Source organism: Muntiacus reevesi, chromosome 20 (genome assembly GCF_963930625.1).
Source record: "Muntiacus reevesi chromosome 20, mMunRee1.1, whole genome shotgun sequence".
Taxonomy (NCBI): domain Eukaryota; kingdom Metazoa; phylum Chordata; class Mammalia; order Artiodactyla; family Cervidae; genus Muntiacus; species Muntiacus reevesi.
Genome location: NC_089268.1, coordinates 29,852,494 through 29,917,115, shown reverse-complemented (window position 1 = coordinate 29,917,115; position 64,622 = coordinate 29,852,494). Strand labels below are relative to the sequence as shown.

Sequence of the window (64,622 nt, the reverse complement as noted above, 5' to 3'; positions counted from 1 at the left end):
AAATCAGCAGAGCCAATATTTGAATTCATTTCCAAAGACTTTCCAGCGCATCCAGACTTAGTTTCAAGGCACATCTCTCATTCAACTCTCACCCAAGGCATTCTTCATCAAAGATCACACTGCATTTCAGTTCTGTCTTCCCATCTGAAGCAGCAGCAGTGTGTGAAGGATGTTTGTACCCTCTTACATTACCTTCAGGCTGGGTTTTCTGTTCTGCACAGTTCTTGCTGTTTAGAAAAATGTATAGGACAAAGATGAAAAATTCAAGCACGAGTTACTTGCATGCTGGGCTTCACTCAGGCATATACAGGGGAATCCAATCAGGAATTCACAAAACTTCACTGAAATTAAAAAGCCATATTGTAAATGTCTGGCCCAGTACTTACCTCCCATACCCACAAGATGCTCTGAGGTCATGGGGACCACTGTCTCTCAGGAGCTCTGGGCCAGTAGTAACCAGATTATAAGGGTGACATGGTGAATTACCTCTGCAAATAATTTCTCCATAAATAAGCCCTTCTCTAATAATGAATGAACACAATGTAATGAAATACTAGGTCAACCTAAGCAATAACAAAGGCGGTGGTAAGTTTGTCTCTTTTATAAAAGGTGTATGAGATCAGGTTAGCAGATCTAGAAAATATTCTGTTCTCACAAACAAATCTAGTAAGTATTTCTACTCCTAGAACTACGAGATGATTGAATTTTTAAGGATTTTAAGATAAGGAAGTATGATGTTTAATTAAATATATACAATTAAGTATATACACCAGGTATGAATAACTGCACATAATCAATCATACCATTTCAAAACACACATGCATCAGAATGCATGTATAAATTGGTTGGTAGAGATTCTACTTGTTCATTTTGTTGTAACAGATTTCTCTCTTCTAAAATGTCCAATTCACATATCTATCATGATTCTCACTAGTGCTAAGCACTCTAGGACACTCAGTTCAGTTCAGTTCAGTCACTCAGTAGTGTCCAACTCTTTGTGACCCCATGAACCACAGCACGCCAGGCCTCCCTGTCCACCACCAACTCCCGGAGTTTACCCAAAGTCATGTCCATTCAGTCGGTGATGCCATCCAACCATCTCATCCTCTGTCATTCCCTTCTCCTCCTGCCTTCAACCTTGCCAGCAGGGTCTTTTCAAATGAGTCAGCTCTTCGCATCAGGTGGCCAAAGTACTGGAGCACGCTAGGACACTAACCAAATAATATTCAGAGTAAAAAGACATCACCCAGATTTTTCTATTAGAAACCACAGAATGTTGAAAACTCCATTATTTGATATGTATATCCAGGTCTCAAGCCCATAATAAGCACAATTATGTTTCTGCAGTAAAATGCATGACTCTTAATACTAGGTCGAGTAAAGACCATAAATAGCTTTACCTCTGGCTTTGCCACAAAATGGAAGCAAGTCAAGCCAGGTTTTGCCACCAAATGAGTTTAGAAACAAAATTTTGGTTTTCAGAGCATTGTGGATTTTGGAATTACAGAAAAGGTTGTGTGGAACCCATTATATAAGTATGAGAAAATATTTATAAATATATGGGTTTTTTTGTTTGGTTGGTTTTTGTTTTTTTCATTTATTAGATATTTATTGAGCATCAGACACTGTGCCAGGCAGAACCCTGTCACAGTTCAGGTAGTTTTTAAAAGAGTTTTATTTTGTGGAAAGCAATGAGTGGCTGCATAACAATACATAATATATTTTAAATACGTGCACTCCATCTGGCTGTAATAGTTTCCTTAGAAGTCATCTGAACTAGAAATATATGTTTTTAGGAGTCAAATGAATATATCTGAGGCAACAAACTAAAACTAATTTTTTATTATTTTTTAATTTTTATTGAAGTATAGTTGATTTACAATGTTGTATTAGTTTCTGGTGATTCAGTTATGTGTGTGTGTGTGTGTGTGTGTGTGTGTGTGTACATACAGACTAGAAATTCTGCTTATGGAAATACCGTAGAAACAGGGCTTCCCTGGTGGATCAGTCCATAAAGAATCTGCCTGCAACGCAGAAAACCTGAGTTTGATCCCTGGGTTGGGAAGATCCCCTGGAGAAGGAAATGGCAACCCACTCCAGGACTCTTGCCTGGGAACTCCCATGGACAGAGTAGCTTGGCAGGCTACAGTCCATGATGTCACAATAGTCAGACATGACTTAACGACTAAACTACCACCACCATGACGACACCATAAAAACACCATTGAGGATTTCCATAAAGGCCCTATATGGAAACCATGACCCTACTACAGTGGGGCAGATGGGTCCTGCCCTGGTCCAGAGAATCATATCATACCACTCAAATCCTAGCAGAAAGAAAGCCTCGAACAACTGTGAAGCAAGCTCTGCTTTTAGCAACCTAGAGTAAACAAACACCTGCTGAGTTTTAACTCTTCCCTATTCTTCCAAGACATCATTCTGAAATTCTAAAAACCAGCATGACTCATCCACACCTTCAGATGCTTTCAGTATTTATTACACTTACAGCAGCATGGAAACATAATACCTTATTGGTGTATCATTTACAAAGAACTCACATTATTTCTCTGAATCCTTTCAACTGCTTCAGTGTGGAAATAGCTCCATTGTCAGATGAGAAAACTGCTGCTCAGAAAGTTTAAATGAACTCCCCAAGGTCACACAGCCAATAAATAGCAGAACTGGGTGACAAACCCAGGCCTTAGGTCCTTCCTTCTCTCACTCACCATGCTCCAACCAAGCTGGCCTGATTGCATTTTTTGTGTGCTTAGTTGTTCAGTCATGTCTGACTTTTTGTGACTCCATGCGCTGTAGCCCACCAGGCCCCTCTGTCCATGGGGGTTCTCCAGGCAAGAAAACTGGAGTGGTTGCCATGCCCTCCTCCAGGGGATTTTCCCAATCCAGGGTCGAACCAAGGTCTGCTGCACTGCAGGCAGATTCTTTATCGTCTGAGTCACCAGGGAAGCCCAAGAACATTGAGTACGTAGCCTATCCATTCTCCAGGGAATCCTGCCGACCCAGAAATCAAACCAGAGTCTCCTGCATTGAAGGCGATCCTTTACCAGCTGAGCTACCAGGGGAGTCCTCTTCGTGGCCTCTGTTGTTTGTCAAAGACCTTGCAGGTATTGGTGAAATAGGTACTTTCTTCCATGGGCCGTAATGGTGACACACCCTCCATACATGTAGGTCTTTCCATCCTATAGTTCCAGGATCATAATAATAGCATTTATTGTATTATTAACAGTTTGGGGCTGTATGATTTACTTAGACTGTCTCACTTGCTCCTTATAACATTCTCTGGTATAGATATCATTTCTGTTTTTATAAGCTAGGAAAATGAGAAGCAAATGAATTTAATAATCTGCCCAGTGTCTCACACATGATAAGCTGAGATCAGAACATCTGTTTATCTGACTCCAAAGACCCTGCTCAGCCTGATGACCTGCTGTGGGAAGCGTTTTGAAAGCACCCGGGGGTCTGACTCCCTGGGAGTCCTCTGTGTATCAGCCATGCTGTTGTGGATGAAACCACTGGAGCAAACATTACATGAGTAAGATTTCTGTTAGGAGTAGATTCACCCAAGCATAGATAGAGCCAGGGGATTGGCAGGAACACAGGCAGGGTCCCTCTTCAGGAAGACTTCTCCAGTATTTTCTGAGATGTTCCCTTTTAGCTATGGGTTTCCTAGATGCTCAGCAGTAAAGAATCCACCTGCCAATGCAGTCAACAAAGGTTCTATCCCTGGGTCAGGAAGATTCCCTGGAGAAGGAAATGGCAACCCACTCCAGTACTCTTGCCTGGGACAGAGGACTGTCCATGGGACCGTCCATGCAACACAACTCAGCAACTAAATGACTTGTAGCGATATCTCTCTTTAGTTGCCTTATTTGCAGATGCTGTTATGCGGTCCATGGTGCTGGGATGCCCATACCCTTCCTTTAGCTGCATAGCCCATCCTAGTTGGATTAGTAAACTGAAGCTTGCTCACCAGTATTAAGCCTGGCAGGATCTCTGCTCATTTCCTATCACCCTCAAATTTCTTCTAATGGCATTTTAGGTATAATTTCTGGTGCGTTTATAAATTTCCACCCACATGGCAGCACTCATGGTGTCCATGTACTATGCTAGTACAGTAAGATGCTACTGGAAAGCTGGTCCTCCTGCCCTTTCTGCTGCTCTTAAGGAAGGTGCCCTTCCAAAGATCAGTCTTCTTGGTTTTATTCTAGGATGCTGCTGTGAAATAGGGACAAAGGTAGAGATCTTCTCTCTGTATCTGGAGCACATTTCTATTCTGTCTCTTTAATTACAAGTAGGACAGGGGAAGGGGACAAATAAAAAGAAGATGGAGACCCAGTGGACCTTGGGAAAAGGACTGGTGACCCTGTTGCCCCTGGTTGCTGTCAAGCAGCCGGCAGGCAAGACAGGGTGTCTTGTTTCATCCTCCTCTTGTGTTCACTGTCCTAAATCTGAGAACAGTCACCCTTTGAAGTCTCCCTCCCTAAACCCAAACCAACTGAAGCCATTGTGGGGAAATTTTTAAATAGCAAGTATCCCTGAATTTCCTACCCTCTTACCAACATGTTACTGAGGGGACTGGGGGTAATGACGTAACTGCTGTTCTAGGGGGCTAAGAGGAAAGGGCACAAGCTAAACAGGAGATTAATGTGGAGGGAGGAATGTGGATGTACTGGTTGGGAAGGAGGATGAAATGGCTCAAAAGAGAAGCACAACTAGGATGGGCTGCACACCTACAACTTTCTTTTTTTTTTTTTTGGCCACCCACTTGGCACGTGAGATCTTAGTTACCCCACCAGGGATTGAACCTGCACTGTCTGCATTGGAAGGTGGTGTCTTAACCACTGAACCACCCAGGAAGTCCCCGACCATTTCTTGATTTTAACTCCTGAGTAATTTCCTTCTGTGGGCACTGAGGAGTCATGCAATCTCCAAAGTCTATCTGGGAGTTACTGCAGCCTTAGGTTGCGTGTGGTTGTTGTTGGTTTTGGTTTGTTTTTTTTTTCCTCAGGAAATTGGTTTACTTTTATTTGTGGGGAGACAGGGCAGCAGATATATCTTTCTTCAGTGAGCTCAAAAAAATATGTTAGAAATATCTAGAATAGAATAAATTTAGACTTCAGATTTATCTAATAAAATATGAATTGTTCAATTTACATGAACATAGTTTACAAGAACATTTTTATTCCATATTGTAAGGCACACTTATGTATTTTGTTTATTTATACATCATCTTTTTTTACATGTATTTTTTTGGTGGAGGAGAATAAAAAGAGAGTCAAGTGCTATGCTTCCTTACTTGGAGGAGAAAGATGTAAGACTTGAAATATAAGATATGTCATGTCTGTACTTTTCTCAGTTATGAGACAACTTCACAGGCGATATAATTTAGGGAATTATTTTAGATGAGGGAAAGGCAGCAAAACATAAGTAAAAGAGAAAAGAATTTGAAGTGGAAAAAGAAAAACCAACCTGGAATCAAAGAATCAGATCAGCCAGCAACAGCACACGATATGAGCAAGTGACCTGACATCGCTGATCCCTAGTTTCTAACTAAATGGAAGAAAAATCCTACCGTCACTCATTTGCTTTGCTAAATAATTGTGAGGTTCAAACAACATAAAGCACTCTGTATGATTGAAATCCTGACACAGTGTAAGTACGTTAAGTGTTACCATAGGATGATCCAGGCCTCAAAGAGACAGGAAGACCAAGAAAATGAATGTTTGCCTGTAAAGTAACAAATGTAGAAGGCATTCATAAGTGGGGGAAAATGGAAACAGAGGCAGATTTTCTTCTTGGGCTCCAAAATCACTGTGGACATTGACTGCAGCCACAAAATTAAAAGACCCTTGCTCCTTGGAAGAAAAGTTATGACAAACCTAAACAGCATATTAAAAAGCAGAGATATCACTTTGCTGTCAAAGATCTGTATTGCACAAAGCTCTGATTTTTCCAATAGTCACGTATGGATGTGAGAGTTGGACCAAAAAGGCTGAGTGCTGAAGAATTAATACTTTCCAATTGTGGTGTTGGAGAAGACTCTTGAGAGTCCCTTGGACTACAAGGAGATCAAACCAGTCAATCCTAAAGGAAATCAACCCTGAATATTCATTGGAAGAACTGATGCTGAAGTTGAAGCTCCAATACTTTGGCCACCAATGTGAAGAGCTGACTCACTGGGGAAAAAAAACCCTTGATTTTGGGAAAGATTGAAGGCAGGAGGAGAAGGGGGCAAAGAGGATAAGATGGTTGGATGGCATCACCAACTCAATGGACATGAGCTTGAGCAAGCTCCAGGAGATAGTGAAGGACAGGGAAGCCTGTTGTGCTAGTCCATGAGATCACAAAGAGTCTGACATGTCTTAGCAACTTAACAACAACAGCAACAATTCATTGAATGTTTGTGGTTAATTTAGAAACAGAAATATGGAGTCCTTCTGATTCCCCATCCCGGAAAGAATACCCTCCCACCATCCTCCACCAGTAGCCATCTTGGAAGCCCCAGGATGTCTGAAGCAGCAAGCAAAGGGAAGCTGCTTCCTTTCCCTTCACAGAATCCTGAGAGGGCACTGGCCTCGTCTCAGAGTCCTTCATTCAGATTCTTAGATCTTTTCCATCTCTGGATGCTGCTACTGCACCTGGTCCTGGACTCACCAGGAAGTACCCAGACACCACAGTTCCAAGATATACAAATAATTGCTTAGCCCTCTGTGCCTTACCTCATTCTCAAAATGAGGTAATAATATATGTCTCCTGGTGATCAAGTGAGGTAGTCTTGGATGTGAAAGTTCCTAGTCCACAGAGGCTCCCCAAAAGAGTCCCCATCCTCCACTCCTATAAGTCCCCCCCGGCCTAGTCTCAGCTCAAACACCTCACAATGGGTATAGAAAAGAAGTTCTATCATGCTCTCATGATGGACAGAATTGATTTCTTTTGCATTCTTTCAGAGATAGATTATGGCTATTTAAGCAAATATATTTCCCCTTTTCTGACACGATGGTGATTGTGTTTGGAGAGATTGTTCTATAATAATACACAAAGGTCTTCCTCTTGCTTTATCATAGCTGAATAACATTCTGTTGGATGGCTGTCTCCATACAATCATCATTCAATGGCTGAAAATGTGTTCAATCAGCTCTCTTTTAATAGACCCTAAGAAGTTTATAATATTTTGCAATTACAAACAAAGCTGCATTGAATAATTCTGTACATGCATCATTCTCACATGTGAGGATTTATTGGCAGGATCACTCCTAAAGAGTAGAAATGGGTAAATCATGTATGAATTTGGGGGGCAGGGTTGCCAAATATTACCAAACTACTGGCAAAGGGAGGACCTCCCAGGTGGCTCAGTGGTAAAGAATCCACCTGCCAATGCAGGAGCTGCAAGAGACATTGGTTTGATTCCTGGGTCAGGACAAATCCCCTGGAGAAGGAAACAGCAACCCACTCCAGTATTCTTGCCTGGAAAATCCCATGCACAGAGGAGCCTGGCAGACTACAGTCCATGGGGTCGCAAAGAGTCAGACACAACTGAGAGACTGAGCACAGAACACAGACAAAAGGGGACTCTTGCCTGAAAAAGAGGATATCACCAAGAAGTCTGCTCAGAAAAATAAAGGATTCAGAATGTTTTTATCTATATCATTGGCATTATTGTTAAGAGGCTCATAAGAAAATATTATTGTTCCATAACTATTATTGAAAGTATTATAGGTGTGTGAAGGAAACTGCATTGGCTGTAGGGTTTTTTTGTGTTTTTTTTACATTTATTCAACAGATATTTGTGGAGCAAAGCACAATGCCAGGCACTCTGGGGCGTCACACACCTGAGAGAGATATGGTGTCAGCCTTCATAGTCCTTATGATCTGCAAAAGTGATTTTAAAACTGGAATCTAGAAAGATGGCAAAATAAATCCATGCTCAGGCTCTGTGTTTTTTTTTTTTTCAATTTAAAAAATAAAAACAGATAATATATATTTGACATGAGAACTAATTAAAATATCAAGGTTCCTTACTCTGGGGTAGAATTATTCAAACCCATACACTCATAGCAATGACTAGAAGACTAGAGGAAGTTATAATTTAAAATAAGTTTGATTAATATGAAAAAATTAATTATATACAAATTTTATGCTGTTGCTAAAAGTCATGTCTCCAAACAGAGTTCAGTTTGAGGAAAATAATAAAAAGGTATAGAAAGGAAATTAAAAGCTACAGAAATGGTAGAGAAAACTTAGTGAACCACTAGGTTCAATATCTAATTGAACCTAATAAAATATCTAAATATAAAACAAAGCCTGCATATCTCCACCCATAACTGGAGCAGAAACATCTGGAAAAGAATGCCAGTCTGATAACCTAGAATTCAGGGTTCTAGGTCTTACCCTGACAACAATCATCTGGCGACCTGGGGCCCCTCACAGAATCTCTGGTCTCAATTTCATCATCTACAAAAAGGAATAAAACTTTTATTTAATCTTCTTATGCTACATATTATTGTGAGGAACAAATATTAATACAATCATAGAAAACATTTTGAGGAGGTTAAAAAACTCCCCAAGAATGAAAATTAGTTATTTCCTCCACAATTAGCATTCAATACTGGTATGTTACACACCACCCAAGTTCTTAAATATGAGTTCATTGATGCATTAATATTTCAGTGAGTATAAACTCTGTACAACTTTGTCAACCAACTATGGTACAATATATCCTCCAGTAAGTACTCTCACAGGGACAGACCCTGGCTGAACTTCACCCAGTTGTCCCTCCATGCTTGCTGTGTGTCCAATCTCAGAGCAATAACTTAATTTGATCACTAGAGGGCCCTAGTTACAAGGCAAACTTAAGTTCCTCCAGAAACTATTTCTCCCAACTAAGGAGCCCTTCCAGGTTTGTTTGGTAAGTTGTTTTTTGTTTTTTGTTTTTTTTTTTTAATCATTATTATAAAGGCCATATATTCACTGTGAAACTATATCAAACAGTGTATGAAATAAAAAGGAAATGTCTCGTTTCCTCGCCTTGATTGGAATGCAATAGTATATAGCCCTGATTAACCCCAGTTAAGCAGAAAGCTGTGCTGGGGAAATAGAAATAGACATAATATTTCAAGACCACACTGGAATCATAGCCATTATCAACACAAAACTACGATACCCAATGTCTATCCCACGCCACCCACAGAGACACACATCTCCACATTCAACTCCACTCTCACTAATTTTAAGGCCCCAATCCTCTTAATAATTTACTATCTCCTTTCAAAATCTTTGTCCTTCTTTGAGAGAATAGCATCAACAGACTAACTGAGTTGGTTGAACTTCTGTGGTTGTTAGTAAGTCAGTAATTTGAAAGAATAGTTTCAAGAAGCATATTAAAAAATCCTAGTCATGGAGAAGGAAATAGCAATGCACTCCAGTATTCTTGCCTGGGAAATCTCATGTACAGAAGATTAACAGGCTACAGTCCATGGCATCACAAAGAGCTGGACACAATTTAGTAACTGAACAACAACACACAATCAGGCAGATTGTGATTTAGGAAACTACTTCTTGATGGAAATCTGGTATAAAATGGGAGTGAAGTGACCTAGCAATATGGAATATAGAGTTTTGTAAGAAATTACAATTTATGTATAGAATAATAGTTGCAAATATTCAAACAATAAAGTCTGTGGCTAAAGGATTAAAGAAAAACACCTACAGTCAAACATATAAATATGATATTTTTCCCTCTCCATAAGTTTTTTTTCTGAGATAAAAGTATATCTCATGACTTTGCAACACCAACCACTCAGAATGCTGCTGACAAAGGCAAATGAGAACCAAATTGTTCTGATTAGTCAAAATGCCTGTCATAACATTCATTCAACAAGAAAGAAAGTTTAAATCAAAAGAAAGTTTAAATCAACTTGATTGATTAACAAATCTGGACATCAGTCTTCTCATCTGGCACTTGAAGGATTCTTGAGCAGCCGGGTGCTGTGGGTTCACAGCATCAACGTCCCCTGGGATAAACACAGAGATGGATTGCCACTGGTGGGAAAAAATGTCTTCCCTTCCTAGAGCAGGAGGGAAGATGACATAAAGAGAAAGACTTGGGTCCCGTGCCTGTGAAAGTATTGGAAGCTGCGGAAGTGGAGGTTGGGAATAACATATATATACAGACTGCACTGGGTCTTCATTGTAGTAAGTGGGCTTCTCTTGTTATTGAGTTTGGGCTTTAGTTGCCCCACAGCATGTGGGATCTTACTTCTGCGACCAGAGATCAAATCCTCATCCCCTGCGTTGGAAGGTGGATTCTTAGCTACTAGACCACCAGGGAAGTCCCGTGGATAATATTAAGGGATGGTATAGATGAGAGGGAAGGGTGAGGAGATCCTGGCTCCAGGTAAGCCACATTTGGCCCCTGAAAAGCAACCAAAGCCATTTATCATGGGCCATCCCTACCCCTCAAAATAGTTCCCTCCTTAGGCAAGCAGACATCTGAAGTTCCTCATCACACAAAACCCTTAATCCAGGATTCAAGATCAAAAGTCAAAAATACTAACCTCTGAGTTAACAAGTTGGTATGATCATAGACCAAGTAAAAGTGTAAATATTGATCTAAAAGGATTACAATGCAAGAAGGTGCCTGAAGGCAGAACCCACAGCCTAAAAGAGAGGAGACTACAAATGCTGGCGATCTGAAGGTGAAAATTCAAGTTTTTCATTTATTCTTTACACAACCATATTCTATTATGTATCTATCCCTCATTCTTCCAGTCTAGGAGGATGCAGGGAAAACAAGATAGAGTCCTGCTCTCATGGCCAGACTTTCTATGCCCAGGCAGGCCCTGCACAAAAGGTGTTATTATGGCCTTTGAGAGCCAGACACAGACCTAAGTAGCTCACATACCTTGTCTCATTCTATCCTCACACCAACCCCAAAACTTCCATTTACAGTTAAAGAAGCTAAGATTTCTTTTTCTGTCCAAGGTAACAGATTCTCCCACAGGGTAGTAAACTGGAGTCTGGCATGTTTATCAATCAGCTGCATGGAGCTGGAATTTGCACTTGAGCATCTAGGCATATATGGGGGGCGGGGGGTGCGAGGGAGGGAGAGAGAGAGTCTGTCATATCCTGGAATAGGGATATTGGGAGTTCTGAAAAAGTTGTAAGAATTCCGAACAGAATTCTCTCTCCGTATAGTTTTCTCTGGTAGGTGAAAAAAAAAAGAAAAAAACCTGTCATTGCCAAATTCGAAGATGATGGACAAAAAGACAGTCTCTCAGCTCCAAAATGGCCACCATTTTCCTTCGTAGGAGCAACCGCGTAGTGACAGAAGGGCCATTCGCAGGTGGGTGCTCTCAGGGACTGGGCCAGGTGCCAGAACGGCCAGCTGGATCTTCCCTCTCCTGAGCTATTGGCCCAGCAACATTTAAGGGCTCCTTAATCCAGGCTGGACAAAAGCAGAGGAAGGAGACAGAGGAGGAAGTTACATAATCAAGGGAGGTGGGTCTAAACTGAAAGCAAGAAAAGCTTTGCCCGTTGGAACTGTAAGTCACTGTTCGGTCCGAGGGCGCCTCGCTTTTGCCTTATTCCCCGCCCCCCAAGGGCTCCTGGCAACCAGTTCTTGGCGCAAAAGCCGTATACGTCACCTGTTGCGAGGCAGACTGGGAGCGCCTCCTGGGTCTTCACCTGCTACATCTTTAGTGGGCGTTGGCGAAAAGTGAAGGCTTCAGGGAGGTAGGAAGGGAGGAGGAGAGGAGAAGAAAGAAGAAAATGTATATTCTCGTAAGGTCGTACAGCTACGAAAAACATCTTAGAGTTACCTAGCCTAACCTGCCATTCTAAGTTGGCTGGACGTCCAGGAATGGGATGCCAGCTCTCTCCCTCAGTTTGATGGAGAGAAGATTCTCCTTTGTATTGAACTGAACTCTAGCTCTGACTTGCACCTGTTTTGCTCCAAGAGGAGCCTCAGAACAGCTTAACGCCTCTTCCATAGGACAACTCATTACATTTTGCTCAAAATCAGCACAAATTCATTCCCATTTATGGGGTGGGGGGCAGGGTGGGGAGCAAGCCTAAATGCTTGACTCACCTGATTCATAACAAGTTGAATGTTTTTCTTTTTGAAAAATGAAAATATTGGTGGTGAAATTCAGAATAATAACAAAGAAGACACAAGCATGGAAGAAATATTGATAGATAAAACGTAAAGTTTTGGCTACAAGGACTCACTGGCTGGATACCTGCATCAGCTTGACTCAGATCAGTGTTCTCATTTCTTCTGTTGACCCATGAAACATTGGGCTAAATGGATAGAAATTAGTCGTTTTACATTCTATCAGTTATTGAATCTCCTAGGAACTTGCAAACCAGTTTAAGCACACGTGTGGAGAAGGAAATGGCAACCCACTCCAGTATTCTTGCCTGGAGAATCCCAGGGAGGAAGGAACCTGGCTGGCTGCCGTCTGTGGGGTCGCACAGAGTCGGACACGACTGAAGCGATTTAGCAGCAGCAGCAGCATACTGTGAAAATAAGGCCACAAAAGCGGAAAATATCAATTTCCTCTTGATATTTGTACCACTAGGGGGAGCTCCAGAAGAAAAAAATCAAGGCAAGTGAGAGCAAATAAGGGCACTTACAGAGTGTTTACTGTGTACCATTCACAGTTCCCGTGGGTTCCTTCCTGTAATTCTGTTCACAGTCCTAATGGGACAGATGTCATTCTCCTCCACTTGCAGAGGAGGAAGCTGAGCTATAGTATGTTCGCATGTACAGAGTATACAGCTTTGTGCAGGGCAATTTATTAAAACTGCAACTGCACATGCTCTTTGAGCTGAACAACAGCACCTCTATAGACTGCAGTGAACTTCGTGAGCAATCAACCAGCGCAGCTGCACGGGACCCCATGATTAGGAGGGAACACTGTGTTTGGGCTTTAATGCTCTGTGTCACTATCTTTTTTTTTTTTTTTTTTTTTTTTTTTTGCTGCTCTGGGTTTTAGTTGCAGCGTGCAAGATCTAGTTCCCTGACAGGGACCAAACCAGGCCCCCTGCATTGGGAGCATGGAGTCTTATCCACTGCGCCACCAGGGAATTGCCCTCTGTGTCGCTGTCTTGAAATTCTTAACACTTTTCTTTCAATTTGTGTTTTGTAAGTGAAGCCCAATGGGGTACTAGAACGTGTGCTGAGGGTTTGGGGCCTAGATTCAAGCTTGATCTCGCTTCTTAATCTCCCCAGGACTGGTTTTCAGATGTCTTCAACTCCCCCCAGGAACCACTGCCACCCTCAGTGCCCCCCAGCAGGAGCCCGGGCACAGGAGAGACGTGGAGTCAGGCATACACATGTGTTGTGCCCAGTGGAGGGACAGGACCCCAGGCACGTGGGAAGGCCTGCATTCACCCTGATGCCTGAAGAAATGCAACATTAAATAGCAAAAACGAAAACAAAACCACTGTGACATATCAAGAGTGAAACCATAGAGAAAGCTAGAATCTTTTGGAAATTCCCTGGCTTTCCAGTGGCATGGACTCCAGGCTTTCACTAAAGGAGGTCCGGGTTCAACCCTGATCAGGAAACTAAGATCCCACAAGCCTCATGGTATGGGCCAGAGAAGAAAAAAAAAAAAGAAAAAACTTTTTCTATGTCCTGCTGAAACTTTTACAATCAGAGCCTAATATAAGGATTGACACATATGATTTCTAATAAATATTTATTAATTTAAGTTAATGGAATACATTAACATGTAACATAGTAGCTGGTAGCTCAGATGGTAAAGAATCTGCCTGAAATACAGGAGACATGGGCTCAATCCCTGGGTTGGGAAGATCCCCTGGAGAAGGGCATGGCAACCCACTCCAGTATTCTTGCCTGGAGAATTTCATGGACAAACCTGGGGTTGCCAAGAGTCGGACACTGAACAACCAAATAAACAAATAAGAATCCATTTTCAAAACTTCAAGAGGGCTATATTATGTATTAATGTGGGATTATGCATTATTATGGAGAAGGAACTGGCAACCCACTCCAGTATTCTTGCCTGGAGAATCCCATGGACGGAGAAGACTGGTGGGCTACAGTCCACGGGTTCGCAAAGAGTTGGACACAACTGAGCGACTTCACTTCACTTCATGCATTATTAAGTAAACATAAGAAGCAAACAGTGCATGATCTTTATTTTACACATTCTCTAAAAAATCTTACGCAGTACTGATATTAGGGAACATCTAGGTAACCTCCCATTTATTGAGAGCTTACTATTTCACATACGGATAGTGTGTTGACTAACATATACATTAACATATTTATAACATGTCACTCTGCATATATAACTGTGTACACAGACTGTTATCAGACCTGGTGAGAGGTGTGGATCAAAAGGAAACTACTGAGGAGAGCAAGAGACAACTGAAGAATATTTGTAAGAGCATATAACATATGCCACACCAAATTAAAGTAACAATTAACTGCTGACTGTCATGACCAGCCTGACCAACAGCACAGGGTTATTGTTAGACACAACCCCATGCTCAGCAAACCCAGAGGCTCCTATAGCGATTTCTGTAAATGGCAACACCACTGGCTTTGTTTCTCCATTCTCTCCCCTTGTCCAGAGACCATGTCATCCAAGGGACTGGTCACCCCAGCTCCAGAAACCCACCCCCTTTACAAAGATGTGAGGCAGTCGAGGGCATGGAGGCAAGGGAAGTGAGCTCTTCAGAGGTAAAATGACTTCAAATCCTAGCTCGTGGGGACTTCCTTAGCCATCTGGTGGTTGGGGCTCTGAGCGTCCAATGCAAGGAAAATGGATTCTTATTTGTTTATTTGGTTGCTCATTGTCTGACTCTTTGCGACCCCATGGTCTGTTCCATGCAGGTTCCATCCCAGATCTCACTTTCCTTGTGACACGGAGGAAACTGGAGAGTGATGCGCCGGCTGGAGGATGCATCCTAGTTGCTGGTCTGTCCTCAATGCCTGTGTTGATTGACAGTTACTGACTTTACAGATCTTATAATACTTTCTTCATGCCTGCCTCTCCAAGCACAGGTGGCCATCAACTTGGGACACTCGACTTGTGACTTTCCAAACTGTGTTAATATTCTTTGGGAGGGAGAAGCTAACTAAACCCAAGCAACACATAAGAACATAAGGAAGGGCATTTGGATTTGTGGTGAGAGAGAGGGAGGTCAGACATCAAGAGGAATAAATGGCCTGGTGATGACAGTAGATGGTAGAAATAGGAAACTAAGTCTAAATGTTTCTTCTTCATTTTTTAAAAAATCCAACACAGATCCCTCTCCCTTGTCTAGCGCCTGGAGGCGAGGGGTTGAAGAGACCTTGCAGATCACTTGGACAAGCTGCAGCCTGAGGCCCAGTGAGTGATTCATCCCAACAGGTCAGAACCTAGAAGCCCCCTGGAAGGCTGGCCGCTCCCCTGGGAGGGAGTGGGGGAGGAAGGCCCAGTACCAGGCAGCCTCTGCTCCAGCTCTGAGGGGGTGGGGAAGGCAAACCCTGGTCTTCCCCTGGCTCTGTGGTCCTTTTGTGTAAGTCCTGGCAGGGATGACATGGGGCTGTGCCTGGGAGCACAGCTGTGGTTCTGCTGGGGAGGAGGCAGGGCCAGGGCAGCTCTGCCCTCCCCGATCCTCCCCTAGGACTTTTTCAGGGGTTGGGACATGCACCCCAAGGGCCTCTCTTTGGCCTGACCTTGCTGCAGGGGCTCTCTGTCCCCACCGACAGTGGAGATGGCCAGTTTATTGAGCTCCTCTCTACCCAGCTGTCTCCCCTCCCTTCTCTTCCTCCTCCTCCAATTGACTTCCAGCTCTGCAGGTAAGATTTCTCTTTATTCCTTCCCTGGGGAGACTCTGAGAACAGAAAGGCTAGTTCCCCGGGCTCACCTCCTTCAACACCTCAAATTGCCATGCAAGTGATCTTTCTGAAACATAGATGCGCTGACATGGTTCCCCTCAGAGGCCTTCAGTGCCAACCTACAGCCTTCAGAAGGGACCCCAACTCCATCATGCGACCTTAACTCAGGGCTCTCCCTGAACTTGGTCCTTACCTATCTCTCCAGCTTTGATTTCTTACCTATCAAACAGGGAATATCATAACAACAACCTTTTGGAGTTGCTGTCAGGGTTCAATGAGATGAAACATATAAAATGCTTAGTCACACTTGTCCCATGGTAAACCTCGATAAATGTTTGTTGAAATGTCTTGTCACATTTGAGAGTTCTGTTCCGCGTGATCAGACACTAGTCAGTTTTTACAGAGGAGCCCTGCTCTCAAAAGACATATTCCCAACCTCAAGGAGCCACCTAACAGAGGGGGCCTATGCATGCCTTCAGGAAATCTTTGCAGGTCTAATGGAGAAAGCAGCCTCATCTCCCAGTTGCTCCCAGTCTGACGAGGAGATACATCCCACAGATGAAAAGAGACTGGGAGCATGTCTGGGCAGGGTCCAGGAGCTATAGAGAGGGCTGAAGAAACAGAGGAAATGAAGAAGAAAATAGAGCCACCTCTAGGGTGATCTCAGAGAAGAATTTGGGACCAGGGTGTGAACAAGGACAGAGAGCTGAGAAGTAATAGGGAGGTGGTAGCAGTGAAGTGACCAAAGCAAAACCTCTAAGAGGAGAGTAAGGATCAATCTGGCCAAGTCTGAATAGGAAGGCCCACGGGACCATTAAACTGCGCAATGTTTGGCCACATTCCCATGGGCTGGGATGGCCACTGGCTAGAAAGGTCTATGCAGGGAACTCGAGGTATCTCTCCAACCAGAGACCTTTAAGAAAAACTGAGTTTTTCCCTGGCTCTAGAATTCAGTTTAAAAATCAAGCTCCTTCTTCTTTCCCTGTTTGAAGCAGCCCTTCCTTCCCACGAAGGACTTGTTTGTCCAGGTTCCCTCTGACGCTCAGTTTCTTTTCTTTGGTGTCTTGGACAGGACAGTTCAGAGTAATAGGACCAGGGCACCCCATCCGGGCGCTGGTGGGGGATGAAGTGGAACTGCCCTGTCGCATATCTCCAGGAAAGAACGCTACAGGCATGGAGGTGGGATGGTATCGGCCCCCCTTCTCCAGGGTGGTTCATCTCTACCGAAATGGCAAGGACCAAGATGAAGAGCAGGCACCTGAATACCGGGGCCGCACGCAGCTGCTTAAAGAGACCATTGGGGAGGGGAAGGTGACCCTCAGGATCCGGAATGTGAGGTTCTCAGATGAAGGAGGTTTTACCTGCTTCTTCCGAGATCACTCTTACCAAGAGGAGGCAGCAATGGAATTGAAAGTGGAAGGTGAGTAGTGCATCTATCAGTAGGTATTGTCTGTTCGATGGCCAAGACCTTCCTTTGAGCCTCTGATCATTCTCTCAGTTGAGATGAAATCCTATAACCCAAACAGCTCACTCCTGGGAATTAACTCCATAGAGAACACACATCAGTACATAGGAATTCCTATGCCCACGATGTCTGCTACATCGTTATTCTGCATGAGAGAGAAGCCAGAATCAGAGTCCATACCCAAGCGCAGGGAGTGACTGAGTAAACACTGTTGTCCATATAGTGAAAATCATGGGAGCCACGTAAAAAATTGCTTTAGGGCCATACCAGACAGCCTGGAGGCATTTCACAAGGTATTGTTGGATAACAAAAGAAAGCTACAGAATATAGGGAACAGAACAAAACCTTATGTTTTATATCAGAGAAACATATAAAAAGACATCCATAAGAAAGTTAATATGGTTCACTTTGGGGGAAAGAAAGGAGGATAGGGTGTGATCCAACTGAAAAAGAAAAAGGACTGTAACTTTATCCATATCATCATACTTATCCATTTATATAAAAATGTATATATAATGCATTTGTATATATACATATATATACAAAGTAAATGTATATATAATGTATATATAATATATTTGTGGGTATCCTTAGGGAAATTTTTTAATTTTAAATATTAAAAAAATGATAAATGCAGGCAGCAAGATCCAGAATAATCAATTTGTGGTTATTTTGTGCTACTCGAGGGGAATACGAATTATCTAAAAGTTAATTGAAGTATCCAAGTGGACTTTTCCCCTTCTTCTTTTGCTTTGTATTGTCTTTCTGTATATTTGTTATAAACAAGAGCCCTATTCCTAAGGGGTCAAATTGATCAAATCCTATTACAATGAATTCCTCGGTTGATGTGTTTGTGGTGTTTTAGTAGATGAGGTACATTTTTTAAGAATATATTCCTGATAAATATAGCTGCAAGTGAATTAAACAAGCAGAAAAAATGTCTGAATAAATTCATAGAAAGAGATGTTACCTATAGATTTTACCCCCATTGCTTCCTTTCTCCAGAATTTCACTGAAGTATGTTTTATGTGATGGATGACTTTGAAATTTTGTTTTGTTTTATCTATCTCTGAGGAGTTAAGATGTGTACAAGGAGGGGGAGATTTGAAAGTTAATTGCTATATAATTGAGGATCAAAAATATTCTGAGGCCAGAGCCTCAGGTCATTTTCCTTCCCTCCTCCCCACCTGCAGCACAAACATCAGACAATCGATCACTTTTGTGTCTCAAGGGCCACTGTCGCAGCGCTGGGACCAGAAGATGGCATTGTATGCGGGATAACAAAGCACTGTTTCTACAGAGGGATTTCAGGCATGTGAAAATAGCTTTGTGTAGCACAGAATGTTCTTCATACAGCTGTTCTCACTGGGGGATTTTTACCTGCAAGGGAGTCTGAGAGTGAGGACCTCTCCAGTTGGCTGATTTTCCTCATTCTTGTTCAATAACTTCCTCCTTGCTCAAAAACTGCCTCCCCCAGTACATTTCCCATCCCCACTCCCTCAAAAAAAAAAAAAAAAAAACCTCCCTGGGGAGAAAGTTTTCCTTTGGGTAGATTTCCATAATACAACTTACTTCCTCCTGTCTCATCTGCATGCTTAAGAGTCTTTTAAAAAAAAAGAGTATTTTATAAGGGACCACTCACCTAGCCTGTGGCTCCAGGAAGCCAAGACAAGTGTAGGACTGAAATGCAGTAAGTATGTGATTGCCAAATTTCAAGTGTAATTGGTGGTTTAGTCGCTAAGTCATGTCCAACTCTTGCGATCCCGTGGACTGTAGCCTGTTAGGCTCCTCTGTCCATGGGATTCTCAGGTATAATTACCACCCCTTTTTCTCTAAAGAGTTTCTAATCTCACTTTCCAACTTTATATTTTCCTTGTCACTTTTATGATTTTATTACTAGTTGTCTCTAAACCTTTCTTAAACTCTTCATTATGACACTGTAAAAAAACCTCCAGAAGTAGAGAGATTATTATAATGAGCCTCCCAGTTCCCATCACCTGACTGCAGTCAGACCCAAGGACTGACAACCTGTTTCACTCGACCCCATTCATCAACTTACTCCCCAGCTGAATTACTCAGGCAAATCCTAGACAGCATTATCATGTCATGCTAAATCCTCAAGAATGTATGTCTCAAATAGAAAAACTCATCAAACAAGACAAAATCATAGCCAAAATATTACTGTGACATCTCTCAACTTTAACAGAAATTCTTATTAATACCCAGTGTGTGTTCACATTTTTCTGATTATTTTATAAATACATTTTTACAGTTGGTTTGCTTGAATCCAATCCAAACAAGATCCACAGGTAAACGCTGTAGAGTTTTCCACGACGTCATTCCCATGTTATTCAACATGGTGTTCCATACCCTTTATTTCCTGTGAACTCATAGATTAGAATATGCACCATCAGATTCAGATCTGATTTGTTTTGTCAGCCATATTTCGTCGGTGATGCTATATACTTCACTTATCACTTTACATCAAAAGTCTCACAATGCTTGCTTTTCTCTCATTTTGTGATTCTAACCCTTTGTTAAAATATAAAAGGTGTACAAAGAAAGAAACTAAAGTATGCAATTGCTAAATAATGTTGCTCCAGGTTACTTCGGATAAGAACTTTGAAAGCAGAGTTGACTGTGTTTTCTCCTGGGGGACACAGTAACAGAAAAGAACATGAAACTGCAGCTTGAAGGGTGGTATTTTTACCTAAGAAACCAGTTTGAGAAGGGGTCCGTTTGACTCCTTCTCAAAAACCAGTTTGAGGTTTTTTGCTGTGACTTAATGCCTACCCTGATGTCAGTATCTTTATTTAGCCCAAGTGAGTAAGTGAAAGTCGCTCAGTCCTGTCGGACTCTTTGCGACCCAATGGACTATACAGTCCATGGAGTTCTCCAGGCCAGAATACTGGAGTGGGTAACGTTTCCCATCTGCAGGGGATTTTCTCAACCCAGGATCGAACCCAGGTCGCCCTCATTGCGGGCGAATTCTTTACCAACTGAGCCACAAGGGAAGCCCTTAGCCCCATAAAGCAGAGAACAAAATGAAAAGCGCAGTCTCTGCAAGCTGAGACTACACCGGGAGAGCTTTGAGGCACTGAAGGGCAGACTCTAAAATGGGCACTAGATGGCGCCAGAAAGGCAAAGGTTGCCCCCTCTCTATCCTTTCCAGTCCACATCTACCAAATCCATGGATTCCACTTTCTCAAAATCTCCAGAACAGAGGTTCTGAACTTTTCCTTGTGTCATGCACTCTTTTGTCGGACTGGTAAAGTCGACGGACCCCTTCTCAGAAGGATATTTGAAACAAATAATATACCTGTACTGAAATAGTTATCAAAATCGTGTTGCTCCAGGTTACCTTTAAATAAGATATGGGGTGGCCCTGATCAGAGTGTCATTTCAAAACGGTGAACATAGGTGATATTTTGAGATTTCTGCACCAACTGTGATATGAAAATAGTTGTGCCTTTTAGGGATGACAAGGTCTCAGGTTCTGTTCATATTGTTTCAGAGTGTTACCTACAAACATAATTGAAAGAAACACTACATTTTAGTTTAAGTTACTAAAGAGACTTTTTTTTTCCTGTTTAAGTTCACCTGGATTTCCTACACTGTCCTAGTTCAGGCTCATGATTTTTACTTTCACTATTTTCATAGCCTCTTAATTGACTGCCCCCCCACCCCCCGCCCCCCATCCTGCAGTCAGTGAATGTGTCAGATCTTGTCCCTCCTCATCATGGAATCCTTCAGGGTACCCCCATGACCTTGAGGGTCAGATCTTAGTCCCTTCTGTGGTTCTCAAAACTCTCCAAGACTTGCCCAATATATAGACTCCTGTCATTCTAAACTACTGACCCTGCCTGGAAACAACCACTTTTCCTTTAAGCCTAAGCTCAGATGTCAGTTCTGAGTCATCTTTGGGCGCTGTGCTGGGTGATGAGGATGAGCACCGGGCCTCCCCGGTTCTGCCTTTCAGATCCCTTCTACTGGATCAATCCCGGCGTGCTGGTGCTCATCGCGGTCCTGCCAGTACTCCTCCTGCAGATCACCGTGGGCCTCGTCTTCCTGTGTCTGCAGCGCAGACTCCGAGGTACAGGCTGGAGGGCGGCTGGCGGGGGACCGTCCCTGAAGTGCCTGGCCTCTTGGAGCTTGGTCAGCTGACATCTATTTTTGAGGGACTCCTGGGTTCAGAACTCCATAATGATAAGTTTTATATCACTTAGGTAACAGGTCCTGTAGTTTCGCTAAGAGGTAGGGCTGATATGTAATAACCCCATTTTACAGAGGAGGTAGCTGAGGTTTGGAGTGGTTCAGAGATTTACTCAAGCTGGTACAGCTTGTAAGTGGTAAAGCTCAAACTGAAACCCCTATTTTCTGGCCCCTGTACCATACACAGCAGCTCATCCTTCTGGGAGAGCATGAGCTTCAGAATTTGGCAGGTCTGTGTTATTAGGTTTAAGCAAAGATACTGTAAGTAAAAGTCCCTAGCACGTAGTAGGGACTCCTCCATACAACACCGAGGGCTGGGGTCCAGCTGTCTGAGGCTGCCTCTTGTGCCCAAGAGCATTCATGTCAAGACTTCTCCCCTCCACCAAGTGTTCTCAAAGCCAAAGCCTATAGGGCCTCCTTCCCCTTCCCCTTCCTAAGAGGCTAAAGCAGCAAGGAGGGTTTGGAGTATATGAAGGGGTGACATTGGTGGGGTCTTCTCTCCCCATGTCCTCGTCCCAGATACTCAGTAACCTCTTCACCCACATGGCTGAGGAGAAAGGACCCGACTAGTGGAATTGGGCAGCCTGGGTTTGGGTCCCGCTCAATGACCAGAACCCTCCTCCAAGTCTCAGCTGCCTTGTCTGTGTCAGGCAGAGATAACACCCTCCCTCCTAGAAGGTAGGGGACAGTGTTATGTAAAGTGCCTAATACAGAGCCAGTCAAAAAGCAGTTGCTCAACTAAATGTTTAGTTCCTTCTTTCCTCCTGCAGATGGGAAGTAGCTTTAGATTAACAAATTGACAGCCCAGCAGGTGGAGTGCCCGTGTGACCCCAGAACCAGCAGGAAAAGGAGCAGAGAGCAGTGGGGGAGGTAACGGTTGGTTTGGGGTGTTGGTGGACATTGCTGTCTGCCGAGGTTCTCCACTTTCTTTAACCCAGGCAATAGCCAAAGAATGACCCTGAAGCCCGGGATTCAAATCTGGTTCTCACGCTAAGGATGCTCCTAGGCTGCTGAGAAAAGAGCCTGCACAAAGGCCCAGGACAGTGGGTGTGGAGGGCCCCATCTACTGCCTGCGGTAGAATTAACAATGTTGCCTTTTTCTATTTTAGGAAAACTCTGGGCAGAGATAGGTGAGTTCCAGGTATCTTCCCTCCCCAGACCTTCCTCATAACTGAAATGGTCATTTTCTCTGACCATCTCTGCCTCTGCCCCGACACCCTGTGCTCCCTGGGAGCAGGAACTTCACTATTTAAAACTCCTAAAGCCAGTCGTACAGTTTCATTCCTCTTCCCTGCCTTCAGGGAGAGCAGAGTAAAATCCTACAGCTTCCCTTCCTCCATCATCGAGCACCGCTTACAACTACAAACAATTGAAAGTGATTAAATAACAAAGGCTCAGAGGAGAAAGGATCATTGCAAGCGCACTACTAAGTTCATTTGCATTTTTTCTTCTTTCAGAGAATCTCCACCGGACTTTTGGTAAGTTCTGGGATACCCAGCCCCCCAAGTCAGCCTGGTGTTTCACAAGACTCCTGTCACCTGGGGACAAAACGACCCCCGGCTCCTGGTTGGTTTTCTCCCTCTCTTGTTCTTTCTTTGAATGTCACCGTCTGCATCTAAGATTGGTTAGATAATAGCATTATTAATTAATAACACTTCGAGCTTCCCAGGTGGCCCGGTGATAAAGAATCTGTTGGCAAGCAGGAATTGTGGGTTCGATCCTTAGGTCGGGAAGATTGCTAGAGGAGGAAATAACAACTCACTTCAGTATTCTTGCCTGGAAAACCCCACAGACAAGAGGGACCAGGCGGGCTACAGTCCATGGGTCGGAAAGAGTTGGACATGACTGAGCTTACAAGCACACACTTTCCTGTGTGGTACTATAACTAACAGCTTCCCAATGTTAACTCATTCTAGGAATTACAAATAGTTTACATACATGATTTATTTTTTCAGGAATTACAAAGGAGAGGTAAACAGAGCCTTTGCACATCAATTTGATGTCTAGTTGGGGAAGTGATACATACACATAAATTAACTGGCGAACGAAAGTACATATACATCATTGACAAATCACAAGGAAAAATGAGTTCATGAGTGCAGAATAAGTAACTGACTCCTTGGGGAAGACTTCGTGGGGGAAGTGAAGACACCCCCCCTAGAATGTTGGCCTGGACTTCCCTGGCAGTCCACTGCGGAAGACTCTGCACGTCCACTGTAGGGGGATATGGGTTTGATCCCTGGTGGGGGAACTAAGATCCTGCATGCCACACAGCAGGGGAAAAAAAAAAAGGTTGGCCCAAGGCCATGGTTTCTGTCCTTTTTGTTCACTGCAGATCATCTAGTGTCTAAGGACAATGCCTACAACAGAAGGGCACCCAAATACTTGTTGAGTGGATGTTGCAGAAATTTTAATATAGTCCCTGCCCTGAGCAGCCTTCCCCAACAGCCTTTGCTTCTGAAGGCTGGAGGTGTCCCTGACTCCACCCTGGCATTTAATCAGTGTGTAGAAAAAAACACAGTCTCCAACTCAAAGGGGAGGACCAAGATCTTTGTTTTATAGAATTCAAATAACAAAGGTCTTAACTCTGTACTCTTCAATAGTCTGGTGAAGCCTCATGAACCTCTCCCTTCCCAGAATGTTTTGAAATGTACACATAAAATACAACACATATGATTACAAAGAATACCATTGTTTTGAAAGTTATTGCAATATAAACAAATTTGTGATTAAAGTAACCAATGTTTCTTTAAATAACAAAACTATAGATTAAATAATAAAATGTAGTGGCAAGTCTAACAATCTGGTATTTCAAAACATTGATAAACAGTATTTTAAGACTTCAGAAACAACTCTGATGGGAATGCTGTTTCCACTGGTGATTAAGTCACAGGTACCACTGATAACTGATTTGTTACCTACAGTCCTTTTTCAGGAAGAAAAAGCTAAATTCAGTTCGAAGTTAGTGAAAATAAAAATGTAGTGCTTTTCTCATGCAAATTCATGAACTCCCTGGATTCTATCTAAACTATTCTGGGACCCAGGTTAAGAACCCCCAATCCCAAAGAAAGGCAATAATAAACGGATGGGGTGGGGGGAACACATGTTAATGCTGTTTGTTTTGTGGCAAATAATTCAGATCCCCACTTCCTGATGGTGCCCTGCTGGAAGATAACCCTGTTTGTCATCGTGCCGGTTCTCGGACCCCTGGTGGCCTTGATCATCTGCTATAACTGGCTACACCGCAGACTAGCAGGTGCAGTGTTGGGGCCCCAGACGGGACCGCTGAGCTGCAGGGACCAAGCCAGCCCTGAACGGGAAACATAAAGAGGGTGGATGGGAGCAGGGTTCAAGATTCAGAGCCGGAATGTCCTTCCTGCTCTGTCCCCGTGGCCAACCCCAGGCTCCTCAGAGAATCCAAGAAGTGAACCACTTATTGAGATCTGAGGGCTGTCTTAGTGGAAGGGGGGAAGGGCATGACTACAAAGTCCACAGGGAGGATGTGGGAGGAGCCAGTCATCTTCTGCTCATCACCTATTTCTCTTTGTTTTCAGGGCAATTTCTTGAAGAGCTAAGTAAGTTTTCTTCACTTTCTTATAAGCTGAGAGCAAAACAGAGAGAGAGCAGCAGCAAGGGGAAGAGGGGGCTACTGAGGGATCAAAATCCAAGAGGAAAGGACAGGACTGGCAAGCCTGGGTGGAGGGATGTCTCCTGGGCGATGGGAGCTGAAGGCGCTCTAATCTGCTGCCTGATCTGCCCCAGCTATGAGCCCCACTATCAAGAATCCCACTCCTACTGCCTCCTTTCCCAATCGTTCATTCGTTCCCTCCAGCAGCTGCTCTGGGCCTCACCTCTGATGCTGGGTGACTCCTCAGGGTCTGTCTTCTCTCTGGTTTAACAGTTTCATGACAGAAAATGTTGACAGCTTTTTCAAGTTATTTTCTCCTCCTTCTAGGAAACCCCTTCTGAAGGACACCGCATCTTGGCTGAGATGCAGAAGAGCCTGGCTGGTCCAAGGATCAGTCCTTGGGGATGTCACATCCATTGAGTTGCACGTTCACTGGCCTCCCTCTTCGCTGCGGGGACATTGCAATCTGCACTTCAGGAATGCTCTGAATTCCAAACAGGATCGACTTCTCTTCTGTCATTACCTTGTCTGTCCCCTTCCCCAGCTCCTTCCTTCCTCTCCCGCTTTTTGCTGCCCACATCGTTCTGCTCCTTGGTTTGTCTTCCACCCGGAAGTCCTCTCGGGCTACAGCCAGGCAGGTGTTCTTCTGTCAGAGGACACCTGTGCTGCAGAGTAACAAAGACAAGAGAGTCTCTGACATGAAATGGAGACCAGGAACCTCCTCGTTGCAAATTACAACACATCAGCTTTGCAAATGGTGGTCATTTCTTCCAAGATCTCAGCCCTGGTAGGCAGAGCTGAGGAGTGTGAAGGGTTGAAGAGAAGGTGCAGGAAAAGTCCACAATATCCAAGAGAGAGCCAAGTGACCTGCAGAGTGAGGACCTGGGGAGAAACCCAGAGTGCTGGCCAGAGCTCCATCTTGCCTGGGCGGCTCAGCGAGGAGCCAGGGGAGCAAGGGATGAGAAGGGAGCAACACGCCTGCTTTCAAACACCTCCCTTCTACTTCCACACCCCTCCAGAAGGGCCCCTCAGACTTCCCATTCTCTCATCCTTTCCCTCCCATCTTCATACCTATTGAAGATCCACTGTCTTTTTGAACAATTACTACTTGATGGTCTATCAGACACAAAGAAACAAGCTAGGTGCTAATTAATAACAATACAAGTTTCCAAGTGCCACTTCTTGTCCCCTTTCCTTTCTGTATGTCCTCCACTATCCCCTCACCTCTCTTCCTCTATCCCAGTCTCCTTACCCTGGAGGTCATTCCTCTGGAAAACCAAACAGAGAAAGACCTCGGGCGGACAGGCCATTCATTTCCCTTCCAAGACTTTCACTGCCTTCTCTGCTTTTTTTCTTCTGCGTGCCTTTTCCTCTCCCTTCCCCCCCTTTCCTAAGGGTCTAGATCCAGGAGAAAGATCCATTTCCTTCCCTGCCACAGCAGAGCCATTGGGAAAGAAGCCGAGCCACTGACCCAGGATGGCCCAGCACTTGTGGGGACTGCCCAAGAACAGCCCCTTGCTTCTGTATCCCCCCCAGTGACCCAAAAGGTCCTCTTTCTCCCCAAAGCAGACGTCGCAGATAGGGCAACAGTAGATCCTCTGCTTCCAATGAGTCTGCTGGTGCCGGATCAACCCGGAGAATAAAGTGAAGGACTTGCCACAGTGGAAGCAGCGGTTGGACTGCTCTGTGAAATGGACCTTCTGATGACTGGAGAGACGGGTTTCCTTGCTAAAAGTCAAGGGACAATGAGGGCAAGAGAAGACCTTGCGTCTTGAAGGCTTCTCTGGGTGAGAGTTGGACTTGGTGTTCAGCCGGGTGACTCGCATGTTGGCTGCCAGGGTCCTGGTCACAGGCTCCGGGCCTGGGGTTCTGGTCACAGGCTCCGGGCCTGGGGTTCTGGTCACAGGCTCCGGGGCCGTAATAACTGGGGCCTGAGCTCTCACGGTGGTTACCAGGTTCTTGGTGGCAGGTGCCTGGTTCCTGTCTATTGACGGCTGGGGCTGAGTCTGGGGACCCTTGGTTTTAAGTGTGGGTCCTTGGGTTGCAGCCACTGGTGAGTGGTTCCCTGTTGCTGGCCCCTGTAATCCAGCTCTGGTATCCGGAGTCCTCACAATATGCTTCTGGTTTCCAGCCCCCAGTTTCTGGCCTTGGTGAGTCTTCTGGTGGCGTTTGAGCTCAGACTGGTCCCGGAAGCACTTCCCACAGAAGGGGCACGCGTGCGGCCGGTAGCCCATATGGACACGGCGGTGACGGCTCAGTCCAGAAGCGTCGCAGTAGGTCTTGCCACAGAGCGAGCAGCGGAAGGGCCTCTCCCTGAGTTGCTTGCGCCGGCTGGAGCTGAGGTCCTTGGGGTTCTGGAAGGACTTCCCACACTGGGCGCTGTTGTGAACAAGCTGGTGGTTGTAGAGGCTGGAGCGCTTGCTGAAGCACTTGCCACAGGTGTGACAGGTAAAGGCTGGCCGAGCCCAGGATTCTGGCAACGCTGGTGTCTTGTCCGGGGACCCAGCTGGAGGAGAGGTTGGGCCTGAGCCTCTGTGAGCAAGGGAGGCCTTCTTGTCATCAACAGTCCCTTCATCTCCCAAACTCTGACTCTGTTCTTGGCATCCTTCCTTCTTGCCTCCTGGAGGGAACAAGAAGAAAGATGGGATTCATCATGACAGCCCTGACACAGCTCTCTGCTCAGTCCACACTGTTTCCTCTCCCACCCGACATTCACCCTCTCTCTTACACCTCAGAGACCAGAGATAAGAATAAACTTTTGGGTTTTCAAATTAAAAGCAAATAAAAATTTAACTGGAATCTTCCAACAATATCAGAGATCAAAATTTTAACCACATTTCTTGAAATCCATTTCTTTTCATTTTCTTGTTTCAATAACTGAAGTATAGTTTATTTACAATATGTGCTAATTCCTCTCATTTTCTTTTTTTTTTTTTTTCCTCTCATTTTCAATACTGATCAAACTCCCAGATACCCCAGATACCCACAGGTGACCTCATAATATATCATGAGGATTGGGACACTTGGGTGACCAGAGGTGCTATTAAGAATCAAGCTAAGGTGAGAAGCGTAAACCAGAACTGTCCTGGCAAACCAGGAGTGGGGTCAGCTCAGACTTAAATTTCTCTCAAGTCCTTATTCTACTCTCAGGAACAAGTCATCCTTAGTCCAACTCAGCATCAAGCTTATCTCCCATCCCTTTCTTTTTCTCCTGGGAAGGACTTTTTAATCAAGAGGCTATCGCTGTCATAAGCAACTGACATGGAATCTCTCTGTCTCTGGAAACTGAAGATATTCACTCATCCCAAAAGGCTCAGATACTCATCTTCTTGAAGCCAGGGGATTTGAGCAGATGATGTCCAGGCAGGAAGCATGCAAGCTAGGACCAGGTATACAGAGCCCTGTTCCTCTTAGGCATTTCCATCCTCCTGAGGCATGTCCTGGGCCCTTTTCACCCTCCTCTCTCTTTTGCAATTCTCACCTGAATGAAAGCCTTCTTCATTCGGGGAACAGAGATCTGCTTCCCACTGTTTCTCTTCTTGCTCAAGCTTGGCGATCAGATCTAGATTAGACAGAAAGATTCCGTCTGGGGAATGGGAAGGAGAGGAAGAGCTGAGGTTCCAGGCTCAGCCCCTTCACACCTCATGGGGACAACAGGCTCCCTTCTTACATATCTGTGGTTTAAGAGCCATAATCTGGGACACTTAAGTGCTAGGAGACACGCAATAGGCCAGATTCCAGATTCCAACAAAGTGCCGGGTACATAAGTGAGTGAGTGAATGAGTGAGTGAGTGAAAGTCGCTCAGTCGTGACTCTTTGCGACCCCATGGACTATACAGTCCATGGAATTCTCCAGGATAAAATACTGGAGTGGGTAGCCTTTCCCTTCTCCAGGGGATCTTCCCAACCCAGGGATCAAACCCAGGTCTCCCGCACTGAGGGCAGATTCTTTACCAGCTGAGCCACCAGGGAAGACAAGTGGCTCAGTAAATACTGGCTGGATGAATAGGCAGATTTGCATTCTTTGAAAACATTGTTATCATGTTACAAGTGCTATCTTGGCCTTCATGCAAGCTTTCATTCCTTCTTTCACCCTGAGCCTAGTAACCCAGATCTTTCCCACCTGGAACATAATCAAAACCAAGGATCAGTGAAGATAATTGTGAGCTGATCTACCTATCCAGGGAAACCAGATGTCCCAAAGGCCTAGGACAGAGAGCTTGTGAGGAACTCCAGTCTCTTACCCACAGACATCAGGTTTCTGACAGTCTCTGATATAACATCCTGGTAGAGGACCCTCTGACTGGCATCTAGACATTTCCACTCTTCCTGGGTGAAGGTCACTGCCACATCCTCAAAGGTGACTGGCTTCTGGAAGAAGAGGAAAGATTCAGAGAGTTTGTATACAGACAGACAGACATCCAGTCTAAAGGTTCAGAACACTAAGAGAAAAGGAAAACCATGGGAGGAGGGAAGAAATAGGAAAAGACAAGTACAAAATCAGCAACTTTAATGTACAAACAGGAAAGGAAGGGTGGAGAGGAAGGGAGAACAATGCAGGGGGAGAAGGGAGGGGTATGTACTGAATGTACAAGTGGGAAGGATGAAAGGCTGCCACTCTGATGAATTTCAGCAAGTAGTCCTTGAAGGATTCCAGGCTGGTGTGGAATCTGAAAAAAGGACTCAAAGCCCCTTCTCCTGGATGCTTTTCAGCTTGGAACTCTCTGAGATTCCATTTGGTCTGCAGACAGGATAATGGATGAAAGAGCTCCTGGAGTCCAGGACCCAGGCCCTCCCTCCCTCCCTCTGGCTCGGTCTCCTCACCTTCACCCACATCTTCCACCAGCACTCTCCCTTCTGGGCTTTCAGCAGGTCCTCCTCATCCATCTGAGGGAGCAGCTTCTGTACAGGTTCCACTGGCTTCGGCTGGTCAGACACCTTCTCTTCCATGCTGCCTGTTTTTAGCTTTATCCATGCCTGGCCTGGCCCCCAAGGCTGACTAGGCTCCATCCTGGGGCTATCTACCTTCCAGCGACTGAGCAGATTAGAGAGACTTGGCCAAGGCCTTTGCAAAGGGTTTGAACTGGCCTCCTGTGTCAAAGGTATCTGCTCCAGGGGGGTATCTTCCTTTTTTGTTCTGCTGTCCAAACTCTCCTCATTCACAACTGAGACCTTTGATTCCCTTCAAGCCCCACAGAGTGCAGGGACCTGGTCCCCCCTTGGCTCAGCAGTCACTCTTCAGTAATGCCAGCTCTGCAGGTATCGTCTGCCTTCTGCTTCACCCCGCTTCTAGCTGCTGCCCACCTCCAGGAACCTAAGGTCAGAGAGAAACAAAACTTATCAGCAAGAGGGGGAATGAGGAATAACAGCTTCCTAATTTGGTCAGGAAACACCAAGAGTTATTGAACCCCTGATTTGTACCTAAAACTTCTCAGTACTGCCTCATGAGGTCATGATTAATAACCCCATTTTAAGTAATCTAAAGTACAGAGAGGCTAGGTAATGTGCTCAGGGATGCTCCCAGTCCACAGCAGAGTTAAGTGTTCAAAGTCTGGACTCTATCACCGAGGACAAGATTCCCGCTGTTCCAAAGCCCCCTCTAGGGTGTCAGTATGGTGCATATGCCTGAGGTAACTAACCAGCCCTGGTTCTGTCACAAACAGCCTTGTGCAAGTGTCTTCATTTTCATGTGGTTTTACTGTAAAATAAGATTAAAGGAGACTCTCTAAGATCCCATCTAAGATGATTCTGCGATTTTTTAATACATACAGATCCTTGTAAAGAATGATAAGGGAGGGACTTTCCCTGTTGGTCTGGTGGTTAAAAGTCCAGGCTTGATCCCTGATGGGAATCCTGCATGCCCCGCAGCAGAGTTAGTTTAACGACAGTTTAAAAAAAAAAGAAAGAAAGAAAGAAAGGTAACAGCCCAACAACCAACACTTACACAGGGCTCCCAGGGAGCCAGCGCTGGAGCTGCGATCCAACCGGGGAAGTTCCTGCTCTGCCCAAACATGGCGGAACTCCCACCTCCTCCTGCGGACTGCCACTCACCCCGCTAGGCCTCCCTCCAGATGGAATGAATGGAATGAAAAGAATGAAGACTTAAACCTGTTGACGTTCTTCCTTTCACTTTTTTGAAAGGTGGTAGAATTGAAAAAGCCAGAAAGGCAAAGGGCGTTCAACGTTGAAGTTAATAGGATTGCTAAAAAGAAAGCTAACAGGAAAGGTGCTTTTCCTAGGAGGTGAAGTTGGTCCCTCCCTCCCTTCCCTTCAAGCCCATCCACAATCAAGCGGTGAGATGGTGCACGTCTGGATTATTCTCCTGCTAGCCCGTGGAACACAGTAAAAGTAACACTTCAAAAGTCTCTATAATCGTATCCTCAAAGTTCTGGCTCTCTTGTTTTCCCTCAGGAAAGACCGACCCTTGTTAAGTCTTTCTCAAAAGCATTTGCTGGGGGTGGTGGCCAGGGGCGCTCGGTCCAGATTCTAGGCTGGCTGGCTGGTTTGGGGAGAGAGCATGACTATGGAGTCTGAATTTCTGGCCGCTGCCGCCTGCCCCTGGCACGTTGACCTCGACAGTACTTTCTATATCCACTCGCCCCAGAGCTCAAACCGGTTGGCCGGCTAGTGCAAGGCGGCTGGGATAACTTATGACTCTAGGCGCAGACCTGTTTATCAGTTCAGGGCCCGTCCCCGCCCTTCCAAGAACGTAAACCCCTCGAGGGAATGTGTCGCCATTTTCCAGTGCTCTGAGTCCACCGGATCTCTAACCCCAAACCCGTCCATTGTTTCCCGTAGCGATTCTGAGAACCACTGAAACCCCCAACACACCCTCCAGGCTTCGGGGGTCCGCCCTCGCCGCTGCTTCAGCCACTGGAGTTTTCTGCCCTCCGGCCAGGCAGAACGACCCTCGGGCCTTCGCCCTTCTCATCCGGTCTTCGGGTCTCTGCTCGGTCCTAGCTCTGGCGGGTCAAATCGCGGGCCCACGGCGCTCACCTCCGGCCACTGCGCGCCGGGCCTCGGACCCCAGCCTCGGAGGCTCAAGCGGGCAGGGACGGAGTTTCGCTCACGATTGCGTGGCCCGCTCCTCAATACCCACTGAACGGGTCCCGCTGACGGGAACTGCACTGGCCGATGCCCGTCTGCCCCGAAACCTCGTTGCTGGGGCCCCGACTTTTTCAACACGTGCTAGCAGCCAGTGCTCTGGGCCGAATCCCCAGGGAGTGAGTGGTCGCTGCACCGGGCCCCACCCTGAGTAGTCCAGGTTTCCCCAGGGGACCCCAGGGCTTGGAAACTCCGCCAGGACTCCGGGCGCGATGCTCCCCTCGCCTGCCGAGGTCAGGGGCGGAAGACCGCGGGACATACCTTTCACTAGCCTCCACCACCGCGAGCTCAACTCCCCGCTGCCCTTACTCACCCGCCGCTGCCGAGGACCGGGGCTCCAGGACGTAGGACTTCCGGTGGGCCAGCGGCTAGCCGCTCCAACCCAGCGCAAGTGTACCGGGCGCCCGCGACCCCGCCCCGGCCCTGCCAGGGCCCCGTCCCGGCCCCGCTCTCCTCGCCGGTTTCCGCAGGCCCACCGCGTACCGTGCCCGGTTTGGCTTGTGGGACCGCCAAAGTCAAGAGTTCAAAACAATCTAGGAAGCTTGAAAGAAAAAGGAACCGCCCACCCCCACTAGCCCGTCCCTCCTACCAATTGTAGCTGCTGGTTCCACCCAGGGCTAGGATCTCATTCCCAGTCTTAATTCACTCTTGAGGGGAAAGGGGTTGAATTATTTCTGATGAAAACACACAATTGGGCTACCCAGGTAGCTCATTGGTAAAGAATATGTTAGTAGCTCGATCGTCTCCGACTCTTTGTGACCCCATGGACCAGGCTCCTCTGTCCGTGGAATTCTCCAGGCAAGAATACAGAAGTGGGTTACCATTCATTTCTCTAGGGGATCTTCCTGACCCAACGATCTAACCCGCCTCTCCTGAAATGGCAGGCGGGTTCTTTACCACTGTAGCTGAGATGGTAAAGAATCTGCCTGCAATGCAGGAGACCTGGGTTTGATCCCTGGGTTGCGAAGATACCCTAGACAAGGAAATGGCAACGAACTCCAGTATTCTTACCTGGAAAAATCTCATGAATGGAGGAGCCAGGCTACAGTCCATGGGGTCACTAAAGAGTCTAACAGGAACAGTAAACTTCCAGATGTTCAAACTGGTTTTAGAAAAGGCAGAGGAACCAGAGATCAAATTGCCAACATCCTATGGATCACTGAAAAAGCAAGAGAGTTCCAGAAAAACATCCATTTCTGCTTTATTGACTATGCCAAAGCCTTTGACTGTGTGGATCACAATAAACTGTGGAAAATTCTGAAAGAGATGGGAATACCAGACCACCTGACCTGCGTCTTGAGAAACCTGTATGCAGGCCAGGAAGCAACAGTTAGAACTGGACATGGAACAACAGACTGGTTCCAAATAGGAAAAGGAGTATGTCAAGGCTGTATATTGTCACCATGCTTATTTAACTTATATGCAGAGTACATCAAGAGAAACGCTGGGCTGGAGGAAGCACAAGCTGGAATCAAGATTGCCGGGAGAAATATCAATAACCTCAGATATGCAGATGACACCACCCTTATGGCAGAAAGTGAAGAACTAAAGAGTCTCTTGATGAAAGTGAAAGAGGAGAGTGAAAAAGTTGGCTTAAACCTCACTCTTCAGAAAACTAAGATCATGGCATCTGGTCCCATCACTTCATGGCAAATAGATGGGGAAACAGTGGAAACAGTGGCTGACTTTATTTTTCTGGACTCCAAAATCACTGCAGATGGTGACTGCAGCCATGAAATTAAAAGACGCTTACTCCTTGGAAGGAAAGTTATGACCAACCTAGACAGCATATTAAAAAGCAGAGCACCACTTACTTTGCCAACACAGGTCTGTCTAGTCAAGGCTATGGTTTTTCCAGTAGTCATGTATGGATGTGAGAGTAGGACTATAAAGAAAGCTGAGCGCCTAAGAATTGATGCTTTTGAACTGTGGTATTGGAGAAGACTCTTGAGAGTCCCTTGGACCGCAAGGAGATCCAACCAGTCCATCCTAAAGGAAATCAGTCCTGAATAGTCATTGGTAGGACTGATGTTGAAGCTGAAACTCCAATACTTTGGCCACCTGATTCGAAGAGCTGACTCATTTGAAAAGACCCTGATGCTGGGAAAGATTGAGGGCAGGAGGAGAAGGGGACAACAGAGGATGAGATGGTTGGATGGCATCACCAGTTCAATGGACATGGGTTTGGGTGGACTCCGGGAGTTGGTGATGGACAGGGAGGCCTGGCATGCTGTGGTTTGTGGGGTTGCAAAGAGTTGGACACGACTGAGCGACTGGACTGAACTGAACTGATTTATGTTTTGGCTGTACCAGGTCTTTTAGTTGCAGCACTCATCATCTTTATTATTAATAGTTGTAGCATGTGGGATCTAGTTCCCAGATCAGGGATCGAACCCAGTCCCCCTGCATTGAGAGCACAGAGTCTTAGCAACTGGACCACCAGGGAAGTCCCTAGATATAGGTTTTAAACCTGAGTATTCCCAAGGTACCTGAACCAGTGATCTGCCTTTGCAGACAGATGATGCATGGGGGCAGGCTGAGGAGGCACCCACAGAGTCAGATGGATATAGTAGGCTGGTGGAGATGCTGGTGCAGGCAGCCTGTGTTCAGTGGCACCCCTTAGGGTTTTGGACCTGCCACCTTCCTAACATGGTTACTGGGTACACTTTTCTTTTTTTGAAAAGCCACATCAGCTTGCTACTGGGCTCCTATTGAAACTAAACACATAACACATGGAGGCCCTCGGACACTCTTACTTAACATTCACATTTGGGGGTAGGTCAACTTGGACTCAGGATCTCCTGGAGTAGGATATGGCAACCCACTCCAGTATTCTTGCCTGAAGAATCCCATGGTCAGAGCAGCCTGGCGGGCTACCGTCCCTGGGGTTGCAAACAGTCAGACATGCTACAACTTGGACTCAACTTCTGACAAAGTGGAAAGGATTTAATAATCCCCACTTGGAAATGGTATATTTAGGATGTGGCTGACCTGGCCTCAACATCTCTACTTTACATGAAAAAGTGGCAGATATCCCTCTGGGGAAAACTTCACCCCCTACTCTGCCAACTGAAGCAGAGCTGCTGGTTCATGTGGCTCTCAGTTCACAGAGATTTCCCTAAATGTATGGCCCTGGTTCACTGTGGTTCAGCTAAGCTGATTCAGCCTCCCTGGCTGAATCAGCCATTCAGTCTCATTGCCAGTGATGCAGAGCCAAAAATGGCTGTTGTCAGTCCTCTTGGTGGGCAGAACTCAAGGCCATTTCGTAGCTCTCACCAATAATCCCTTTGATCAACCTTCCTGTAGTCTTACTGCCTCTTGGGCTGTTGCCAACCTATTTGGTCTGCCGCTTGAAAACTAGACTGGTTAGGCATCTCTCTTTGGAGCTGGAAACTGTGGAAATAAATCATAAATGCTTATCTAACCATGGAGAAAGTTCATCCTTAGGTAGGTTGATAAGGAGCCCAGGGCCCAAGAGGAGGAAGGGGTCTGAGGCTCTCAAGGAGGAGAAAAGGACAAACTTTTTTCTACATTGCTTTGTCTTAGTCAATATAACAATGTACCTTGCTCTAGGACAAGTTTCTCCTTAACAAGAACCTTCTGACTAATCTTGTTATCTTAAGATGTATGTTGTGGGAATGCCTCTGGTAAGACCCTTTACTGTAATAAGGTATATAGCTCCCTTGCAAAGACTGGTGAGCGTGGGCACTCTCCACCCCCTTCTGATGTCTATGTCAGAAGTTTTCTCTGTCCCTTTTTATATTTTAATAAAACTCTGCTACACAAAAGTTCTTGAGTGATCAGCCTGGTCCCTGGTCCTGAAGCTAAATCTTCTTCAGAGACCACAACTCTGACATCATTCATTCATCGTAAGCTACCACCATCTGGGTCACTCAGGTGAATGCACACAGAATAAGTCTAGTCTCTGATGGGGTTGATTAATCAAGCTGCAGGTGGAAACATGTTTTGTCAACTGCCTCCCCTGCTGCCCGAGTCCATCATCACACCAGACATGGCAAGATATTCACCATCATCAACTAGGCACAAAGTAAAGCAGTCAGATTTTTTTTCAACGTTTATTTACTTAATTTGGCTGCGCTGGGTCTTAGTTGTGGTCTTTGTTGCTGCATGGCACGCGGGATCTTTAGTTGCAGCATGTGAACTCTTAGCTGCTCCAAGTGGGATCTAGCTCTCTGACAGGGATTGAACTCTGGACCCCCAGATTGGGAGCTTGGAGTCTTAGCCACTGAACCACCAGGGAAGTCCCAGGACCCAGTTTCTGATTTGGACTTGTGACTACTGTCAAAGGTTGACTTGTCTTACCATGACTGAGGCCACACAGCATGGGGCATTTTCCACACCTGCTCCTGGCAGATGGGCTTCATTGGCTCTTTGAGCCCCTCAAGGGCTATTAGTGGTGTCTCTTGAGTGTTGACACTTTAGGGTGTGTGTGTGCTAAGTTGCTTCAGTCATGTTTGACTCAGTGTGACCCTATGGACTACAGCCCACCAGGCTCCTCTGTCCATGGGACTCTCCAAGCAAAAATACTGGAATGGCTTGCCATGTCCTCATCCAGGGGATCTTCCAAACCCAGGGATTAAATCTGCATCACCTATGGCTCCAGCATTGCAGACAGATTTTTTTTTACCCCCAGAGACACTGGGGAAGCCCACACTTTAGGGTACAGTGCTGTTATTCTAGTCCAGCCTCCTCCATCCATACCATTGAAACTAATGTGTCGTTGTTTTGGCTTTCCAGAAAACACAACTTTGATCTGTATAATTCTGATTTCTCTCATACATGTAAGTAGATAGGGGGGTGTGTGTGTGTGTGTGTGTGTGTGTGTGTGTGTGTGTGTGTGTGTGTGTGTGTGTGTGTGTGTGTGTGTGTGTGTGTGTGTGTGTGTGTGTGTGTGTGTGTGTGCACTCAGTTGTGTCCAACTCTTTATGACTCCTTAACTATAGCCTACCAGGCTCCTCCATCCATGGAATTTTCCAGACAAGAATACTGGAGCAGGTTGCTATTTCCTACTCCTCGGTTTCTTTCTGACCCAGGGACTGGACTCACAACTCTTGTGTATCTTGCTTTGGCAGGTGGATTCTTTACCACTGTGCCACCTGGGAAGGCCTCACACAACATGATGTGCCTTTTATTGCAAAGCCACTTGACAATGGGATGATAGTCAAGGTATCAATCAATTTTTTATGTTTCCTACCACATTAATATTTTAAAATGCCACATATTCAGACTTATTCTAATTTGTAAGACTTTACCTCTATTTAAAATACACCAGCCTTGTACATCTTACATCCTGAGGCTCATTTTTCAAGCCACTATGATGTTCATGGTTAGAGATAATATCAGGCATGCTTTAATGAATTAAAATCTTATCTCATGTTAAGTGACTCAGTATGAGGGTTATAGTAATTATCTGCTTTGTCTCCTGCTCTGTGACCTGATAATCTCTGTTTCTATTTTGGACTTTCTAAAAAAAAAATATATATATATATATATATATATCTCTGCATCAGTTCTTACTTGTGGCATATAGGATCTTTGATCTTTTAGTTGCAACATGTGGAATCTAGTTCCCAGACCACGAATTGAACTCAGGTCCCCTGCACTGGGAGCAAGAAGTCTTAGCCACTAGACCACCAAGGAAGTACCTAGTTTGGACTTTCTTAAACCCTCAACTGTCAGCTCAGCTCAGCCTAAGACTCAGAACTTGTTTGATCCTAAGTGGAGACCAATTCACTAGTTTGGATCTGTCAGTGCTTCTATTCATATTCCAGTGTTTTATCCTGAGTCTTATGACTGCTTGCTTATCTTGTTCCTTTGGTACTTTACTCCAGTTTCTTAAACAGGTCCCACTGTGCCCTACCTGATCTCCAGCTTCTCAGGACTGCTCTTCTCTGGTCTCTCGTTTTCTATGTACTGCATTCCTACCCTTAAATTCTTGACTCCTCTTGCTGCCAAATGCCTATTGGGTCTTCTGCTGTTGTTGGCACATTCTTCTCTTCATTCCACCCTTAACTGTTCATTGGATATAGCCACATGGAGCTCTTTGCTGATGACTCAGCAGAAAGGGATTTGGTGGACGGATGGGCACTGAAGCCAGAATGCAGGGAGCCAGTATAGACTTTCTAAAGAGACTTTACTATGAAGGAGTGCAGATAAATAGCAAAGTAGCTTATTTATTCTTTTTTTACATTTTTTAATTAAAAAAATTTTTTTGGTCATGCCACTCAGCTTTTGGGATTTTAGTTCCCTGACCAGGACCTCAGCAGTGAGAGCACGGAGTCTTAACTACTGAACTGCCAGGGAATTTCTGCACATAGAAGCTTGTTTAGATGGGAGAGATTTGAGTACATTTACAGGTCAAAAGGATGGTCCAACAGTGAATATCTGCATGGTAAACAATTACCGACAGCTATGTATCAGGTTACTTTTCTACCCCACGCAACTCAAATGGTTTATCATTACTCTAGTGATTTGGATTTCTAAGTCTTTTGCTTCTTGCATGCTGATGATCCACATTTTTGCAAGGTATATAATCTAAAACTGTGACATGAAGATGGAAGATTAGAGAACAACAGGACAAAAAAGTCTGCATAAGGCAAATCAGGTGGGTAGGAATAAGATTTTGGTAGGTGTCCTGGTCACATTCCAAAAGGAGCAAGGGGAGGGCGAGTTCCTGAACCCAATTTAAGCAACTTCAATCACCTCATGTCCACATAGAAGTTGCCTACAGTAATTTTTTAATCTCTTTGTGGGGTTAAGGAGCATCTCAAATATAAAGGAAACTAAACTGATACTAAGGTAAGTGATCTATTATACCTGCAGATATTGTTAAAGGCAAAAAACAGACTGTGGGATTGAGGTCTAACACAAGAGTTATATTTATCTGGCACCATGCTGTACAACATGGTGGTCACTTGCCACATGTAGCAATTTTAAATCAATGCAAATGAAATAAAATGAAAAACTCAGTCCCTCGGTTGCACTAGCCACATTTCAAATGCTCAGTAGCCACATGTGGAAACCACTACTGTATTGAAGAGCAAAGCTATAGAAGAGTTACATCACCACAGAAAGATCTATCGACAGTGCTGATCTAGCAATATCTGCATTTTTGTAAAGGGTGTCCTGCTGATACAAAAGGGTAGGCATCAGGACGATCACAACTGAAGTATAATATTCCTTAGGCCATCCAGTTTCCATTTTTCGGCTTCTCTATTCACCAATTCTGAACCCCAAATTTACCAACTTTTGGAAGGATCTCTATTTGAGAGAAGGTGAGTTGGGTTACCTCTAAGTGAATCCAGACATTGGGAAGGTCTTGTTTAAGTGGGTGATAGAAACTGACAAAATATGGAGCTGGCAGAAATAAGAGAGATTACTACAACTTTATACTCTGACCTTCTTCCTCACTCTGCTCACCTAGGTTAGATGTCCCTCCTCTGTACACACCTAGACATACCTCTGTCATAACCCTATTTTATTATCTGTTCATAGAGTGATCTATGCCATTAGCTGTAAACCGGCTAAGAGCAAGAATTTCTTTTAATTCATCTCAGTACCTAACAATGCCTGGCACATAGAAGGTTCTCAAAATTAAGTTTCTCATACAAATAAATTACATGGTATAAGTTAGACTTTTACAGCCTGGTTTGTATTTCCCTGATAAAGATATGAATAGAAAACAAAAAAACTGCATGGTGACCTACAGCAATCTCAAGATACCCTTTGAGGCTGAGGGTAGGAGGAATGGAAGAGGCAGATTAGAACAATTCCTTATTCACCATCTCTGCCCAACCCAGGTCTTTCCAAATGGAAAACCCAATATTTATGAAATATCTGATACATGCTACTGTTTCACAAAAATGAAATCCTCTTATAAATGCTAGGAACTATTATTTTCCAACTTTACAGATTAGTAATGAACATCAAAAGGATAAGCAACTTGAACAAACACAAGGCAATGAAAAATAGCCAAGCTGGTTTTAAACTCCAGAACTATCTGACACTTCTGTATAAATGAGAAAAACGTCACTGAACCCTGTGGAACAGAACCAGCATTAAAAAAAAAAAGTGTGTGTGGCGGGGGGAGTTACTCAGTTTTCCAGGGTCTCTCATGTATATAAGTTATTAAACTTTTGTTTGATTTCTCCTATTTAAAAAATAAAGGTTCATTTAAGAGACATGATCTCATCATGAAAGCACTGAATCTTTTATTTTTCCTATTTGACTTCTCAAAAAGGGTGGCATAGTTAAGAATCTTCTTTGAAGTGGCTTGATCATTGTGTTATTTTCTTCTCTATTCTGAGACTTTTCCATCAGAACATTCACTTTAATCCGACTGCTACCGCATGGCTGGAAAAGTGGGTATGCAATAACACTTTCGTACTCTTTTATCTCTTTCTTTATGCTCTTTATGCTCTCACACTTCTCACGAACAGGAGGTTGGCTCTGGTCTTTTCTCAAGATTCTTTCCTTGAGTTTTTGCTCTACAAGTTCTCTCCCTCGAATCATGCGTTCTCGGTGATCTTTAATCTGTATCTGTTCTCTCTCATTTACCTGCTTTCTTCTCTGTGTGTTCTGGATGCCATGCTCTTCCGGCACAATTCTGGGAAATTTTATTTCACTAGAGTGTGGTGTTGATTGTTTAAATGTTTTACTCTTAAACTCTCTGACCTGTCCACCTCGATGTATGTGCCTTTCTATGTGTTTCATTTCTCTCTCGGGTAGCAAATAAAACCGTTTCTGTCTCTCTATGCTTTGGGTTGTTTTTCCCTCCAATCTCTTCTTGATTTCACTGCCTTTCTCTTGTTCTTTCACCATTTCCATTATTCTTTTATTATAATAAGACTCCGCTTTGGCAAGCCAGTAGTCAAGGGAAAGCCCTTGCTCCCTACAGCGTATTTCATACTCCTCTTGATATTTTTTAATTATCAGTTGTTTTGCTTCTGATGTATGTACGCCACCTAGATTCTGTCAAGGTGAGGTGCAGAATTTTGTAATATGACCATCTTTTTACTTTGAACATATTTAAACAGGAGCCTATTCTCATTATTGACACCAAGAAAGGACCATGGTGGGGGTGGAGGTGGGGGAAGAAAGGACCATGGTCTGTCATTAACTTTGGAGTAACAGGGATTTTACTTCCATCACTCCTAGGTGAGCCTGCAAGCTCTCAAAGTTGGTGTTCTTACCACCAAAATCAATAACTAGTTGTTTAGTTTTTTTTAAATAGTGTTGGGAGTTTTGAAAATAATACTTTTGTTTTGCAAGTAAAGATTAAGCTGGAAAATATTTGCCAGTGTGGACATATTACCGCAAAGTGCCAGTAGGATTTTAAACCTAACTTTCCTTCTTCTAGTCTTTTCAAACAGTATGATGTTAGGATGATTTATTTACCAATATTTTTTTCTCCAGTGGAGACTGTTGACCTTCTGCAATCCTAGGGTCTTTTGATACTTTAGCCCAGGCCAATCTGTAAGATAAAAAAGCAAAGGTAAAACATAAGATGGGAGATGTCAGAACAAATTTGCTCTCATATCAACTGAATCAAAAGAATCCAATTATTTTGACCAAGGCCAAGGATATTTCCCTCAGAAAGAAAACACCTGGGAATAGGTAGGACTACAACAGGGCCATTTTCTGATGAGAAACCATGACATTCCTATGGTGACAAATAATGAAAACTCTTTTAAAAATAAGGACATATAAATAAGAGCATACAGTCATCCCTCAGTATTTGTGGACCACTCTCCCCACCAATGTCCCTTGGTTCCAGGACCTGCTTCCTCCAGATACCAAAATCCATGTGCTAATCCCTTATATAAAATGATATCATATCTGCATATAACCTTGGCACATCCTCCCACATACCTTAAATTATCTCTCAATTACTTATAATACCTACTACAATGTAGACAGTTGTAAATACAATGTAAATACTATGTAACAGTTGCCACTAAGTGGCAAGTTCAAGTTTAGCTTTTGGGAACTTTCCATAATTCTGGTTTCCCTGAGTATTTTCCATCCACAATTGAATCTGTGGAAGGGAAACCTCCAATATAGAGGGCCAAGTGTAATCCTCTCATATAAACTTAAAAGCATACTTCTCCTGTGGACTCAACATGAACCATTCTGAATCTTGCACCAGGGACTGGGCATGGGAAGAGACGGGCTCCTTGGTGAAGTGTTGCCCAAGCTCATTTACGACATACTGCTCAGTCCGGCTTCCTCCTTTGTCTTCTGGGATAAGTCTAGACTTCGGTGTTACCGGTTCATTCTCTTTGTACAGTTTCTTGAGCCGGGCCCTCTCTGCCTCTATCACCACATACAGCATCTCTGCCCTATAATCTTTTGTTCTGAAATTCTGTTCTTATTTGTTCACTCTCTGTTTGCCTGCCTTATTCTGCCAGTCATTCTTTAACCTAAATCCATTGAGACTATTCCCTGTTGATCCACTAGGGATGAGAATCTAGGGTCACTCTGGGTTTATTTACAGGACAAGCTGATGGCAACACAAGTGAAGACTACCAACTTTCTGTGTGTCGTCTCTGGTCTAATCTGAGTTTACTGTGAGGTCATATTTAAGCCACTAAGGATGCCTGGCATCTCATCTCTGTGCCTTTATTTATACCATTTATGGTTTACACAGCATAGGCTTTGAAGCCGTATAGGGCTATGCCTGAATCCTAATTCCACCATTTCCCAGGTGTGTGACTCAGGGCAGGTAACTCAGTCTCTCTCTCAATCAGTTTCCTCATCTATAAAACTATAAGACAAAAATTTGTCTCTTGGAGTTATAACGAACAAATGAGAATTAAAGATCCTGGCACAATGCTTTATATATGGTAAGTTCTCAATAAATGGCAGTTGTCCATCCTCCTCAGGTCAAGACTTGACCATAAAATCTGCCCAGTCTTCTCTATGTAACAGCAATTTTTGCCTCCCTATGAACATAATATTTTTTACTTCTACAACTCATTTGAAAATCAATCCTGGTTTCCACTGTGATATCTGTATCCATATATCACTTTTAACATTTTGATGCTGAAATTCAGACTCATAGAGTAGGAGCTATAATTTTTTTAATCTACAAATACACAAATATATCTATCATATTAGAAAGGATCTGATATCAAATATTGGATCTCATTAACCTCTTGGGCATATTCTTACTTGCCTGACTACATATACTTATTTTGAGATTTTAAAAATATGACCACCTTTTATTTCTGTGTACACAGTACCTAGCACAGTACCTAACATTAGAGTCTGTAATTCCAAGTCTCAAAATTAATGATTTGTTGATTGGTGATTATCCTCACCACAGAATATGAGCATCATCTTCTCTCACATTTTGCATAATATAGTATCTTTTTATTGAAACATTTAATAAATAGCCCTCCTTGAAGTACACAGGCATATCTGTTTGTTTATTCCTTTCCTGGGCTCTCACATTTTGTCCTGTAAGTGTACTTGCATTGCATTCTAATTATTCATTTGTATTCCTTAAGGTCAGAGACACAGTTTTTAGCTTGACAGCCACAATTTCAGCTCAAAGACTGGCATATGTGCTTAATAAATACGAACGGAACAGACTGTTGAGCTTGTGTTGGGAAAGAGTCATGCCTTATAATGCTTAGTTACTTTGCTGCGTTAGGACAGTATTCAACTCATTGTGGATCTTCACTGAGTTTTGTCAATGCAGCCATGAAATTAAAAGACGCTTACTCCTTGGAAGGAAAGTTATGACCAACCTAGACAGCATATTAAAAAGCAGAGACATTACTTTGCCAATAATGGTCCATCTAGTCAAGGCTATGGTTTTTCCAGTAGTCATGTATGGATGTGAGAGTTGGACTATAAAGAAAGCTAAATGCCAAAGAATTGATGCTTTTGAACTGTGGTGTTGGAGAAGACTCTTGAGAGTCCCTTGGACTGCAAGGAGATCCAACCAGACCATCCTAAAGGAGATCAGTCCTGGGTGTTCATTGGAAGGGAGGACTGATGTTGAAGCTGAGACTCCAATATTTTGGCCACCTGATGCGAAGAGCTGACTCATTTGAAAAGACCCTGATGCTGGGAAAGATTGAGGGCAGGAGGAGAAGGGGACGACAGAGGATGAGATGGTTGGATGGCATCACTGACTCAATGGACATGAGTTTGGGTAAACTCCGGGAGTTGGTGATGGACAGGGAGGCCTGGCGTGCTGCGGTTCATGGGGTCGCAGAGAGTCAGACACGACTGAGCAGCTGAAATGATACTGAAAGGGAAAGCTGGACTAATTTCAATTTCTATTTTCAAAGGAGACAGACACACAGAGAAGAGAGAATAAAAACTTGCCAACCATCATGGGCTCAGCAGATCTCTCCTTGTAAGACAAATTATTATGGGGCTTGTCACTTTCTAGTAGATTGCTCAGTTTTAACCCTCTCACTAGTTTGTGTGTTTCCATTATTGCAGAGAGTAGCGGATCAAAACCTCTCTAGGAGTGACCACAGCTGGTTCTCTTTCAAACAGGAGAAAATAGTGATGGCTCCAGAACTTTCACACATAAGCAGCTTAGCACAGCTATGAGGTTGAGAGGGGGTGGGTGGACTGGGAGAGAACTAAGAAACTCATCTAGAAGCTGTCCCTTGAGGACGACAAGATTCTACACTTTAGATTGTAGGTTCCAGATGAATTAAAATAGCAAGACTTTTAAGACACTTGTCCTCATGTTTTATAAAAGATCAGGGATATGTCAACTCTCCATCTAATGGATGCAATGATGATGTAGAGCTGGCCGGAAGGGAGGCGGGGGACAAGGTGGAAGGGGTCCGCAACTGAAAGCAAACCTCGACAGTCGTCGTCGCAAGGCTGCGCCCTTGACTAATGCTAACCTCCCTCATCTGACAGGCATCTAAAGAAGAAGAAGTCTTCTGTTCCACTACCTTCAAAGTCTTGAGCCCCTTCCTAAGTGTCCTACTTCATCCCTGCTTCCTTTCTTTCCTAGTGACTAGGCATTCCTCCTCCGCCTTCACTCTCTCCACTTAATGCCCCGTAAGAGGTCGACTCACCCCTTCCAAAGGCCCAGTTCAGTTCAGTCGCTCAATCGTGTCGGACTCCTTTTTGCGACCCCATGGACTGCAGCACGCCAGGCTTCCCTGTCCATCACCAACTCCCGGAGCTTGCTCAAACTCACGTCCATCGAGTCGGTGATGCCATCTAGCCACCTCATCCTCTGTCCTCCCCTTCTCCTCCTGCCTTCAATCTTTCTCAGCATGAGGGTCTTTTCCAGTAAGTCAGTTCTTCGCATCAGGTGGCCAGAATATTGGAGTTTCAGCTTCAGCATCAGTACTTCCAGTGAATATTCAGGACTGATTTCCTTTAGGCTTGACTGGTTTGATCTCCTTGCAGTCCAAGGGACTCTCAAGAGTCTTCTCCAACACCACGGTTGAAAAGCATCAATTCTTCTTCGCCAAGGGCCCAGCACGCGAGCCAGGCGGTGCTCCGCAGAGCGCCCTTGCTTGCATCGCGAGGTCTGAGGAGCGCTAGAACTGTAACTCCCAGAATGTTTCGCTTTGTTTTTTTTTTTTTTTTAAACAACAACAACTCAGGAACAGAGGAAGTTGTAGTTCCTAGAACTGGGTACTGAGGGGGAAAACAACCGGTGGCTCAGCTTCAATCACCTGTTTTCTTATCCAACGCCACAAAACCAGCCTGAAGGTAGCGCTACAACCTTCCTTCAGAGAGGTTCCTCTCCCTCCGGGGACCAAGACTGCGATTAATTATGACGTAACAGCCAATCGACAGACCGGAAGACGGGGCGCTCTAGCCCGCCCTGCTCTCGCTACTCCGCTGCAGCGTAGAGCCGGCGTTCTAGCTCGCGGAGTTGGCTTCCTCTTCTCGCCTGTCCTAGGTAAGCCCCCAAGTCGAAGTACCGGACCCCGGCTTGAAATTCTGGATATATGGGCTTCTTGGTCTTAGAGGCACAGGCGTACGTGGGAGAAGGACTCGAGTTCTGTATGCGTAGGTCCAAGGACAGAATAGGGGAGGGGAGGGAGCGACTCTCTTTTGTTAGCAATCTCTCCTTCCCAGCCCTCGACCATCCACCGTCATGGACCTCGCCGGCATCTGCTCCAGCTTTCAGTCGGACTTGGATTTCTGCCCAGATTGCGGCTCGGTCCTGCCTCTGCCCGGGGCTCAGGATGCGGTCGCCTGTATCCGCTGTGGCTTCTCCATCAACGTGCGAGGTAAGGGGCTTGTACGCAGCGACCCCGGCCGGGGGCCCAGCGTGAAAGAGTCAATGGCTTGAGGACCCTAATATCGGTTGGATTGAAGAGGGGGACCCTGAAGCAGAGAATCAGGCACTTTTGGCCTTGGGTCGAAACCTGAAGGGAAGAATATAAGGCCCCCAAGTCCTAACCGAGAGGGAGTTATGGGTGTCAGCCCTCCTGACTGTCTCCACAACCAGTTCTTACTGCTTGCGCAGACTTTGAGGGGAAAGTTGTGAAGACCTCAGTTGTGTTTAACAAACTGAGGACAGCCATGCCTTTGTCGATGGAGGAAGGACCTGAGTTCCAGGGACCCGTGGTGAGTGAATGACATCGAGGACTGACCCCATCAAAGGAGGGTGGCAAAGAAATGGAGGGGCGATTGCTCAAATCTGGAGAGTTTTGTACCCAATTCCAAGAGGGAAGGGTGTGTGCTATGCTGAGTTGTGTCTGACTCTTTGCGACCCCGAGGACTGTAGCCTGCCAGGCTCTTCTGTCCATGAAATTTTCCAGGTAAGAATACTGGAGCGGATTGCCATTTCCTCCTCCAGGGGATCTTCCCGAGCCAGGGATGGAGCCCGCGTCAGGCGGATTCTTTACCACTGCGCCTCTAAGAGGGAAGAGGGGTCTTTAAAACATCAGAGTCTGGAGAGTGTGACAGCCCGATGTCTGTGAGCGGAAAGGGGAATTATTAATCCCACCAGTTGCTTCCCAGGTTGACAGGCGCTGCTCTCGATGTGGGCACGAGGGAATGGCGTACCACACCAGGCAGATGCGATCAGCGGATGAAGGGCAGACCGTCTTCTACACCTGTACCAACTGCAAGTGCGTATCCTCTCCCTCCTATCTGCCCTTTCTCGGTCTGTTTGCGACCTAAATAAATCCAGTGATTTGCTTTTTGTACTGAATAAACAGTTGTGTTCTTTGGTCCCACCCCTCTCTTCTGTACAGTTGAAATAATAGGGAAATTTGTAGTCGTTTTTTATTTTAGAAAATTACACTTTTCTTATCCTTTTTATACTTGGTGAATTAAACCTTTTAAGATATTTAAAAGGAAAGAAAAAAAATACAGAAGGCAAATGTTGCTTGATGATCTGGGTATTACTTACTGTTGCATCTTCCACTGTACTCAAGGTAGTTTTACTTTGGTGAGAATTAGTCATGGGTGATTTAAAGAACATGATTTTCTGAATAGTTTTGAGAACTCCCCTTTGTCTTTCGTGTTCTGTGGTTTCACTACAGTATATCTGGATGTGACTTTCTTTTGTTTATCATGTTTAGGATCTGTTGGGCTTTCTGAAAGTAAAGATTGATTTTTTTTTTCTTTTCCATCAACCTTGGAAAATTATCTGCCATATCTCATTGAATATTGCCTTTACCTATTTCTCATTAATTAATTGCTTATTAGACTTTACCCACTACTCCATTTCTCTCACCCTTTCATAATTTTCCATCTATTTTCTCTTTATATTGCTTCTGGGTAAATTCTTCTGGTTTTTCTTCCACTTCACTAATTCTGTCTTCAGTTTATGTGAGTTATTGTTACTTAAAAAATTTTTTTTTGAGTTCTGCTTATTTTTCAAGTCTCCTCAATCATTTTTAATAATTCATGATTCTTTAATCCTAAAATTATTTTTAATTCTTACATATATTATATTTAAATATATTAAGCATGATATTTATATTCTGTGTCTCCTAATTCTCATACCCATAGTTTTTACAGGTCTGATGCTGCCATTATTCCTGCAGACTTTCTCATGGTGCTTTTTTTGTTTTGTAATTTTTTAATATAGGCTCAGATTTTTTAGAATTTGGACTATGGAATTCTTTGAGGCCTGGAGTGAAAACTATATTCTTAGCATGTGTGTTCCTCTTCAGGTGCCCTGAAGCACTACCAAGCTGGAATGACTTTAAATAAATTCTCAACTTCATGTGTTTGGGCTGCAAATCCAATGTAAGGCCAGCTTTTGATTAGAAATTCTAGAGGGAAATTTTTAATTTTTTCTCCCTCTACCTAGTGAGACAGTCAAATTCCTCTTCTGCAGAGTTGGATTTTTTTTTTTCTTGTTCACTTTTATACACAGGTGTAGCCCTTTGGGGGTTTCAAACTTATTCAGAATATCTCCTATCAGATATTGTAGGCTTGTCTCTGGTTCACTCATGTGGCTATCAAAACAGCAAGGGCACCAGCTTACCAGGGGCTTCAGTTTTAATGTACCTGTCTAGATTCCTGGTTTTATATAGTTTCACTCAGTGTGAGATTGCCTTTACTTTCTTGTCTTCTCATCAATGGATTAAAAATATTTATAGTTAGAAATGCCTTTGGGGAGTATTTCTCAGCCTGGCCTATTTATTTTCTTAACATTTTTTTTTAAGTGACCAGTTTTTCATTTTTATGAGGTCTAGTTTATTTGTTCCTCTTTTATGACTAGTGCTTTTTGTTTTCCTAAGAAGTCTTGACTTAATTCATAATTTGCAAGATACATTTTTAATCCCAGCATTTTTAATTGTCTTGAATTTGTGGAGGGTTTTTAGGGGAGCTAGTCCTCTATGGTCATAAATGAAAGTCCTTCCTTGATTATTTCTTTCATCTTACACTGCTAGTACCTCTTCCTTTGGTCAAATATAACAAGTCCTTTCTTTCTCTATAGGTTCCAAGAGAAGGAAGATTCTTGATTTTTTTCCTGAGCGACTCAGCAATCCTTTTCTTACTTGGAAGCTGAAGGATATTGGGTTCTTAGGTCCTTTGTCCATCTCCCGATTGCAGTATTCTGCTCTCAGAGGAAAAGCAGATCGTCATGTGTGGATTACCATTGTCCCCAGAGTACTCCTACTCTAATTGAGTGTTCTTATTAAAGTTATATTTTTCTACAAGAGCCAGACATACGTATGTTATTTATAATCTATCTTGTTCCAAAAGAAATTTATATTAGCTTAGAGAGATATATTCATTTTCTCAACAAATGTATCAGTGACAAAAAAGAAATATAAATTAGTACAGCAGAAAGAAAAAGGGGGGGAAAAAATTAAAAACTAGGATAAAAAAATGGAGCCAGGAATGAGGCTAATACATAAAAAGGCAATTATAAGTATTCCCTCGTTAGCTAAATCTTATTTGGTTCCTGAGTTTAGGGAAACAAAAAGTGGGAGTTTGGATAGTGAGCTTCAACAGAAAGCTCTGAATCAGATTCATTTGATATGTAAGTTTGAACAATAAAATCTACACTCAAAGACACAAGTGGACATTCTGGAAATTTTTTTATTGCTCTTGAGATAATGTTTTATATATATATATATGTATACACACATTTTTTTACATTGTAAATCAACAGGAATCCCACTCCACAATGATTTATTTTAATGGGCTTTACTCTACATGCTGAGTCGTAGCTTACTTTTTTCAGTTTGAGCCAAAAACTTTAAAGGCAAACAAATATTTAGTCCAGGCACAATCAGCATATTCAAATTTCAGCCTGGGAATTAGTATTCCTGCATTCTTTGGTTTAAGTAGTGACTAGAAGATGGCAGTCATGATTATCTTACAGTTGTGTGGCCCTTTCTATTTTGGGAGTTCTCATGAGTTTGAGCAAGCCCCAGGAGTTGATGGACATGGAAGCCTGGCTTGCTGCAGTCCAATGGGTCACAGAGAGTTGGATACGACTGAGCGATTGAACTGAACTGATATGCTATCCATGGCAACTTAGACAGATGGGCAAGACAGTTTCCTCCGCTGTATATTTGAACATTTCTGATAATTGACTTTACTGCCACACTCCTGAAATCTAATAAAATCTGTTCATGTCTCTGCTCTACTTTAAGCCTTTCACTGACTGGATAAAGCCCAGGTTTCTTGTAAAGTTTACAGGGCCTCATAACCACGTCTACCTGTCAGTCAACTGAAACTCCTTACATCCCTGCAATACAGGAATCCATTTTCTTCAGTACACACAAGTACTTTATAAGCTGCTTTCTTTATCTAAAAAAGTCATTCGTCTGCTTGCCTGTTCTTTACCACTCTTTTGCTCCTTGAGAAACACACACGTATTTTTATCTTACAAACTGGCTTATATTGTAATTTATGAACTTCCAGATGTTCAAGCTGGTTTTAGAAAAGGCAGGGAAACCAGAGATCAAAGAGCCAACATCCACTGGATCATCAAAAAAGCAATAGAGTTCCAGAAAAACATCTGCTTTATTGGCTATGCCAAAGCCTTTGACTGTGTGGATCACAACAAACTGTGGAAAATTCTTAAAGACATGGGACTACCAGACCACCTGACTTGCCTCCTGAGAAATCTATGCAGGTTAAGAAGCAACAGTTAAAACTGGACATGGAACAACACATGGTTCCAAATCAAGAAAGGCATATGTATATTGTCATCCTGCTTAAAACTTATATGCAGAGTACATCATGAGAAATACTGGACTGGATGAAGCACAAGCTGGAATCAAGATTGCCGGGCGAAATATCAATAACCTCAGATATGCAGATGACACCACCCTTAGGGCAGAAAGTGAAGAAGAACTAAAGAGCTTCTTGATGAAAGTGAAAGACGAGAGTGAAAAAGTTGGCTTAAAGCTCAACATTCAGAAAGCTAAGATCATGGCATCCGGTCCCATCACTTCATGGCAAATAAATAGGGGAACAGTGACAGACTTTATTTTGGGGGGGCTCCAAAATCACTGCAGATGGTGACTGCAGCCATGAAATTAAAAGATGCTTGCTCCTTGGAAGAAAAGTTATGACCAACCTAGACAGCTTATTAAAAAGCAGAGACATTACTTTGCCAACAAAGGTCCGTCTAGTCAAAGCCATGGCTTATCCAATAGTCATGTATGGATGTGAGAGTTGGACTATAAAGAAAGCTGAGCACTGAAGAACTGATGTTTTTGAACTGTGGTGTTGGAGAAGACTCTTGAGAGTCCCTTGGAGAGCAAAAAGGTCCAACCAGTCCATCCTAAACAAAATCAGTCCTGAATATTCATTGGTAGGACTGATGCTGAAGCTGAAACTCCAATACTTTGGCCACCTGATTCGAGGAACTGACTCATTTGAAAAGACCGTGATGCTGGGAAAGACTGAAGGCAAGAGAAGGGGATGACAGAGGATGAGATGGTTGGATGGCATCACTGCCTCGATGGACATGAGTTTGAGTAAGCTCTGGGAGTTGGTGATGGACAGGGAAGCCTGCTGTGCTGCAGTCCATGGGATTGCAAAGAGCTGGACACGACTGAGTGACTGAACTGAACTGATGACCATTTCTGTGTTTAAGCTTTCTCATCTCCACCCCAGAGCATGTGTAGGCAGTATGTGACTAAATTCAGTTTTACAGATGAGTCTTAACATCTACGTTAATATTCTAATGTCATATTTTTGCTAGTATTTTTGCCAGTCTTCCCCATTCGTTGTTGTAGACTTGGAGCTAAAATGCAGACTCTAGAGTGTTTCAAGTGCCAGTGACAGGAAAGAATCCATGTTGAAGGCACATTAAGTGCTCTGCTCCAACCCCTACGGGCACAGAAGGAGGATTAAAACTCTGAATCAAGTGGGTTTCCAGCTGCTCCCAGGTCCCAATTGCCTAATTCCCAGACAAAGGAAATGAAGTTAGGCTGTGGTAGGATCATTGCTATTGCCCCTTAGTTTTACACACACACACACACACACACACACGGGATGGCAATGGGATGGACTCAGTTATACACACACACACACACACACACACACACGGGATGGCAATGGATGGACTCAGCTATACACACACACACACACACACACACACACACACACACAAGGGATGGCAATGGGATGGACTCAGCTACGGGACGTCTGAACCGGGTGCGGTACACACGGGATGGTAATGGGATGGACTCAGCTACACACACACACACACACAAAGGATGGCAATGGGATGAACTCAGCTACACACACACACACACACACACACACACACGGCATGGCAATGGGATGGACTCAGCTACACACACACACACACACACACAGGATGGCAATGGGATGGACTCAGCTACACACACACACACACACACACAGGATGGCAATGGGATGGACTCAGCTACACACACACACACACACACACAGGATGGCAATGGGATGGACTCAGCTACACACACACACACACACACACACACACACACACACACACACACACACACACACACACAGGATGGCAATGGGATGGACTCAGCTACACACACACACACACACAGGATGGCAATGGGATGGACTCAGCTACGGGACGTTTGAACCGGGGGTACCCAGTCTTCAGGAACAGGCCCAGCTCTAACCTCCACCGCGGATTCCTGCTCAACCTCTACGATTCAGGATCAGGCAGTCATTGCTCGCCCCGCCTCCGGCTCCCGTACCGAAGTGACGCCTGTTCCGCCAAAGTTGTGTCGCCTCCTTGCGGCGCCTGCGCACTGTCACATTACGGCGGAACTAATCCGGCGACCCGGGGCTTTGACGCATTTAGTGCCAGGAAGGGAAAAGGGGGACCACAGAACGCGTCACACCCGGAAGTAGGGAGCCGGAAGTGGGGTTGGACAGGTTATCCCCAGGGGTGGGGCAGCGGAGGCCCAGAAGGAGGGGGAAAAAAGAAGGTGGAGGATCCTGGCTGCTAATCTGAATCGATACCGATTCTCTTAGACCTCAGAGACACAGAAAAGACAGAAGGGTGCCCCATCCCCTTTCCTCCGCTTCTCTCCTCTGCCTTAGCCATGGCGGAGGCAGGGGCCGGGCTGAGTGAGACCGTCACTGAGACAACGGTTACCGTGACAACCGAGCCCGTGAGAAAGGCGGGGGGCGGTGCTGTTAAGGGGTCTGGGAGTTACCGGGAGGGAAGGGATAGGGCTTTGGAGAGTTGCTGGATGGGCTGGGCCTGGGGATATGGGAGAAAGTGGGTTTGGGAGAATCGCAGGGTATTAGGGATTTTTGGTGTGTCAGAGTTGGTGCAGAAGGCTGGTCAAGTGACATGCAGTAGAGTTAAGATGTAGGTGATGCTGCTTGGGATGGTGGTGTGTGTGAGTACTGAAAGACCGCGAACTTGGCGATTAATGAGCAAGGGATGTGCTGGCGGAAATGAAGGGTTGTGTAAGAACGCATGGTTGGAAACTCATTGTAGGGAAATTTAACACGCAGCATGCTTATCAATAAATATTTCTTGAAGGGATTATTGCAAACGGAAGCAGAGGGAATGAGGGTACAAGAAAAGGGAGATGATGAGAGTATTTTGAAAAATCAGACATGTAGAGAAAAATAGCATTTTTGCAAAAACATTTCTTTCAAAGGGAGAAGTTCCTGTCGGACTTAATAACCCTTGGATTAAGGGAGTTTAGAGTAATAGTTACTAGAGATGCCAAGATGCTGGAGAATAGGTGGAAAACAGGTTAGGAGGGCTGGGCTTGAGGATGAGAGATGTGAGAACAGTTATTTCTTTAATGGGAAAAAGAATAGGGGTTCTGGGAAAAGAAAGGGAGATCAAAGTTTAGGTGTTGGTGACTGAGAAAATAATTTCCATGTATTAATACCACCAAGGATGTTTTGGGAAGACGGAGGAACAGCAAGGATTATATTTTTCTTTGAAGATTTGCTGGGACTCTCCCTAGGTTAGGAATTGTATCTTCTCTGTATACCAGTAGTTACTAAGAACAGAATTCCTCAAGGGACTCCTTGAGGTCAAAAACCTGTTCTATCTTCTCCCAGCATCAGCTCCTCTGTTGCTGTGTTTGTGATCCTGATTGAACTGGGGAAGGGAAGAAAGGAGGCCCCAGGGAGGAAGCGGGAAGAGTTAGTAGGAGGGGACTAGCTATGTCTATCCTTCTTAACCTTCCAGGAAAACCGGAGCCTAACCATCAAACTTCGGAAACGGAAGCCAGAGAAAAAGGTGGAATGGACGAGTGATACTGTGGACAATGAACACATGGGCCGCCGCTCATCAAAATGTGAGTAATTGTTGCCCCACAGTAACGCTGGAGTCCTGGCTCCCCTCAGCATATCTTTTGCCTTCTGGCATTCACTAGCCTTCCCGAAGCCCCCAGATGCTCACAGTCCTGTGACTTCCTTGGTGGTTCTCTGTTATCAGGGAGAGGAGGTTAAATTAGAGGGAAAGAGGTAGGGAGGGGCTTGAATTTCTATGTGCCAAGGCCTAAAGTCAAGAGGTATTTGAGGTGGGAGAAGAGGAGCTTTGGATTCCCGGCTGGCAAGGCAAGGTGGGTGGGTGACAGAGTCCCAGGGTGTAGGCCTGGGGAAGCTGGATCTGGAAGGTAGAAGGAGAAAATGGTGGGAAGTAGGAATTTTGACTGAGATCCGGTGGGAATGGAACTGATACTGCATCTGAACTCTTCCTCCTTTTTCACTGGGCTCCTGCATCCAAATCCAGGCTGCTGTATTTATGAGAAACCTCGGGCCTTTGGCGAGAGCTCCACGGAGAGTGATGACGAGGAAGAGGAGGGCTGTGGTCATACACACTGTGTGCGGGGCCACCGCAAAGGACGGCGTCATGCAACCCCGGGACCAAGCCCCACCACCCCTCCCCAGCCTCCTGACCCCTCCCAGCCCCCTCCAGGGCCCATGCAGCACTAAATTCCTCGCTCCCCCACCATTCCTGTGTCTGTCTGGCCCTGAATGTATTCATGTGGCTACTCGGGGACTAAACCCATGATTTGATCCCTTCTCCAGCCCCCTCCTCCCCTCTCCTCTGTCTGACAAAGGGAAGAGGGAGAGGAAGGTGGACAGAGATCCTGGAATTCTGACTTGCTGCTATTCCAGAACCCAGGCTTCTGGGTTCCCCCAGCCCTCATTTCTCCTTACAATACCCAGCCTTCTCTCTCCAGGGATCCAGGCATCTTGATCCCAATCTTTTTCCTTTGTTCTCACTGCCAAACTGCCTGTCCTGGGATCCAGTTACCTTGGCCCCTTGCACTCTCTACTTGAGTTCCAAACAGTTAAATTGGGTTTCCAGCAGCCCCAGCTTTCACTGCCAGGGTCCTAGTCAGATTCCAGGCAATCTTGCTCCAGCTATGCTTGTTAATCCTGGCTTAGAGCTCTTCCACTAATGTATTTATGTCATCCTAACTCTTAGTCCTTGCCTGTGGGATGTGAGGTCTTCTGTGAGACCTCAGGGCTCCTGGCCCTTTCCCTCCTCTCCTGCCCACTTCCCTCAAGCCCTTAAGAGGAGTTAGGAGAGAGGGAGGTCTTTGCCATTCTCACCTTTAATGAGAAATGGGGGGGGGGGGGGGGGGTGCGGAAATAGGCATGTCCTCTCTCCTCACCGTTCTCATGTGACTAGGGTTTCTGACAAAACTGGCTCCAAGACTAGTCACTTAGAGCCCACTATCTCCTCAGCCTTTGGTCTTCCAACTTAGGAGACAGATCCAACCCGGCCCCAGGGGCCTGGGTCCCTGGGAGGGGATGGAAAAGGGAGGGAGCCAAGAGATGCAATCTTACCCCTTCCTTCCAAGGCCTTGATGTCTCTCCCAGCCCAGATGTCCAGCCCTCCCAGCCCTCCCCACTCCTTACTGGGATCTGGATATCATTTTCCAGGCCTTTCGCAGTGCACGGTTGCAGAGATCAGTCAAATCCATACCACCACTGAGATCTCATTTATTGCCACAGATGCACAAAATAAATAACCCAACATAAAAATGTGTTAAATATGGACCCATTTATACATATGGGGAAAGAAGTGAGGCTATATATACAAGGGCAAATTTGGGGTGTCTGGGTCGTTCCCAGGTTGAGAAATAGAGAGGTAGCACCATTGGTTCCATGTTACTGGTATGTGTCATACTCACAAGGAGCTGGTTGTGGGGCTGGCGGGGGGAAACAGGATATTGGTTAAGAAGATTCTTAACAAGAAATGGCTGTAAACATGGAAGGTCGTCAGGGTGGAATAGAACTGTCCTGCCCCCATCTCCCAAAAACAGAGAGCCCTAAGGCCCAGGCCAGAGTTAAGCCTCTTGTTTTAGGGGAGGTGGGTCTTGAAGAGAAACCTCAGAGTGGACGAGGCAGGGAAGCCCAAACCTCAGAGCTGTGGAGAGGGCACCGTGCTCTTCTTTGCCAGGAGGAGGGGCAGGGGTGGGAGGTGAATATTTGACCAGCTGGCCCTCTGTGTATTAAAATGGGCCATTTACCAGTGGGCAGGTGGGGCAGGACCTCTTCCCCAGTCAAGCCTGGGAAATATAGAAGGGGAGGGATCCCTGGGGGAAGTACTGAGATAACCGAGGGGGAGGAGCATCCCAAGATGGGGGGAAGGGGGTTCAGGAATTCAGCTTTGGGCATGGATGTGGAAATTGGAGGCCAGTGGAGGTCCTATTTGGAGAAAATGGAGGGGTGGGGGGAGGTCCGGGGTGCTTATCAATACACTTGCCCGGTGGGCGCGGACAGGATCCCTGTAATGAGGAAGGATTTCGGTGCTCAAGAGGAAGCTGCCTCCTTTGGGCCAGGCCAGAACGAGGGCGAGCTTCTCAGCCTTCCGCGGGCACGATGCGGAGCTGGGCGCGGGCGTCGCGGGTGCACAGCAGCGGGAAGACGCGCTCCCCGAGGGGACCCGGCGCCTGGAAGGCGAAGAGCAAGTCGAGGGAGCGGCCATCGTAGAAGGCCACGCGGCCCCGCTCCCAGTCCAAGTCCACGCGGATGCGCCGCGGCGGGGGCCTGGCGCCGTCCAGCGGGATGGGCTCCGGGGCGGTGAGCGCCCACAGCCGGCCGCCGCGGCCCTCCACGGCCCACACGGCCCCCGCGGGGCACAGCCCTACTCGGCCCTTGCGTCGCACCGACTCCCCGGCCGCGCCCAGGGCGTAGAGGCTCTCCCCGTCGTCCTCATCCTCTCCGGAAGAGTCTCCGCGGAAGGCGGCGTCCGCGGTCTCCACCTCCCAGCAGTGGCGGCCAGCCGCGAAGCCTTGGGCGCCCAGCACCGCCGGAAGCTGATCGAAGCGCGCCGGGCCGTCGGGGGGCGCTGGTGTCCCTGGTGGGGCCAGTCGGACGCTGCGGCGGTCCTCAGAGACGAGCAGGCGGCGGTGTGCCGTGCCAGGATCCAAGGTTAGGTCGGCTGGAGACGGGAAGGCACGAGGAAGACCGTGTGAGAGGGCTTACCCAGGCGGAGGCGGGGTCGGACGCCAGAGGCTCACAACAGCGCTCTACGAAGGCGGCCGTAGGACCACCGAGGGTGAAGGCGAATGAAGAGGAGGCCTGGGCGAGACCCCGCCTGCGCTCATGGGCCACTTCCTTCCGGAGAGTTGGGCCTGGAGAAGGACCGTGCCGGCCCAGGGCAGGAGCATAGGGGAGGGGTTTCCTGGTTTGTGGACTTGGCGAGAGTGAAGCTGGACTGACTTCTTGGGAGCGGTAGGATCGATACCTCAATCTGCAGCATCTGGGGCAGGGCGTGGGAGCTGGGTCAACAGGATGGGAAAGGTGGAGCTAAAGAGGAGGACTGATACCAGAAACCAGCACCCCACGGGGTAGAGGTTGGGGGAGGGCAGAGGGAGGAATCCGAAGTATCCTGAGAAACAAGCCCACCACCCACGGGAATAGGTGGGAGTAGACAGGCCTAGTTCTAGAGGGAGGGTGGGGCGGAGGAGAGAGAAGGCGGTGATAGCCAAGGGGCCAGAAGGAAGTAGTCCTTGGCCTTGTGGGTATGGGGTGCTTTGAAAAAAGATTTCTGGACTAGGGGTACTAGAAGCCTTCTGGGTCGGTGGGATGGTGGGTGTCCAAGAGGGAGGAGCACCTTCTCTAGGCAGTTTAAAGAGGGACAGAGGGCAGCCGTGGGAGTGGTGGAAGGAACTCCCCAGAAGCTGCAGAGAAGGCCCAGAGCCCCAGGGGCAAGGAGACACGCGAGTTCTGGGACACTTCCGGAAGGGAGTGATGAGAGGTGGTGACAGCAGAGATTCCTCAGAAGCACCTGACCTCCAGGGGTCTGTTGTGTGAGTGAACAGGAAAGAGGGGAGAATGGCTGGAACATGAGGGTTAAGGATTGACCTTGTTATGGGTTAAATCGTGTTCTTCCCGCCCCCAAAGATATGAAGTCCCCCCAAAACCTCAGGATTTGACTGTATTTGGAAATAGAATCTTTATAAAGGTAATCAAAATGAGGTCATTAGGGTGGACCTTAATCCAATATAACCCATGTCCTCATTAAAAAGGAAAGTTTGGACCCAAAAAGTGTGTATAGAGGGAAGTGTGTCTAGAGGGAAGATACAGGGAGAATGCCATCCACAGGCCAAGGAACACCTGAGGCTGAGGGAAGCTAAGAGAGAAGTCCTGGAACAGAGTCTCCCTTTCAGGGATCAGAAAGAACCAATGCTGTTGACACCTGACTTCTATTTGAGGAATCATGAGACACTAAATTTCTGTTAAGCCACTTAGTGTGAGATGCTTGGTTATGGCAACCCTAGGAAATTAACAGAGACATCAAAAAGGACTGGATCATATTTGAGAAAAGGGAACAAACTGAAAAGTCTCTCATTTAGTTGCCTCTCTTCTGCCCTCCTTACCTGTCAGCCTGTGAAGCATGTTTTTGACTACTGGGTAATCTTCAGGGAGCTCGTCCCCTGAATTAGATGCCTTGGGTGTTGGGGCATCAAACCTGGAGGGATGAGGAAGAAGGGTCAAGAAATTGGTAGACACTCTCTGCCCTCTGATGCCTGCACCCCTCCCCCACTCACATCTCTGGGGCAGAAAAGGGTGAGGCCAACCCAGAAAACCTGTCTGGGAGTGGGGACAAAGATGTGGTTCCCGTGACAAGATGATGGATGTGGCCGCTGGTAGTGGAAAGGAAGAAACAGTAAAAATGGAACTCACCTTCTCCATGTCATCTTCATATCCTGGAGTGGACAGAAAAAAAACATGGGTGTGAGCTCCAGGCTTCATCCTGAGGGAAGCTCCCCCACCCTCAGGTGGCTGGGTCTGTTCTGGTGAAGGCCCTCTCCACATCAGAGTGATCTCACGTCTTTAGCCCCATGTGCTCCTTATTCCTCTCACTCTCCCCCTTCTCCTTGCGTGACCTTTCTTTCCTGTCCGTCACCACTTTCTCATCCCCTGAATCCCACCCCCCACCATCCGCCTCCCTCACCCCAGAGCCACCCCCCACCATCTGCCTCCCTCACCCCAGAGCCACTCAGTTCCCCTTCCCTAGTCTCATCCCGGCCTTTTCCTGCCCCCAGAGTCCTCGCTTTCCCTACTTCCTCCCCACCTCCCTTCTCTATGTCAGTGGCCCCTATCCTCATCCACCTTCCTGAGGGTGTATCCCAGATAAACATCCCGCTTTATCCATCACAGAGGCCAAACACATACCTAGAGTCCTTAGGCTAAGAGTTCGTTTACAGAAGTCTTATAATAAAACCGCTTCCCCTCTTGCCATAAAAGCCCAGTGGCGTTTACTGGGCCTTTTGTTCTGTGTCTCTCTACCCTGACCAAGGAGGCAGCTGGACTTGGATGTGTCCCAGAAGGCCCCGCCGACCTGCAGGGCACCCTGGGAGCCAGGAGAGGGCGCGGGGTGCTCCCTTTCCAAAGTCTAGGATTCCCTCTTTCCATTTCTCTGTCCAGTGGGGAAGACTGGAGCAGACCAGAGGGATGGTGAAGGGGAGAGAGGAAAGACAACTTGTCTAGTTATGCCAATTACACCTAGACTAATTAGGTATGTGTAGACTTCAAAGGGTGGAAACAAGACTCTAGACCGGCTCGGCTGCTGGCAAGAAGCCAGTAGGGAATCCGGGGCGCCTGGGGGTCGGGCAAGGGGACGAGGATGGTTGACCGCCAAGGAGTCAGAGGCCCAGGAGGGACGCGGGAGAGTGGGAGGGTAGGTGATCAGGGTGGGAAGTGGAGAGGAGCCAGGGGTCCCCAGGCTGTTCTCCCGGACCTTGCCTCCACCCGTGACCGCCTCTGCCTGGGGCCCTGGGAGGAGCTGAGAACAACAATAACAAACAACACAGCAAGGTCTAGACCGGAGCTCGGGGACCTACCCCAGGACGCTGCAGAAAAGTTTGGACCTGCCTCTCTTCTTACCTCCTTTTGACAGCCCCCCTCCTTCTCTCCTCCACTCCCGCTTTTTCTCCGCCCTCCCTCCTGCTCCTCCTCCCTTGGGCGAGTTCCGATCTCCCTCACCAACCTCCCAGGCCCCCAGCTCGGTCCCGCCCGGTCTGCTTCCTCCCCTTTGCTCCCCGCCAGGCCTCCTCCGCGCGGGCGCCCAGTGGCGTCTTTCCCAGCTTCCCAGTTCGCGCGCTCTTCGCAGGGCCTCGGGGGTCTCCCCGCGTTCTGTCTAGTGCCCCAGCCCCTTCTCTGCCTCCCCAACCCCTTCCCTCCAGCCCCTCTAACAAAAGCCAGGCATCCGTCCAGCCCCCTTGGCTCTGGGCGCAGCGTCAACTCCCCGCCGTGCGTCTCGGCACCTCAGTAACTTGACAGCCGCCGCCCCCTCGTCCTCAGCCGGTCTCCTCCCAACTCCTTCTTTTGCCTAAACTTCTAGAAGTGCCTCGGGTCGAGACTTGCCGTTCCCCCCAGCCGATCGCCCCTTCCGCGGACAGTTGCGGACTCGCGAAGCGCACCCCGCCTCACCTCTCCCTGCGGGTCCAGACAGCCCATGGTAGGGATGCGCCCGCCTCGGCGTTTCCCCGCTCTCGCCCCAGGCTCGGCCAGCTTCTCCCGCAGCCCGCGGCTGATGCGCACCTCCACCGCCAGCCGCACGTTAGACCTCAGGCTGCGGCGGGGGCACGGCAGGCCGCAGCACGGACAGGCGGTGGGGGGCGTCTCGGGGCCGGTTGCCGGCGGGGTCCCCCAGCGGCGGGCCAGACACGCGCGGCAGAAGCTGTGCTCACACGCCAGGAGCACCGGGTCCTCGAAGGGGCCCCCGCACAGCGGGCACGTCGCCAGCTGCTCCAGACGCTCCACCAGCCCCGGTCCCAGAAGCTCGGACGCCTCCATGGGGAGCCAGCGCCCGGGCGCCGTCCCCTCCGCGACCACCGCGACCGCCTCCGGGTGCGCAGATGGAGGTGCGCCTCGGCTGCTGGCTGCGTCTCTGCCGCGCTCTCCGCCTCCCGCATTAACTTTCTGACGCTTTGCTGGCGCTCTCCTGGGATCGCCTCGGTCTTCGACCAGTCTGTCTCCGCCAATCTCCCCACCACGTCAGGCTTTATAGGGAGGGAGGAGGCCCCTGCGGGAGGTAAACATCAGGCCTTGCGTAACACCCCATCTGGTTCTCCCGCTTCCCAGTAAGGTTCGGGGGAGGAGGGTGGAAGGGACACCTAGTCTCGAGCCGAGCAGGTGGTCGCTAGGAGGCGCTCTGGGGGCAAGGTAGCAAAGTAGCAAGGTGTGGGGTGGGTAGCCCGTATCACCACCCCCACCCCCAGCCCTCACCTCCCTCAAGAGCCGGAATCGCGCCTTCCCCTTGGCCTGCAGTGTGCAGGTGGGCAGGGTGCCCAGGCTTGCTTTTGGCATGTGTGCCCACATCGCCAGGGTATGAGTCATTCCAGGTGGCTGGCACACCTACATCTGGGGGCTGGGGGCACTGAAGACAGATCTGGTTTGTGTGGCTTTGGCAGGCCTCTGAGCGCTGGCGTGTGGCTGTCATTCCGGGCGCCTCTCTCCATCTTCCTGCCTTACCTATTAAGGGCTTAAGGACACCGAAGTTTTGGGGTAAGGGGTGGGGAGCAGGCGCCCACACTCCTGCCTCAAGGAGTCCGGGTCGGGCTCTCTCCGCTCTACCTCTGGCTGGCTCCCAGACCTCTCTTGTTTCTTCCTATATCTCTCTTTCTAGTGGTTTCTCTCTCTTTTCCCTGTGTATTGTTTTTATTTCCACTTTTCTCTCCTCTCCTTCTTTGGCATGTACCCTGAGGTTATCTAGTTTCACTCTTTTGGTCAACTGAGGCCCAGACAGCTGGCATTGTGAAGGTCACACAGCCAGGCAATGACCCGAAGTGAAGCCATACCCAGATCTTCTGATTTATGGCCTTGCTGTGACTCCACCCTGCCCCTCTTTAATTTCAGATCCCTAGAACTCCCTTCTATATTTTTTTTAAATTTCATTTATTTATTTATTTTTGACTGTGCAGGTCTTCGTTATTGCACGCAGTCCATCTCTAGCTTCAGTGAGCAGGCTTTTCATTGCAGTGTCTTCTTTTGTTGTGGGGCCCAGGCTCTAGGCGCGCAGGCCTCAGTAACTGTGGTCTCTGGGCTCTAAAGCACAGTCTCAGAAGTTGTGGCACAGGAGGCTTAGTTGTTCCCTGGCATGTGGAATCTTCCCAGACCAGGGATCGAACCTATGTCCCCTGCATTGACAGAAGAATTCTTAATCACTGGACCACCAGGAAAGCCTTCTCTTCTACTTTCTGATTTTTTTTTTTTTTTTTCGGATTTTTCCTCATGCTGTGTCATTACCTCCGTCTCTGTCTCTTTCCTCCTCCGGCCTCCTCTTCTCTCCTCCTCTTCCTAGTTCCTCTGCCTTTCTCATGCTAGGCCGTTCTGTCTGGGTACTCCTGGGGAGTTGTGAATAAGTAAACATTCAGATGTCTACAACTGCAATCACACACTGTTGCACAAACATGCGTGTGCATACAGCAATGTCTAAATGCCCCCAATTGCAGACCCAATAGGCAGATACACTCATATAATGCAAAACCACACATATGCCACAGGTAGTCTCATACACACTGTATCACTGGGATGGACACCCAGATTTTTTAGGGACAGATAGACATACTGGAAAAAAACATGCAAAGACACTGTCATTAGTTTTATTGTCAACAAAAACAACAATACAACAGCAGTAAGTCTTTATGGAGCAGAAGCAGGTTATTAGGCAACCCCTCCAGGCATCCTTCTCCCCCTTTACTTCAGGGAGACACTCAAACATGACACTCTGATAAACAAAGTACACTCATCTTGAAACAAACCTCCCAGCTCCCTGCTCATAAAATGCACAGCTACCCAAGCAAATGGCTACAGATATGACCAAAATCTATGTTGTGAAATGGACTTCCATGTTATGATAGGAAGAATAACGATCCCCCAGAGATGCCCATGTTCTAATTCCTGTGAACATGTTACCTGTGGCATGGATCCTGTGAACATGTTGCCTTACGTGGCAGAATTAAGCTTGCAGATGGAATTAAGGTTGCTAATCAGTTGAGTTTTAAGTATGGAAATTATTCTAGATTATCCAAGGGTCTTTAAAAGTAGAGGACAGGGCCTTCCCTGGCAGTCCAGTGATGAAGACTCCACACTTCCGCTGCTGCGAATGCAGGTTGGATACCTGGTCAGGGAACTAAGAATTGGTATGCATTGTGGTGCGGCCCAAAAAGGTGGAGGACAGAAGCAGAAGAAGACAATCTTCCTCTTTGGATTAAAGAGTCACAAGAGTACTCAGCCTGACACTGCTGCCTTTGAAGAGTGAGGATGGGGAGCCATGAGCAAAGGACGTAGGTGGCCACTAGAAGCTGGAGAAGGCAAGGAGATGGATTCCAGATGGAGTCCAGCACACTGACACCCTGTAAGACCCATTTTAGGCTTCTGAACTACAAAACTATAAGATAATAAATGTGTGTTGTTTCACAGATTTCAAACAAAAGTTCGTGATAGTTTGTCTTTTTAATTTAATTTAATTAATTTATTTTTTGGTTGCACTAGGTCTTCATTGCTGCACGCTAGCTTTCTCTAGTTGCTGGTGAGCAGGGGTTACTCTCTTATTGCAGAGCATGGGCTCTAGACCACATGAGCTTCAGTGGTTCGGTAGTTTCACTGTCTCAGTTTTTAAGACTTTCTCCCTTCCTTGCCAGAATCCACAACAGTTCTACACTTGATTCTCTAATTCTCCCTTGGGTTTATTCTATCTTCAGAGAACCAGATGGGCAGAGCTGATTTTTGGTGTATTGGCTTGGCTTGGCTTGCTATAGTTGATCATGACTGCATCCTGCCTCTCAATTAGCACCACATCTTCTTAATACAGGTGTCTCCAACATAACTGTTCCCACCCCTTTCCAACTCCATTCAGGATATCTGCTTGTGATGCTGTGGAATGTTGTAGTCAGACATCCGTGGGTGGCAATGGAGATGCTAGAGGTGGGAAGACC

The 64,622-nt window shown here is 46.1% G+C and overlaps 5 protein-coding genes across 12 annotated transcripts; 3 read left to right on the top strand and 2 right to left on the bottom strand.

The window, feature by feature from the left end:
* Positions 1-13,780: 13,780 nt before the first annotated feature.
* MOG (myelin oligodendrocyte glycoprotein) lies at positions 13,781-23,184 on the top strand. The gene is made up of 5 exons (XM_065911987.1): positions 13,781-15,835; positions 16,947-17,294; positions 21,319-21,432; positions 22,661-22,681; positions 23,009-23,184. The coding sequence occupies exons 1-5, from the start codon at positions 15,751-15,753 to the stop codon at positions 23,182-23,184; spliced, it is 744 nt and encodes a 247-aa protein (XP_065768059.1). The 5' UTR covers positions 13,781-15,750.
* A 296-nt stretch (positions 23,185-23,480) lies between these two features.
* On the bottom strand, positions 23,481-46,045 carry ZFP57 (ZFP57 zinc finger protein). Of its 6 annotated transcripts, none has more exons than XM_065911981.1 (6): positions 45,360-46,045; positions 41,701-41,776; positions 30,004-30,493; positions 29,424-29,550; positions 28,661-28,765; positions 23,481-27,799 (listed from the first exon to the last, which is right to left on the bottom strand). In XM_065911981.1, exons 3-6 carry the CDS (start codon positions 30,187-30,189, stop codon positions 26,490-26,492), a joined length of 1,728 nt encoding a protein of 575 aa, XP_065768053.1. In that variant the 5' UTR covers positions 30,190-30,493; positions 41,701-41,776; positions 45,360-46,045; the 3' UTR covers positions 23,481-26,489. The 6 variants fall into 6 exon arrangements, with proteins under 6 accessions (XP_065768053.1, XP_065768057.1, XP_065768058.1 ...); XM_065911985.1 differs by having other exon boundaries at positions 28,661-28,741; XM_065911986.1 differs by lacking the exon at positions 28,661-28,765.
* A 50-nt stretch (positions 46,046-46,095) lies between these two features.
* POLR1H (RNA polymerase I subunit H) lies at positions 46,096-50,410 on the top strand. Of its 2 annotated transcripts, XM_065912433.1 has the most exons (5): positions 46,096-46,201; positions 46,381-46,535; positions 46,775-46,875; positions 47,272-47,381; positions 49,208-50,403. In XM_065912433.1, exons 2-5 carry the CDS (start codon positions 46,400-46,402, stop codon positions 49,230-49,232), a joined length of 372 nt encoding a protein of 123 aa, XP_065768505.1. In that variant the 5' UTR covers positions 46,096-46,201; positions 46,381-46,399; the 3' UTR covers positions 49,233-50,403. The 2 variants fall into 2 exon arrangements, with proteins under 2 accessions (XP_065768505.1, XP_065768506.1); XM_065912434.1 differs by lacking the exon at positions 46,096-46,201 and having other exon boundaries at positions 46,366-46,535; positions 49,208-50,410.
* Positions 50,411-53,096: 2,686 nt separating this feature from the next.
* Positions 53,097-55,798, top strand: PPP1R11 (protein phosphatase 1 regulatory inhibitor subunit 11). Its single transcript, XM_065912811.1, has 3 exons — positions 53,097-53,357; positions 54,404-54,512; positions 54,950-55,798. Exons 1-3 carry the CDS (start codon positions 53,289-53,291, stop codon positions 55,150-55,152), a joined length of 381 nt encoding a protein of 126 aa, XP_065768883.1. The 5' UTR covers positions 53,097-53,288; the 3' UTR covers positions 55,153-55,798.
* A 272-nt stretch (positions 55,799-56,070) lies between these two features.
* On the bottom strand, positions 56,071-61,891 carry RNF39 (ring finger protein 39). 2 transcript variants are annotated; one of them, XM_065912808.1, is made up of 4 exons: positions 61,114-61,891; positions 59,365-59,387; positions 59,058-59,149; positions 56,071-57,616 (listed from the first exon to the last, which is right to left on the bottom strand). In XM_065912808.1, the coding sequence occupies exons 1-4, from the start codon at positions 61,477-61,479 to the stop codon at positions 57,036-57,038; spliced, it is 1,062 nt and encodes a 353-aa protein (XP_065768880.1). In that variant the 5' UTR covers positions 61,480-61,891; the 3' UTR covers positions 56,071-57,035. The 2 variants fall into 2 exon arrangements, with proteins under 2 accessions (XP_065768880.1, XP_065768881.1); XM_065912809.1 differs by lacking the exon at positions 59,365-59,387 and having other exon boundaries at positions 61,091-61,891.
* Positions 61,892-64,622: the final 2,731 nt, after the last annotated feature.

What these genes read in the sequence shown, in the direction of transcription:
- ZFP57 (XM_065911981.1), bottom strand. Translation starts at nt 30,189, where the DNA reads ATGGAGCCTAGTCAGCCTTGGGGGCCAGGCCAGGCATGGATAAAGCTA. An exon ending in GGTGGAAGATGTGGGTGAAG is followed by an intron (nt 29,551 to 30,003) that starts GTGAGGAGACCG and finishes CTCTTCTTCCAG; the next exon opens with AAGCCAGTCACCTTTGAGGA. An exon ending in TGAAGAAGGCTTTCATTCAG is followed by an intron (nt 27,800 to 28,660) that starts GTGAGAATTGCA and finishes TGTTCCCTCCAG; the next exon opens with GAGGCAAGAAGGAAGGATGC.
- POLR1H (XM_065912434.1), top strand. Translation starts at nt 46,400, where the DNA reads ATGGACCTCGCCGGCATCTGCTCCAGCTTTCAGTCGGACTTGGATTTC. An exon ending in CTTCTCCATCAACGTGCGAG is followed by an intron (nt 46,536 to 46,774) that starts GTAAGGGGCTTG and finishes CTGCTTGCGCAG; the next exon opens with ACTTTGAGGGGAAAGTTGTG. An exon ending in TACACCTGTACCAACTGCAA is followed by an intron (nt 47,382 to 49,207) that starts GTGCGTATCCTC and finishes CTTTCTCTATAG; the next exon opens with GTTCCAAGAGAAGGAAGATT.
- MOG (XM_065911987.1), top strand. Translation starts at nt 15,751, where the DNA reads ATGGCCAGTTTATTGAGCTCCTCTCTACCCAGCTGTCTCCCCTCCCTT. An exon ending in ATTGACTTCCAGCTCTGCAG is followed by an intron (nt 15,836 to 16,946) that starts GTAAGATTTCTC and finishes TGTCTTGGACAG; the next exon opens with GACAGTTCAGAGTAATAGGA. An exon ending in AAAACTCTGGGCAGAGATAG is followed by an intron (nt 22,682 to 23,008) that starts GTGAGTTCCAGG and finishes TTCTTCTTTCAG; the next exon opens with AGAATCTCCACCGGACTTTT.
- RNF39 (XM_065912809.1), bottom strand. Translation starts at nt 61,479, where the DNA reads ATGGAGGCGTCCGAGCTTCTGGGACCGGGGCTGGTGGAGCGTCTGGAG. An exon ending in AGGCGGGGTGCGCTTCGCGA is followed by an intron (nt 59,150 to 61,090) that starts GTCCGCAACTGT and finishes TCATCCCTCCAG; the next exon opens with GTTTGATGCCCCAACACCCA. An exon ending in CATGCTTCACAGGCTGACAG is followed by an intron (nt 57,617 to 59,057) that starts GTAAGGAGGGCA and finishes TCCCGTCTCCAG; the next exon opens with CCGACCTAACCTTGGATCCT.
- PPP1R11 (XM_065912811.1), top strand. Translation starts at nt 53,289, where the DNA reads ATGGCGGAGGCAGGGGCCGGGCTGAGTGAGACCGTCACTGAGACAACG. An exon ending in TTACCGTGACAACCGAGCCC is followed by an intron (nt 53,358 to 54,403) that starts GTGAGAAAGGCG and finishes TTAACCTTCCAG; the next exon opens with GAAAACCGGAGCCTAACCAT. An exon ending in GGGCCGCCGCTCATCAAAAT is followed by an intron (nt 54,513 to 54,949) that starts GTGAGTAATTGT and finishes ATCCAAATCCAG; the next exon opens with GCTGCTGTATTTATGAGAAA.